At 42.9% G+C, this 71,377-nt stretch overlaps 6 protein-coding genes across 6 annotated transcripts in view; 1 reads left to right on the plus strand and 5 right to left on the minus strand.

Moving 5' to 3' along the window:
- LOC306780102 (transient receptor potential cation channel subfamily V member 1-like) overlaps positions 1 to 343 on the minus strand; it is a gene marked incomplete at both ends in the record, with an annotated part of 6,816 nt that extends 6,473 nt beyond the window's left edge. The window contains one exon of the mRNA XM_079272311.1: positions 219 to 343. Within this exon, the coding sequence (XP_079128437.1) occupies positions 219 to 343 (125 nt within the window). The remainder of the gene's footprint in view (positions 1 to 218) is intronic.
- Positions 344 to 10,340: 9,997 nt separating this feature from the next.
- Positions 10,341 to 12,509, plus strand: aamdc (adipogenesis associated, Mth938 domain containing). Its single transcript, XM_079271770.1, is given in 5 exon segments — positions 10,341 to 10,492; positions 11,213 to 11,393; positions 11,488 to 11,583; positions 11,981 to 12,094; positions 12,096 to 12,509. Coding segments are annotated over 4 exon segments (369 nt in total). The 5' UTR covers positions 10,341 to 10,492; positions 11,213 to 11,261; the 3' UTR covers positions 12,123 to 12,509.
- Positions 12,500 to 27,027, minus strand: ints4 (integrator complex subunit 4). Its single transcript, XM_079271769.1, has 24 exons — positions 26,918 to 27,027; positions 25,810 to 26,004; positions 25,489 to 25,606; positions 25,075 to 25,181; positions 24,824 to 24,938; positions 24,145 to 24,230; positions 23,928 to 23,978; positions 23,546 to 23,634; positions 23,062 to 23,182; positions 21,780 to 21,851; positions 21,485 to 21,659; positions 20,920 to 21,125; positions 20,587 to 20,729; positions 18,953 to 19,068; positions 17,651 to 17,784; positions 17,190 to 17,332; positions 16,554 to 16,647; positions 16,326 to 16,406; positions 15,276 to 15,406; positions 15,106 to 15,165; positions 14,326 to 14,485; positions 14,074 to 14,217; positions 13,286 to 13,406; positions 12,500 to 12,908 (listed from the first exon to the last, which is right to left on the minus strand). The coding sequence occupies exons 1-24, from the start codon at positions 26,969 to 26,971 to the stop codon at positions 12,709 to 12,711; spliced, it is 2,916 nt and encodes a 971-aa protein (XP_079127895.1). The 5' UTR covers positions 26,972 to 27,027; the 3' UTR covers positions 12,500 to 12,708.
- Positions 27,028 to 36,782: 9,755 nt separating this feature from the next.
- Positions 36,783 to 40,979, minus strand: kctd14 (potassium channel tetramerization domain containing 14). Its single transcript, XM_079271232.1, has 4 exons — positions 40,908 to 40,979; positions 38,369 to 38,593; positions 38,138 to 38,272; positions 36,783 to 37,289 (listed from the first exon to the last, which is right to left on the minus strand). The coding sequence occupies exons 1-4, from the start codon at positions 40,959 to 40,961 to the stop codon at positions 36,978 to 36,980; spliced, it is 726 nt and encodes a 241-aa protein (XP_079127358.1). The 5' UTR covers positions 40,962 to 40,979; the 3' UTR covers positions 36,783 to 36,977.
- A 713-nt stretch (positions 40,980 to 41,692) lies between these two features.
- On the minus strand, positions 41,693 to 48,724 carry rps3 (ribosomal protein S3). Its single transcript, XM_079272511.1, has 7 exons — positions 48,644 to 48,724; positions 47,528 to 47,658; positions 45,466 to 45,559; positions 44,552 to 44,646; positions 43,163 to 43,350; positions 42,841 to 43,044; positions 41,693 to 41,769 (listed from the first exon to the last, which is right to left on the minus strand). Exons 1-6 carry the CDS (start codon positions 48,671 to 48,673, stop codon positions 42,845 to 42,847), a joined length of 738 nt encoding a protein of 245 aa, XP_079128637.1. The 5' UTR covers positions 48,674 to 48,724; the 3' UTR covers positions 41,693 to 41,769; positions 42,841 to 42,844.
- A 16,196-nt stretch (positions 48,725 to 64,920) lies between these two features.
- On the minus strand, positions 64,921 to 67,014 carry LOC306779463 (mRNA decay activator protein ZFP36L1). The gene is made up of 2 exons (XM_079271400.1): positions 66,875 to 67,014; positions 64,921 to 66,193 (listed from the first exon to the last, which is right to left on the minus strand). The coding sequence occupies exons 1-2, from the start codon at positions 66,926 to 66,928 to the stop codon at positions 64,952 to 64,954; spliced, it is 1,296 nt and encodes a 431-aa protein (XP_079127526.1). The 5' UTR covers positions 66,929 to 67,014; the 3' UTR covers positions 64,921 to 64,951.
- Positions 67,015 to 71,377: the final 4,363 nt, after the last annotated feature.

Genomic DNA, 71,377 nt, shown 5'->3' on the forward strand with positions numbered 1-71,377 from the left:
CAGGTTTAATCAGGCTGAAGCTTGTTTACCGAAACAACCATGTCACCTGATACTGTCCCCGAAGGCTCAAATGCTCGGTTTTCTTAGCAGCAATAGAACCACACTGATTTCTGTGTTGACATCTCCAGCAGTCAGTCTGTGCAATTTCATAATTAAAAGCAATGTGCATAACCTGTGAGAGAGGAACCAACTGCTTGTTGGCCAGTAGGAGCGGTTACCGAGATATTGAGACGTTGGTATCCATTGGGGCAGGAACTGTCTCTGAGCCTTCTGTCTTGAGGAGCCAATCCAGACTATTCCCCTCCTCTTCAGGGCTTGTGTCCGGTTGCTGTCCATCGTCCATCTTATTTGTCGCTAATAATCAGGTTGTGTATGACAAAAGACTATGTTTGCTTCCCCAGCTCATCGGATACGATGAGCCACAGCTGCACAGGTGTAGAATTGCAAATGTCAGGGGCAGCACTGAAGCGCTGATGGTGTTTGTTACCTTGGTCACGCTCCGCCCTCTCCCGAGGGCAGGGCAAGTCTGTTGTTTGCCCAACAGCAGCTTTTCCAATTGTAAAAAAACTCGTATCTGCTCACTCGCTGACATTCTCTTGTGAGCTGTTACGTTATGTTAATACATTCTCACTTTTTAGGACAGCTTCAGGACCCAGATTCAAACTGATGTATCTCAGTATGATCTCAATGCCTTAATTGCTTCACTGAAAGTGAACGTTATTCTGATGAATAGTCATTTGATTCAGTTAATGGTTTGATTTAATAATAAAAAAATATTACTTGGCAGCTGATGAACGGATTTGTATTGTGTATCCGAAGATCACTGTTAGCAGTACAACTGCAAGATTGTTGGATATGAAATGCATAATCTTATAAGTAGTTTCTCACATTCATTTCATTTTGTGGCATCACAACTAGCGTGGAAGCCAATCACGGTTCAATATGCCATTCATACAAGAGGACCAATGATGGAGTTTACAGTGAGTAAGTGGCTTCATAACAAATTACCATTCAGAGCAGAGCGCACCATATCTTTGGAAACATTTAAATATTTGCAAAGTCTTGCATAAGTACTGTGCATAATTGCATCTTTCTGTACTCTAAATGTGCGGCTCTTGTATGCTGCACTTTGACTGTTGCATAAATCTAAACCAGTGACTATTTCCCTTGTCGTTTAAAAGGCTTCACGCTATCCCATATCAATATATATCCTTCTTTATCCAAGAAGCCCTCCTCCATTATAATAGGCATATCCTGAGCATCATTTCCATATATAGTTACATGTCCACATCTATAAAATGAACATCATAGAATAAATATGTGTTGACTTAATCCTGCTCTATATTATCTGAAGCAGGAGGATGTTGTGTCTGACAATGGAACCAAACAGCACTCAGGAAAAATGGTCATTTGGTAGACCTTCATGTGCAGATCATTTGAAGTTAAAGTTGGATGAAAATATATATTTCATACCGGAATTTCACTCCCGAAGACGACTATCTCCAACACAGAGTTGTCCTCGATGGTGTCGATGGAGCTCGCGTCGTAAAGTGAGGAGTGAACGGGTCCATAGACCCATTCTGTAAACTTATCATGAAGCTGCAGGAACTCAAACAGGCCATCAAGTTGAGTTGTCCTGGGATGCTGCTTCAAAGACTCTCTCCCTCGTGACCGCTTTGCTGTAAATGTTGTCAACACTGGTATCACTTTGTCTGAAATGTAGAAAATCAAACAGTCATAAAGTGCTTTATGACTTTATCTTTTAAAACAATGTGCAAAGAACATTTTGTCTGTCTAAATATCACTATTAGCAACACTGTTGGATGCAGAATTCATAATCTTAAACACTGACGGGGTACATTTTACTGCACGGGTACTTCTGGTACTTTTAAGTACATCTTGCTGATTATAACATACTTGACTCAGGTTTTGAATGCAGGACTTTTCCTCGTCGTGTATTGTTTCATCAGCAGGTATTAGTACTTTTACTGCAGTGAAGGATCTGAATCATTTATCCTCCACTAATTACTTGTAAGTGAGTTTGGCAAACAGTTAATATAGAAAGAGTGGTTCTTAACCCTGGCTCCAGATCCTTGACCGGATGAAGGATCTGGAGCCCCTAACCCTAACCACTCTTTGTATATTAACTGTTTGCCAAACTCACTTACAAGTAATTAGTGGAGGAAAAATGTATTCAGATCCTTCACTGCAGTAAAAGTACTAATACCTGCTGATGAAACAATCCACAACGAGTGAAAGTCCTGCATTCAAAACCTGAGTCAAGTATGTTATAATCAGCAAGATGCAGTAGAAGTACCCGTGCAGTGAATAACCCCACGCCCCTAGGGTTCATTCTGTACACACGACATCATTGCACTTCTGTCCATCCTGGGAGAGGGATCCCTCCTCTGCTGCTCTCCCACAGGTTTCTCCCTCTTTTCTCCCTGTTAAAGGGGTTTTGGGGGAGTGTTTCCTGTTTCGATGCGAGGGTTCTGGGACAAGATGTCGTACGTGTACAGATTGTAAAACCCTTTGAGGCAAATTTTTAATTCGTAATATACAAAAATAAAATTAATTTAATTTAATTTAATTGAAGATGTTTTTTTGTTTTTTTTAATTATGTCATGCTTGTAAATCGTTGAAAATTCTAAGTTGTACTACGGTCATGTTTAATATTTGAATGTATAAAAATACATTTTGATGTATAAATTCAGGGACAATCACTGATGAGTTCTCATCTGCACCCAACAGCCTGAAAATATACAGTAAGTTGGCTCAACTGATTTGACATGTTGGCCCAAATATAGTGTGTATAGTCTCTTGGTCATCTAAAGAGAATAATTCAATTAAAAACACCTGAACATTACTGTCTGCAACATTTTGCTGGTTGAGTACGAGTCTAAAGTGGTTTGAGAACTTAAGGCAAGAAGGTTCATTTAATGTCACAGCACCTTTCAAACACAGCTGCAATTCAAGGTTTTATGGCAAGGAAATGCATGAGAAAGGTTCATATATCCAGCATCCAGCAGCAGAAGTGAGCAGAGGGCTGTAAAGACCCGCTGACGACATCATCAACTGTCTGAAGAAACCTGAAGCCCCGCCCACGCTGCTGCACAGAGCGCCAACGCTGATAGAGTATTAATTATCATTAATATTATTTATTTATTCAGATGCATCGATACCGAAATATATTTCTGATATCAGTCCAAAACTGACTCAAATAGCTGAATCAGCTATCGGTGATGACATGCAGATCCGGTATTGGATACCAATAATTAAATAAATAACAATTCAGTACATTTTTATCAATGCAACAACAGGGACACTGATATACTTGCTCCAGTTCCAGATCACTTGCATGTCAGTGCACATGCCTATATTACAATGATATCAGATCATTTTGCAATAGAAACATTAAACAGCCTCAGAAAATATAAAACTACTTCTAATTAGCCTCCCAGGTGTCATAAGGGAATTTAAAAAGACAGAAGTAACAAATGTAACAAACAGCATTCTCTCATATGTATCATTTTGATTTTAAATAAGATGCATTTTATTGAAAAATACCTGAATAAATGACATGAATAATGTAGCATAATGTAGACACAAATACACTTGAGGTACGTTATTCTATTATATTGTCAACAGGTATCACAATAAATAGCTCATTACAATCTGAAAAGGACAATTCTACACACGTGGAATCAATCCAGATGATGACAACAGTGTGTGCAACATCTACTTTGAAAGGAGGTGAGGCGTGTTCTAGACTCCTCCTGTGGACTCCTTCATACTCCACATGTGGGAGTCTTGTGTGCATATTTTCCGCTGGTGGGGACTCTGTTGACGCTCTCTCCTGTAAACACAAAGAAAGTCTTAAAGATCTTTAGATATGAAGGGACACGTCTAGCAGCTGCTGGACCAATGTGCAGATTTCTGTTTCCAGATCTTGTGTATTGTGGTGCATGTGTGACAATAATCATGAAAGAAGTTATTGTGATGCACAAACTAACATGTGCTTGCAGTAAATAGTGGTTCATGATTCTGCTGCTGATACCACAGTTTGACACCTTCAGGGAGCAAATATCCATTCTACATTTACTGATTCCACCGATATAAATTGACCACTTGATGGCGACATTACACATTATTCTATTAACGCAGACTTTACGCAAGCTCTGACCGCTAGGGGCGAACATTTTCACTTTCACACAATAGACTCTCGGCCAATTAACGTTTTGGGAGAATGCACTACAGTGCTGCTCAGCCGGAATGTGCAATGTCTAAGCCTCGCCCTGGGTGAATCAGCTTGTTGATCACGGTATCTCCCCGACCAAGAAAGTATGATTAGACTGCAGGATTCAACCCTAAACTGACCATGTGAGCCACAACAGAGTTTATCATGTTAACTATGAACTACACAATAACAGTATTCTCTTCTCCACATGCTGACTGTCCGTCTTATTAACAACAGAACCACCGTGACTGGGATTTCATTTTCATTAAAGCCCCCACTCACTTAATAATTGGAATGAATTTAAACCAATATGTGCGAAAGTATATTAATAACATTGCAGGAATTTATTTTATTTTGCGAAGAGACTGATCCTATTTCATGTAAATAACATTACCGAATTCATAGCAGTCAAAATCAAACATTTAGATACGCGGCAGCACAGAAACAGCTTTTCCATCAGTCAAACTTGCGCTGCTTGACTGAAGATGAATAATTGATTATTGTTTCACAGTTTATCAGGGGAGAGCGCGAACGCAGTCCCCCACTACCACAAATTATGCAGTCGAGATTTCTACATTTGAGAAATTCGCAGAGGTCATCTCAGCCGGTATGTGCAATGGCCAAGCCTCGCCCTGGGTGAACCACCTTATTGATCATGGTATCTCCCCTGCCAGGTAAGTATGAGTTGTACAGATCCGAGGCAGGGGAGTCTTTCACAGACACACCATGCTGACTTGTGGTGCTGACAACATAGAGATTACCAAAAACCAGATACTGTAAGAGGTCGAAGAACCTACAGGAATTGAATATATAGAGTAACGTCATGTGTAATAGAGTTGATGAAGAATATCTACATTTTACTTGAGAAATAATAGTTCCCATCATGCAGCATTGCATGATGGGAAACGTAACGTATTTTAATGTAAAAAGCCACCTAAAAACACCAACTGTATCTATTTATCTACAACAAATGAGAAACAACTCAACAGAAAGTTTAGATGACACGAAACTAAATCAAACTGCAATCAAAAGTTCTTTGATCCACGTTTGAAATTCAGAATAAAGAATAAAATCCCACAAATGTTTTCTCCATTGACTGTAGGTTCCCTCACATTCCAACCACTTCCTGTTTCTTTGTTTACTGCTGGTGCGCTACTGACATACTGCCATCTATTGGTCTGGAGTGTGAATAACACTAGTCTAGCAAATATAAACAATATTGTACAACAAAAAAACTCATGATGATTCCCTTCATGAAGGAAGGATTTATTACTACATTAGGTTTAGCTAGGCCAATGTAAATAAAATATACATTCATTCAATGTTAAACACAGCTTATACGCGGATATGTGAGTTCTAGTGCAAGAAGGTCAAAAACTCCAGGTGGGGCACTCTAGCGCTCGCCTGAACAAAGTGGAAAGTCTCAGAACTCTGAAGGATAGCCTTTGCTATCACATAAATGTTAAATGTCACATAGTCTTACAGAGAACTAGTTTCAACTGCCTGCTCCATCTTAGAGATAGAAAGAGGCGCCCTAGCATATCTAGCGCCGAGCTTATCTAGTCGCCGAACATAACAATATGCTGTTACATCAACATTTCACACACACTGACGTTCCAGAGAAGGCGGGATCCGGACGTGAGCCAGTGTGGGCGGAGATGCCCAGTGCTCCAACAGGCCATTTGAACGCTAGAAACAGATCCGCCTCCAACTTTGCTTTAACCAATAGGCTTCCATCAGAAGAACCTTTAACAACGCATGCGCACTCTGTCTAAGCGCCTATTAGCTTTTCATTCGCTCCTACAGAGTGAACTTTTCTAGGTCCGTGCACGTTTAACTGCTGGACATAATACTTCTGTTACAAATAAACCTTATTGCTTGAATTGAGCGAAACGCCTCGACCTAAGTCTGTTCACCTGAGTTTTATTCTCAACACCAACTTAATGAACTGACAACTGGTTGTATATACACTAGGTTTCTCTGTGTATGGCTTACAGCAAAATCATAATAATGATAATAATGGTTCAGATACTGAGATGAAGAATATATATATATACACACACACACACACACACACACACAGCGTTTCTGTGAGAACACACTAGAGAAAACTGTACAAATGAGCAGTACTATGAAGCCTAACAACGGATTCAATCAATATAAGTGTATAAGTTCATGTTTTTAAATGTTCAGCACTTTTTACATCAATCTTCTTGTCTCACTCACCAGTTCAATGTCTTTAATAGACATGTAACGTCATAGCTAAAGCACACATTCAATACAATGTATCACCATCACTTTCAATATTAATTCATCACAACAACATGTTGTCTACATATTATTTCTTTTGAACAACGTTAGGGGGTGCACCGTTCCTGGAGGTTCTGCAATACCAGGTCGATGCGTGGAGTGGACGGAGCAAGCCCCTATTCCATCTCCCTATTCCAAAAATCAATTTAATATATGGTCCCCGGGTAGGGGACGTATCAGATATTAAACTGATAAGAACAGATACTACACTTGATCTTAGCCAAAAGGCCGAGAAGCGATACCGATACCGAGTCGGAGGTGAGGAAGTCATTGTCCGCACAGTCAACCTCACTGACGGGTCGGGAACTGAACTACAACGTTTCAATCACATATGAAACAAGAACAATGTACAATAGTAATAATGTCCCACTGCTGCTGTTTAGTTTGAGATATTTATATTTAACTTGTGTTCGCAAATGCGTCTTCTTGTTTCTTTCCGGACACGTGGTACGCTGTAGTCCAATCAGGAAGTAGAAAAAACGATACATATAATTTCTAATTTGCAGACACGCTGGAATAAATATGATGTTTCTACAACTATATTCTTTCTTAAATAGCGTGTAACGAACTTGTTCCGTTGATAAAAGTTATGTTTTTACGCTTCCAAACTCACTTCACGACAACAAACACAGCTGTGTCTCTAGTGGAGGAGAGCGAACAGCACATTTCACCTCTTCAGCCTCACACACACAGTTAGTGATGAAAACACAGCAACAACCGTGTCTTCTGCGACCTCAGCGAGCAGAGGCTTCTGGAAACTAAAGGAGCTAACACAGGAAATACAAAAAATAACACAATTAAAAGTTCTAATCAAATCTAATATTAAATGATGGGAAATATTAAAAGACAGAGTGAAAGATTTCTTCAAATGCAGAGAATTAAATAAAGCAAAACATATATATTATGATGAATTAATGAAGCAACACATTAGTCTGAAACAGAAGAAACAAAAAACTACAGTAGATGAGGAAACTATGACAGTATTAAGAAACAAATAGACAACTTTAATCATGAGTTATTATATAGTATTTATAAACAGTCAGACTTGGATAGCAGAGGGAATCTAATTCATGCTCTGAAATAAAGTCAAAAACAAATTCAAGATACATTTATGAAATGTATAAAAAACCATGAAGGTGATACTTTCTGCTGTGAAAAGGAAAAGAGAAGTAATCAGAATTCCGTGAGTCAATGCATATGAAAGAATAGACAGATGTAGGCTGTGTCTATATTCTGTTGGAAACAATACCTTCATACAGCGACTTAAACTTCACTCATCTTAGTGGAGAGATAAGAAGAGAGGAAGTGATGGAGGCCATCCAACAACTTAACGGCAGTAAAGTCCTGACCGGCTGCCTACTGAGTTTCATCAGTTCTATAATGAAGATGCTTTAAACCTCCTCACTGCTGTGTGTGCAATGAAGGTATAAGCAGCGGATGTATGGGAGACTCCTTTCATCAAGCTGTTTTATGTTTAGTGTTTAAAAAAGGTGATGATGCTGATTTAGATAACTACAGACATCTAATTATTATCAATACAGACTATAAGATTCGTGCTATTCACATAGTGAAATGTCTGTACGTTAAATCAAATATCTGTGTCAATGTAAATGGAGTTTTAACTGAAGCCTTTCAAGTAGAGAGAGGAGTGAAGCAGGGCTGTCCTCTAAGTGCTGCTTTATACATCCTCGCCATTAATCCTCGAATTAAAAAAATAAACTCGGATCATCTAATTTCAGGTTTAAGTGTCGGTCATATGCCCAAAGTTACCACCATCGCATGCGCTGATGACATTACTGTCATCATAAAAAACCAGTTGGAGATGGATGCTTTAACTAACAACCTATCTCTGTATGAACTCGCATCAGGAGCTCAACTAAACCAGAACAAAACAGAGGGAGTTTGGATCGGAGATGAACACCATCAATGTAATGTTAACATTAAAGTCAAACCAGAAATAAAAATACTGGGTTTAACATTCTGTGACAGTAAAAGTAGTGAAAGAAATTGGGAAAACAAGTTGTGTGAAATTAAAGAAGAGGTGAAAAAATGGGAAAACAAAAATACTAATTATAAATCCAGGGAAATATAGTCAAGACCTTCATCTTATCTAAACTACTTTTTTTATCCGATATTTTTCCTCCATCCAACAAAAGGAGTCATGGAGAGGTTCCGGCTGGCTGATCAACTGGACCCCAAGATGCTCTATGTCAGTGGTTCTCAACTGGTCTGGCTGCACGACCCACCATCACCCCTTAATGACAAGCCGGGACCCACCACCAAAATTATATATATATATATATATATATATATATTCAAGACGTCTAGTAGTAGTAACGTCTCTGTGTAGTAAACTGTCAAATCAAATAAAGAAAGCACACATCAATTATATTTTAACAAATATTATTCTCATTTTTCAAATTTAACTGGATGGATTATAAATACATATAAATCCATGAATAAATGTTCTTCTCATTTCAAGTAAAATAACAGATGGATTAAAGAATAAATTACGTCACGAAATTCAATTTAGAAAAAATATTTTCACTGAATTACGCTGCAGCTTTAAACTCAGTCCATTCAGGGTGAAGTGAAAAATCCACAATATTATATTTTTCTCATCTTCTAAAAAGAGAAATTAGTGTTCGAAGAATTCACCTCTATGAGTCTGTCCAGTCAGAGTCTAATGACTCTGGTCTCTCTGGACATTTCTCTCTTTTGGAGATTGTCCTATGATTTGACTTTCACAACTCTCACTTCAACAGTCCTGCTCTGCTCTCTGTATCCTCGTGTCTCCCCGTGTGTCACGATGTGTGAACATCTCACTGAGTCAGGAAACTTGTCAGAATACCCATATTTGATTGGCTGAGCTTCATCACGTGATGCAATTCACAACGCATTGGTCGGTGTTTTTCCTGCACCACTGAACAAGTGCCGTAAATGCTGGAATAATTCCGCTGCATTAAAAAATTCCCTTCAAAATAAAATCACAACTTTTTTATTTTTATTTTTATTTTTTTTTGTCAGGCAAAGGCCCACGACCCACTGAAAACGGGTCGTGGGCCACTAGGGGCGCAAATGTTTCACTTTCGCACAGTAGACTGTCGGCCAATAACGTTTCGGGAAAATGCACTGCGGTGCAGCGCATCCCCCGCGTTGACGGTCCGCGGTGTCGTTATGCAAATGAGCTCCTCACTGCTCCCAGTGGGTGAGTCGGGTACTTCAGCACGGGACTGTATGACGCAACAGTTTACTCATTAGGACAAAACAGTTTTCAGCTGATTTCAATTTGATAGAACATGATTCTTTATTGTGATACATGTAATTGCAGTTCATTGTTCCCCCCCCCCCCCCCCCCACCCCCACCACTGTTGTGCTGTAAGATTTGGCTAAAACTCAATGTTTTATTTCTGATAGAAGATTAAAAATAGAAATGCGAAACATATCACAAAGAGCTTATTTTAAGTGTTCAGCCACTTACAATACATTTGCTTCTCTGTAGTTGCCACATATTTCTAAATCCAAAACTAAGGAAGGACCAAAAGAGAGAACTTGCTGCTAATTACTGACATGGTTTCTTTCGTGTGATAAGACAAAAGAGCTGTTAGCTAACATTTATACACAATCAATCTGAAATGGATTTGAATCATATCGCTGCTGAAAGCTGTCAGTGATTGTATGTATCTGAAATGAAGTGAATGGAGTTTTATTTTTTTATCCCTTTAATTACAGGAGGTAGAATCATTCCCGGAGGGGGCGTGTCCAGTCTGTTGACATCGACGAGGTAAGCAGCAGCAGCAGCATAGAAAGCAGCGCCATGACTTCCCTGTAACGACAGCATTATTGCGGCTGCAAATGGAATTGTTTTTAACCTGCTTCGGTTCATTAATGCAACAAACATACTTTGTCTCGCAGTTTCTTCTTGGTTTGGTGCGTAGTGAGCCAGTAAGTGTGTACCCAGTACAGAAATAGCTCCTATCACCAGCGGCAGAACTGGCAGTGGATCATTTATTCTGTCTTTGCAGCCGGCTCATGTTCACCTCAGCTGACTTTGCTGTGCCTGGAGCCGAAATATTAAGCACAACATATTAAGTAGCTTTAATAAATATTGATTCTTGTCGCGGAGGACAGTCTGCAGTGCACCATGTCTCAGTCTGGGTTTTAGATACAGCTGGCTAGCTCTGCTAGCTCTGCTAGCTTCACGCTTTTCTCAGCGTGACATTTGCTCGGTAAAAACAGTCGGATAAATACACAGAGCCGGTGTTGTCCAGAGAACACAAATGTTTACAAAGGACGTCATGTACAGGTTATTCATCTATCAGAGTAATGACACACACATACTTGACACTAAATGACACCAGCATCTCCTTAAAATGCAGTGGACAAACAATCACTTGCACGAGAACACACACAGGTAAACACAACTTCATAGTTTTATCAGTGGTGGAATCTAAGTACATTTACTCAAGTAGGCTACTGTAGGCAACGTCAGTACAAATTCTAGGTACTTTCCCATGTTATGTAGCTTTACAGTACTCTACTATCTTGGATATATAAATACAGCCATTTAATATGAAATGAACCAGTAAGATTTATGGCACCAGGAGCTTTGAAAGGTGTTTTCTCTGTTGGAACAGTATTTAATCACCTGTACATACTCTACAGAGTCATCGTCTTCCACCGTGTCGCTCTCATCTTACAGTCCTCACATGACATGTCCTCTCCAGAGATCACCTCTCTGTCCTGGGGCCACATGAAGGTGAAGGGATGCTCCTCCAGCTACAAGGACTGTAAGGTCTGGCACGGAGGCAGCCGGGCCTGGGACTGGAGGGAGACGGGGACCAACGTGAGTGGAACCGGAACCACGATACACACAAGGGACTGCATGTTGGCGAGTGCTCACACACACACATTCTATCTTGCCTTTTCCACATACCCAGCATTCCCCAGGAGTCCAACCCGCCGACCTGGAGGATGTGCTGAAGAAGGGAATCGACTTGTTGGTCATCGGCAGAGGAATGAGTGAAGCTCTGCAGGTAAAACAGACCTACAGAAAATGTCCATTTATTCAGGGGTACAAAGGAATACCCATCATCACTTTATGATATATGTAGTCCAGGCAGGAGCAGTGTGAGCAGCAGTAACTTCAGCGTTCAGGGCACAGCAGTAGTGGAGCACATTCTCACATCTAGTGCTTAAGTAAAAGTAACATTACTGCAGAGTAGAATTACTCAGTTACAAGTGATGGATTCAAATCGTTACCTCAGTAAAAGCACAGAATACAAACTCTACTTAAAAGTACTCTTAATGCAGGACGTCTCATTTTGGAATCATTAATAATGCATAAATGTAATCTCACTTTAATGTTAAAACTGGGGAAGGTGGACATTTCTTTTAAAAAATCTATATTTTTATATGCGGTCGTCTCCTCAGGTTCCCTCCTCCACGCTGGACTTCGTGATGCAGAAGGGCGTCGACGTCAGGGTCCTGCAGACGGAGAAGGCCGTTGCCGAATACAACAAACTGGCTGGCCAGGGCGCCAAGGTGGGGGGGGGTCTTCCACTCCACCTGTTGACGTCACCTTTAGCCTCGCTGCACCAACTTACACGGGACGGAGGACAGTCTGCAGTGCACCATGTCTCAGTCTGGGTTTTAGATACAGCTGGATAGCTCTGCTAGCTTCACGCTTTTCTCAGCGTGACTGCAGACCACTGATTTAGGGTCAGACTGAAACATCTTAATGTCCAATCCATTATTATAAATCTTCTTTTGTAACAAATTGAAGATGCAATGCAACTCCATTTGATTTGACAGGCCCATTTTGTGGAATATTAAAGCACAACGACCACTTTTCAACTGTCAGCTAACGGTCATATGGTGGTTAAAGGTAATGAATGTGTAGTTCAGTGCATGCATTTCTGCTTGTTGGATACACAAAATAAAATTTGAAAATGAGTCATCACATGGGTTTGTCTTTATCATAAACAAATTGTAAAGTACAAAAATATTTCCCCATACAATTTGACACGGCACGAGTAAAACACACTAGTGCTTCCTACTGCTTAACCATAAATTACTTTTACGCTTGGCCTAATTCTAAAAATGAATGTGTGGCCGTAGAGTTAGAGCCTCATCTGTGTGTCCTCCGGTTAAGAGTTGTGTTAGCGGCGGGCGGGTTTGGGCATGATGTAGACTTTGACGGGCTTGCTGAACGGAATGGTTCCCTCCACGGCGGCCTCCGGCGGCGAGAGGCTGTCGATGCTGTCGCTCCATCCCAGCTTGGAGGCCGGCGAAGGGGAGGAGAGGGAGGCTGAGGAGGAGCTGTAGGCCAGCAGGAGGCGCACCTCGATCTGAGACGGCTCTGAGAGAGAGAGAGAGTCAAAGCTGATTCACTGATGAAGAGGGCAACGTTTCCCTGTGTGTGTGTCTCACTCTGGCTGATTTTAAACAATTAGGATTTGATTAATTTTAACCAGTTAGAAGTAGCATTGGCTGCTATTGCTGGCGTTACCTTATAACAGGTGTGTGATTGGAGAGAATTGGTTGGAAAGATTGTTTTTGACAGCTGTATTGATTTTATTTATTTTTTAAATGCAGAATTTGAGTTGGATCAGTTGCTGTGTATCGATGTCTCACTCTTGAATCCGTTTTCCGTATTTAAAGTAGATGGAGAAAAACATTTGAATGTGTCACTTGAAACAGAAATATGGGGTGTGTGTGTGTGTGTGTGATACACACCTGTCCACGCGGTGTGTGAGAGGTAAACCTGTGTGATGAGTCTGTGTCTGTCAGGTCCAGGCTTCCTGAAGTCTCCAGGTTTGGGATGGATCACGTGACTCTGACCGTCTGGATACAGAACCTGAGGGGACACGATGCACAGAAAGCAGCTGACTCAGACGTTCTTTCATATCCAGAGTGAACGAGTGTGTTTTAGAGAGGGCGTGTGGGGGTTAAGTCGAGGGCATTCTCATAGTCAACACTCTTGAGCTACAGTTCAGGGTTTTCCACAGACAGCTTGAACTAAACCCATCTTTTACGTACTTAACTCCAGTAGTCAACACTCCTATCATCTCTGGGGCCAGAGCAACAGTAAGCAGAATAACAAACAAGTTACAAACTTGCTGTGCAAGAAAATAAAGAAATGTTGCCACAGCTTTAGTAAACATCCACATTCTGATATCACAATACCGAACAATTCGGCGTTTGCTTGCGGCAGTTTTCACTGTCTACTAGTATGTTTCATTTCAAGTGCTGGGACTTTGCTCTTTAAAAACTACGCCCACAATGTTTATTACTTTGAACCTTCTTTCATTACCTGATCCGAACCTGTCGCGCTTCGCTGGTTCTTATTTTGTTGCAACAAAGACCCATAACAATTTTTAAAAAACAAATCTAATTCTTTAAAGCTGAAAATACTGAACAGCTTGTTGTAGTCTACAAAGGACAGCCCACTCTGAAGCTGAGTGAAGCCCAAAAAGGTCCAGTGAGAAGCTGAGCCCAGTAATGTAGTTGTGCAGTGAACTGACCTGTACTTTCACAGTGTTCTGGGGATCCTGGACGTGCTCTAGCATCGCATCGATGTCCAGCGCCACCACCAGGCCCGTGGTGAACCTCAGCGGGTTGTCCGACTCCCCCGTCGGCTCTATGATGGTGGCTGTCGCCCGATGGATCTGTCGACCGGCAGGGAAAAGTTAATGAAAGCAAAGAAAAGCACTCTGTTCATCAAACCGCACACCACCGCTGGCGAGTACAAAAACAGATTCTGAACATATTCATACTTGTTCAGGCAGCCTGAGCTGCAGCAGGCCGCTCTGTCTCAGAGTCGCCTGCAAGATCTTCACCATCTCCACCGGCTTACAGGACGACAGCCGGGGCATCAGCTCCAACAGCTTGTCCACGAAGCTGTCCTGCAGGTGGGGCAGCTCCGCCAGAAACAGCCTGAGGGTTGCAGAAGATATGGAAGGAAGAAATAGTGAGAGGAGAGCATTGAAGCATATATGGACCAACAGTAAGGAGTAGGGACATTCTACCCTGAGTCCACGATGCAAATACCAGTTTCATTTGTGTCTGCCTCTTCAGTAAGACTGTCATTCCTGAGGCTCATTAGCCCCCATTCAGGTTGAAATCAATATGTCAAACAATTCCCAGAGAAAGAGAAGTTGGAAGAGATGATGAGGAGAAGGAAACACCATTCATCAAACAGACAGATCAATTGTGGGAGCTGACGTTTCCGGGGAACACTTAAACGGCCGGTCTGCTTTAGTCGCGTCTGTATAAAGACGACTCAAAGAGCTCCATAATGTGACAATGTGTCCAGGGTCAACACTGAACACTGAGAAGCATCACACATCTGGAACATTCCTTTAAGTTAAGGCTTACAACTGTTCCGTTTGCCACTGCCATTAATTAGGTTACATTTTTGACTGTATTGCCATGTTTAATACATTTTACCTTGTTTTTACTTGTTTCATTTGACTCCTAATTGTTGCCGTCAATCCGGTTCAACTCACAAATTAAAGCTCAGATATCCTGACGGACATTACCAGATCATTTCTCACCTCTGGAACGACTCAATGTCCTGCAAAAACTTCTCACAGCTGCTGATGAGTGGATCCAACCTGAGAAGAAAAAAGAAACGTCTGCATACAGGTGTGGTCCACATCAAATGCATATGGTCAGTGTGTGTGTGTGTGTGTGTGTGTGTGTGTGTGTGTGTGTGTGTACTGACCCTTGCCTGGTGCGAGCAGTCAGGACGAGCTGCAGAGCTTTGGCCTGCAGGCGAACGTGATGTATGGTGGCCACCTGTCTGCTCTCCAGACCGCTGTACAGAAACTCCAGCTTGTAGGTTTCTTCTAAGATCTACAAACACAACGACACACACACGTTTAACACAGGCGTGGTAAACACCAACATCAGGGGTGCAACGGATCATAAAAGTTGAGTCACAGATCGGATCAGCACAAACAAAAAAATGGAGCAAAAGTAACTTTTAGAAATGTCCCCGATCACACTTTTAGTTGCTGACAACAATTGCCGATCATCGATGATCCAACATAGCAGATACAGATATTATTATTGTTTTGTTATAGCAGCAGGTCTACAAGGCTCCAGACTATTTGTTTTCACCGCTGTCCCAAATATCCTTTCAACAAATCAGCGGTCAGTATAAGCCATCAAAAGTTCTAAATGTTGTCCTTTCACTTTGTTATAGTCACCGTAAGTGATTACAATCATAAAAAACACACAATTCAAATGATTGAGAAATAAAAGATTGTATTTTTATTGATAAAGAAATATATACCTGGTGTTAGAAAGTTAAACAAGTCACAATGAACTCTCTAATATCCATTTGATGTTGTTGTGTCTCCTTCATACAACTTGATGTATTCAAGTTTCTCACTTTAGAAAATACCTTTTATGAGATTACTTTTGAACACATCAGGATACGGTTTGAATTAATTGACCTTCTGCCAATACTCATTAGTACTGAACAGCCTGAACGCAGCTGAATGGAACCTCCGTACGTTGGCCGTTAGCCGCCCACGTCTCTAGCTCTCCTCTTGCTGATTTAAACACAGATTTGTTGTTCACGATGTAACATAATCAGGGATCAGCGACTACAATACTGAACCACTGAATATATGCTGATAACGATCTGCAGTCAAACCTATTTCACACTATGATGGTTACACTGTATTTAATCCGCGGTTTACATGCGTACAGATCAATAGCGCACGAACCAACGTGTGTGTGTGTGTGTGTGTGTGTGCGCGCTGACCTGTTGAGCTGCTGCTGTGGCCGTGACGTTTTGTTTGAGGCAGAGAGGTACGGCCATGTTCCACAGCTTCTCCTGCAGAGCCTGAGGAAACGAGGCAAAGCGAAGGCTGCTTTGAAACCACCGGTCTGTTTCCTTAAACTCCTGCTAATGTATTTCTAGAACAAATGGGTCCTCAAAGAAATATTGGTCAAAACATAATAGACAGAAATCTCACTCTCACACACACACCTTCATGAGCAGCAGCTGGCAGCGCAGGTATGTCGCACAGAATTCAGCGGCTCCAGCGAGCTCCGTCTGCAGCTCCCCCAGCCGCCGCAGGTCTCTGACAGACAGACGGGAGAAAAACACATTCACACACTTCACCAACTACAATCACCACTTTACCAAATCAACACGCTTTTCAGATCATAAAACAATGCCAAACTTAGTCTGAGGGCTGGATTATCTAACTTCAGCACACAGTATATCCAATTCATATATGATGTCATTATTGTATATTTGAAGCTTCTTTGAATGAAGTTTAAAATGTCTGTTACATTTTGTGACATTGAATTGTAATGTCAATGTTATGAATGAAGTTTCAAACTCTTTGGTGCAGCCCTATAAAGCATATTAATATTACCAATATTTCACTATTACAAAAACATTAACAGTAATAGCCCGGACCTGAGAGGATCAGTAAACGACGTGTTTACCGACTTCCAATCCTCAACCCTCAAAATATAACTTGAGACAATTCTAAAGCTGCTATATAAAAAAATGTAAAAGTGACGGAGGATTACTATTGAGGAAAAGAGTATGAATGAATGAATGAATTAAAGAAGGGCTTCCACATTGTGTGTGTGTGTGTGTGTGGTTATGCACCGTATCGTGAAGTTGAGCAGGTCCTGGGCTCCGGGTGCTTCCAGGTTCTGGATGGTGCTGACCCTGTTCAGGCTCTGCTGTAGGAAGAGCTGAGCTGATTCCACTGAACCCAAACTACAACGCGAGTCCACCAAGCCCGGCAACTGAAAGAAAGAGACAGGATCACAGTTACAGGAGATCATTTTGTGTATGTGTGTGTGTGCGTGTATGTGTATACGAGTCTGACCATTAGTCTGATAATACAACATATGAGTCAGTGACAATGGGTCCCGTTACTCGCTGTGGGGGTGTCTACTGGGAATAGCGCTGGAACGATTAGCATTTTTTGCCCATGACGTTGGGACCTTCTGTATCGGTCAAGCTGAATATAGAATGTAAAAAAACTAAACGGTTAACGGCCCAGAGCAGGTTCCTGTCAGGGGCCGCAGTATGACAGAGACCTGCAGGGTTTCACTTCTCACCCTGAGTGGCGGCACGAGGTGAGACAGGCTGTCCCTCAGGTAGACGTAGTGTCTGAAGGTGTGGTCGGAGAACAGCGCCGGCATGGTGGGACACGACTTGGCAGCGTTGAACACCAACACCAGCACCGCGATGTCTGAGGTCAACAACCAGAGTCAAGAAAGAAAAACACAGCTCACAGGTCCACAGGTGCGTGATGAGAGAAAAAGACTGTTGGAGGAAAGTTTATTGCTAATTTGTATTTTTTTTTTAAAGGCCATAATACTTTTAGATTTCTTTAGTTTTCTGCAGATTGAGATTTCCTGGCAGTTTTTGTAAAGTCACAACTGACTAAAGTCACATGTCTGCACAATGACACTTTGTCAGTTCATCACTCGATTACTCGGCACTACAGCAACGGCGGCGCCTGTACATGCTGCGGCCGGGAGCGCTACATTTTAGTCTTTACTGGTTTTAGTATTTTTGTGTTCGTCACTAATTGCATATGACAGAATACATCCTTTAACATCTGAAGAGGAAGCGTTGGACTTTTGAGACGATTACGGTCCACAGCCGACCAACCTGCCGGACCAAACGCCACCAACCTGCCCCAGGGAGGAGAGCCGAGATGGAAGCTAAGCTAACCCAGCTAGGACCTGAGGCTACTCCACTGTCTCGTCTTCTATACGTGATCCTTGTCCGTGCCGACAGCTTTGTGTAAATATGACAACAAGGACGCACTGCGCCAACAGATTCATTTCATTTACTAGACACTCACAATTGAGGAGGTGTAACAGTTAAAATAGCTGCTTTTTTTAGATGGTTTCGAGCTCATTAATCAAGTTCATCAAAGAAAGTTAAAAAGGGTTTTCCTCCCTACTTTATAGACTACTTACTAGGTCGTGACAGCACATACATTTATATATTTATTTTATTTTTGATAAGCAAGCATCTCCATATTGATTCAACTAATTTTGGTTTAAACTTGGATTTACTTTACCATCTTGATTATAGCTTGTATACTTTACTCTGCTGTCCACAGCCTGGAGAAAGGAAGAAACCGACCTGCCTAAAAACAGAAGTTTTAGTTGTACTGCCTGAACTCTAACGTACTTATAGGCTGAGGTTCATTATGGCTGCAAGCTGCTGCCTATGACTAACTACAGGCCTAAACTACAAATGCAGAATAAGGAAAGACTGCACAGTTTGTGGACAAACTGGTAATGTGGAGACTCATAGTTCAGCTGCTGGAGAATGGGGTTGATGTGGCTGGTTTGCGTTGACGTCTGAGTGTGTTTTGAGATTTTCCGGCGTGTGAAGGATACAGGCTGGATCGTCCATGTCAGGCTCTGGTGTGTCGAAGTATGGGTGTGTGCTGAGCAGCTCGGGAACCAGCGGCAGCACTAGTGTTGGGTGACGGGAACCCAGGAACTTCAGACACCTTGTGAAACAAGAAAAAATAGATATATCAGTTTTCAGGTCACCAATGAACAGTTTCCAGAAGTAACATAACATCCTACTCAGGGCTCTATTATTGATTCAACAGGGTTGAACATCACACTCACTATGAGTATAGTGCCATATTGTCATCTTGACAATCTTAACCCAGCGGTTCTCAAACGTTCTAAAACCTTAACAAATCTTTAATTTTGTGTGGATTTTGGTGGCCCCTGTGGACGAAAGTGGTTTCTAGCACCAGAGTCCCTTTAGAAAACCTCTCATTTTACTGCAGCAGGTGTCAGACAACCTGCTACGTCCTGGTTCTGGTTCTCCCGTGCCTCCCTTCCCTCCAGCGGGCGCTGCAGTACGGCCTGGGCCTCCAGCAGCATGGTGTCGGTGTCGGCTCCCAGCGGGGACCGGAGCAGCAGCGAGGCAATGCTCTGCTCCTGGCTAGGAGACCCTTCTGCTGAGCAATGAGCTCTCTTCCTCCCGCCGGAGCTTCAGACTGCAGGTCGAAGAGAAGTGCAGTGAAGCCGGATCTGGGTCTGTCTACGGTGGGCTGGTCTCTGCTGGTCAGAGTCTGATTTTACCCGGTGGCACCGATGACAAGCATTAAGAATAACTATAAATAAAATAGTCAATCTTCTCGCTGATGGTCTCGTTTACTTATGAAGTTCATATAGAGGCATCAGTACTAATTTGAGGCGGTTTCATAAAAATGTAAAAGTTCCTTTCATAAAGATTTTTGTATATTTCTTTCTGAAATCTCAGTACCCTAACAGTGCTGTGTATTAATGAATCCATGGCGCTGTCTGTGGTGCTGAAGTAGCAGACAGATTTGTTTTCTGGCAGTTTCGTCTTGTATCTATAATGGGGGGATAACCCATCTATAATGGGGGGGGATAAGGACCAAACAGATCCCGCTGTTCAATACTAATAAATAGCCCTTTGACTACAGGTGACTTAAAGATGTTGATGCACTGGATTGTCAGTTTCATTATCTTTTGATTCTTTTTGTAACTTTTGCATTAATTTTGCTGAAAAGATAATTTGCATAACTTTTTATAATAATCCTGTAGAATTATCAGAACTGGATTTTAGATTTATTAAATGACATAATGTTATAGATGCTTTATTGTTATATACCCACCATGGTATTAGACTGAATTAAACATCAGCATTTCTTTATTCACAGTGACAAATCTCTCCATCACTTGCTCTTATGTTGACTTCAATGTTCATTGTTTTTGTTTTTTATATGTCCGAAAACCTCAACATAAAATGTAGTTAATGCGAATGTCGCCTTGTTGTTTTATGCGGTGACAATATTAGAAATGTACAATGAGAAAATAAACAAAACTTCCAGCACACACACTCACACTCACGCACACACACACACACACACACACACACACACACACACACACACACACACACACACACACACACACACACACACACACACACACACACACACACACACACACACACACACACACACACACACACACACACGTACTTCCAGACGGAGTTGCGGTCGGTGGGATACTTATTGAGGTTCTTCAGCAGCTCCAGCAGAGCCAGCTGGATGCACTCTTTAGTGGAGACGTTGGTGTAGCAAATTAACTCGTGGAGGGCTTCTCTGATGTCACGAGACGAGTCCTGGAGACCGACAGTGACATCATCAATGTGAGCGTAGAACAGGCTTGTGTTTATGTGTAATGTGACTCACAAGAAAATACAGATTTCAGGGTTAAGAGATTGACTGTTGGACCAGTGTGTGTGTGTGTGTGTGTGTGTGTGTGTGTGTGTGTGTGTGTGTGTGTGTGCGTGCGTGCGTGCGTGTGTGTACCTCCAACACAGCCAGCACAGTGTCCAGCTGGTCCTCTCGGAGTGTTATGTGGGTGGATATTTCTCTCAGCACGTGGATGGACTGCAGCCTCACTTCCTCGATCTCGTCGTTGAACATGTCGACCAGGAAGTCCAGGCACTTTTCGGCGAAGCTTGTAGACGAGCGAGCCAGCTGGGACAACGCCTCCACCGCCGCAATACGGACCTCTGGAGTAATATTACAGAGGGGGAAAACACCAGTGGGAAAAGCACTCAAGTCAGAAACACTGACACTGTAAAACCTGGAAGAGGTCATGACAACATTTCACGTAATATAGAAAAAAAAACTTGAAAAAACACTTTGGAAGTGGATGTAACAGATTCAGCCAGAATATTCACTCAATTTGACAACACAAATAAGTTATACGGTCCCAGATACGTCCATCTTGTGCTACTCACCTGTATAAATCAACAAAATCATCATATGTTGAAATACCCCATCAGTTACACCCCGAGACTGTGTGGGTTTAACATCGCTCTCTTTACATCCGGGTAGACAAAGACATACGGCCCCGTGTCTCACGTACCAAACATCTCGTCCTCCAGGCCGTGAACGAAGGCCCCGCAGGCCCCCGAGGCGATGAGGTAAACCGTGTTTCTGTCCAGTTTCTCCTTGGGGGCGTCGTCGGCCCACTTCCTGCCGGAGGAGAACTCTCCAGAAGTGAAGAGCTCCTTGGCCCGTTCGTGGGCCGTACGCTTCCTCTGGAACACAGAAACAGGAGAGTGAGTGGAGGCGCGCTCATTAACATAATTCTAATTTCTTGTCTCGCTCACAGATTTTTAAATAAAAAGGCATCTTGTGAACGAACTTCCATGACTCACCCTGAGATCTGACATCAGCTTCTTATCCAACGTCTGCTCCAGGAAGTGAGGACTGACCTGCAGCATCGAACCCTAGTGCACGAGAAAAGATTCAACAAGTTTCACTTACGATTGTTGAATAAAGTATGCAACATTACCGGCTCTGTTAAAATGATGTTCCCCCCCCCATTCAGTTCTACGTGTCTGTTATGTGTTCAAACATGACGGGCTGTTATGGAAAGAGCCACCATGCCCACGTGAGATTTAGCACCTGGTGTTTAAGAAAAAGTTTAAAGAGTGTTGTCAGTTCTCTCGCATGCTGCATGAGGGGTGGAGTAAAACATTTACTCTGCTGTTGAAGGCTTCATTAATGTAAGGGCGAGGGACGTGAAACCTCCCCCTCTTTGATAATTTATTAGATAAAGAACTCTGCTGCCGTTCTACTCATGTCCAGGACAAGATGTTAAGGATATGTATTCACGCATTGGGTTGGCAAGGATGTGACATGAAAGGAAGGGAGACAGCTGTTCGAGAGCATTTTTGAATTTCTTTTGCCCCACACCCCAAGGAGAAGAAAAATAAATAATCATACAAGTGATCTGAGAGGCATCGCCTCAACAAATTGGTTCATTCGTAATTTATGAAAAATATATATTCAGACTTGTGCCAGGTTGGAAGTGTTACAGGGTACAGTTTGTATTATTTAGGGGGGAATTATGTTTTATTTAGCGGATAATCGCCTGAAAATGAGAATCGTTGCGTTTTCGTTAGCTTATAATGAGCCGTTTATATCTACATAGGAAGCGGGTCCTTTTCCCAGAGCCGGCCGCCACGTTTCTACAGTAGCCCAGAACGGACAAACCAAACACTGGCTCGAGTGTGAAAGGGGCTCTAGTGATAAACTGTCTTAAAATGGGTAGAAACATGGAAATGTTAGAACGTAACATTGCTTTTTTTTTGTGTCAATTTGTTTCTTTTCTGCATTTTGACATGCATCAATTTGATCATAAATGTATTGATAGAGATGTCATGATTACGTATGTCTTCCAAGCCAAACAGCTACCGTGGCGCTCACCTCAGTTAAGTGCAGCAGCTAGGTTGCTATCATGCTAACAAGCTGTGGCTGTGCACGCAATTTAGGAGGGTGTGTGGGACCGCGATATCACGGCTCCACCCTCCGATTACTACTGCGCAGACTCAGGCTCCAAAAACATCACCAAGGCAAGATGTCAGAGCCGGTATTCGGTTTACTCTGGCTTCATTTTTGTACAGTAGATACACAGTTTATGGTCACATCACTCACCAGTGTTTTGGCGGCCTGCACCCGGACCATCCAGGAGCCGTCGCTGACCATGTGACTGATCTTCCCAAAGGCATCATCGACAAGCCGGATCTCCTCGTTGGAGGACGGGATGGGAACAATGCTGATTGGACAGATGGACCTAGTCAGGCAAAGCTACTACAAACTGGTGCCACCAATGAGTTAAGTCAATGGAGGTCAATGGAAATTTGGAAATGAAAAGGAACATTTTATTTACTATGAAATATTTTATATTCACGGTAACTCGCTAACCAGATCAAAATATCAGCAATCAACATTACAAATAAATACTATCTAGATCTAGAAACAAGATGTAAGAATCGCATACATTTCTTTTTCAAAACACTTTTCTGGGTTTCCGCTTTTAAAGCCAGTAACAATTCTTACAGATACGAGTGTCCCTTAGCACTGTCACTCCACAGCTTGTGCTGACAGTAAGTCACTCTGAACATCACTCTCTTCTCACCTTTCCGGGTACAGCTGACTGAGCACCCAAACTATCTGCACCGCCGCAGAGCGGACCTGCTCGTAGTCATCGATCAGCAACCTGCAGGCCTGCAAACACACATACACACGTGTTACACGCTCACAGCCACCGTCACTGTCGCTGAGATGGATGCTGATGATTAACATCATGAACAGTTCACCGAATCCCTAAAGACCTTTCTCATGGCAGACAGTCTGTTAATACCATTACTTGATTATCATTCTCCCACAGAGAGGAATCCGTTTTGCAACAGTCAAAATGTCCACCACGAGGAAGGTCTGTTCACTCCGGGATTGGCATCTTTACTGACACCGACCGGGATGGTCGGTGTCAGTAAAGATGCGGGTGACAGTGCTGTTACCTGGTCATAGATGATCTCATGAATCTTCATCCCTCTCTCATGCAGCTGCAGCTGGAAAGCAAACACACAGAATGAGCTGTTATGTAAAGAGAATAATCACTGGTATGACAGCGGAGAGGGTTTTCTCACTGCTGGCGTGTGCGTGTGTCGTCCCTGAATACACGAGTGTGGTGCTGGTGGAGTTTTTTGATGAGTACAGGGGATGGCGGTGCCCTACCATGGCTTTGAGGGCTGCAGTGCGAACTCTGGGGTCCTGGTCTCCGAAGTAGTCGCTGATGATACTCTGGACGTCCCTCACTCCTCCTGGAGCACCGAGAGAAAAACACGCAACAGAAGCATGACAACACATCACACACTAACTCATACAAAGTACAATCATGAGCCATAAATGAGACTTAATTTGAGTTCTGACTGTAATGGCAGACATTTCAAAGCTTTTGAGTATTTTCCCATCACGTGAAAAATAACTAAAAGACGGGCCTAACAGAATACACGTTCTTCATAGTATCTGATATTCTGTTCACACCGGCCAATTCTGCCCTTATCACCGTTCGTATGTACGTGAATCCGAATCATTCTATATTGACGGGCAAATGCTCGGTATTTGCAATCAGCATACTGCCACGCCTCCATTTCTCTACATAAGGAAATGTGTATCATGACGCCTAATAAAGGCTTATCTTATGGAGGAGGCGGTGAAGATGTTGTGAGAGAGAAGCATGGCCCCGAAAGCAAAAGGCAAGAAGAAAATTGCGACTCATTAGCTACAGATGCGCAATTTCGTGGCACTAGAAGTATTGAGTATTGATGAATCCCGGATTTGTGCACAAAAGGTAAGGAAATCTTTAAGTAAGGAAAGTCACAGTTCAGCCTTCATACAGAGCGACGGCACCAACCTAATGATGTGCCAACTCCCTCGTTGTCTTTGGTCAGCGGAGCGTCCACCGCGCCGAGACATCCGAGGAGCTTCAGACACTTGTTCCTCACCCCGAAATACGTATCAGACAGGTGCTGAGAGGAAAGAAAGAGAAGAAAAAGAACACAGAGGAGATTAGTTGCTTTGTGCAGAAAGTCCTGTTGAGTCCGTTACGTCTATAAAGAACACTTAACGGTGAGGTACTGTCTACGAAATGTCTGCGCGTGTCACCTTGCAGGCCATCTCTATGAGCCTCTGTCTGACTGCAGGACTCTCAGGTAGTTGTGTGCCAATGACCAGCAGAGTGTCCAGCAGCTGGGCGAGGACCTGATGGGACTCTGCAGACAGAACGGAGCAAACAGACACTTTGTTAGCTATTTATAGGTGTCTTTGTGGGAGGGGACAAATTATGTTAATATAATTTCACTTTATGTTAAGGTGCAAATAGGTGCTTTGATCCTAGTTGCAATTTCCACTTCTCCTTTAGGGGGGTCACTGAAACGTTAAACTCAACAGGCAGTGCTCGGTGAAGAACAACAAAACAAAATCACAGTATATTTCAAGGAGATCTCTTTCCCAACTGTTAACAAATATTGTAATGATTTCCAATTATGAATCTAATGTGCATGTGTGAACGTGTCTTACTCTCATTGTTCAGCGTGTTAATGGCGTCGTCCACGATGCAGTCGGGGCTGAAGCCCTGCGTTTTGGACAGCAGACCCAGCAGAGAGGCGATCTTCAGTCTCACCGAGTTATCTGTCTCCTGGGAGAGGACATCAGCATCAGATGTGCTTTGTCTGTGCAGCTTAGCTTAGACTGAACATGACATTGTAAATTGTGCTAAAAGCCACAGGCTATGTATGATCTCTTCTATTACAACCTTGCAGAGATTACCTTTATATCTATAAAGCTCTGAATAAGCAATAGATTATTCACACGTGCTCCCGGCTACGGCCCACTCATTACCTTGTAGTAGTGCTCCAACAGGATCCTGATCACACCCTCCACGCTCTCCACCTCCACAGGCTTGCGTGCAAACTGCAGCAGGTACTGCAGAGCATCGGTGGGGTTGGTGGCCTTGCAGAGGTCGATGTGCAGAGCCGCAGACTTGCTGGGTTTGGACAGACGCAGCTTCTTGGCTGGAGCTTCTTCATGGGGAATCTGTCCGCATAAAACAAAGCTGTTTTACATCATGATGTGTGATCTCGCCTCCTCTGTTCAGATCTGCCCTATTTATTCAGCAGCACTCTGTCACATGTGAACATTTTACAAACACGGGCACTATTTTATTTTCTGCTTACATACTTTTACTTTGCTTTCATGCAAAACTTTGACTTGTTAAGTATTTTCACAGCCCGGTATTAGTAACGTACTTTTACTTAACGTTACTTCTTCCACCACTGACAGTCAGCACACGAACACCCTGCTGGTCTCTTTCATGTTAATGTTTTAATGACTGTTTTTATTGTTTCAATGAATGTTCTTAATTGTTTTTCAATCTGCTTTTCTTTTGCCTTATGTTTTGATGCTTTTAATGGTTTTATTTAAGGCACTTTGAATTACCTTGTTGTTGAAATGTGCTATACAAATAAACTTTCCTTGCCTTTCATAGGCTTACCAGTGTGAAATGCGTCTGTCAATACAGGCTGTGTCATAAGAAACCACTAACTAGCAACAACGACGTTATACGCCACATAACCGGATTTTATTTCACTATCGCTCACTTTGATATCTTCATCTTCAAATTAAGCTAACGAGTATTATCAGTTTTGAGGTTAGTTTATTGGTGTTCAGGCGAATCTAGTCACACAGTACCCAACGTTACGCTAACTTAGACGGTCAACGACTGATACTATAATATCATATATACAATATTTAGTTTGTATACATATCACAGAGATGACCTGCGTTGCGTTGTGGCTGTGAGCGGCATGCTGTTGTTGTGGTTGGGTTAACGTTAGTTAGCCATTTAGCATTAGCTAACAGGCTAGTTTGCTCTCCAGCGCAACCTTCAACGTTCACGTTGGGTCACAGTTTACAGAGAGGACCGATGAAATGGGGTTCATGTGCTCACCTGTACAGTTTTAGAAAATTCCTCATAAACTCGCTTTTTCAGGTGCGCTGCCATGTTCAAGGAAAGATGACAAGCTAGCCAAGTGTTCTAATCAGCATTCAGCCAGCGACATACATTTGTCCCTTTGTACTTCCCGTAGCTACGGCAAGAAAGGTAAAATGCGTTTGGTAAATTACTCTTGTTCTTGTTTACTCGCTAAATTGACTTTTTACTACATGTCATGACCATGAACGCTCTCTTTATTTGAAGCCAGTGTGCACAGGAGGAACAATTACAGCAATAATAACCCTTTCAATGAACATAACGACATGATATTCAAGATAGACTTTGAAAACTGCGAACTTATCCTATGAACCCAGCTGATCAGTCAATTTTGAATGTTAATATATTTGGTAAATACGTGGGTACAATTATCTGCTACACTTTAAAACAATGTGATCTTTTAAATTTAGCATAAACTGACATTTAGAACAATGTAAAAGTGTTAATTCAAAATAGTTACTTCTTCTTTATTCAAGTTTCATCTTTTAATAGTTGGTTTCATTATTTATCAAACTGATCATTATTTTCAAAATTAACTGATGATGTATTGAGAAAAATGTCCAACCCAGGTTCCCTGTGACTTCTTCAGAGGTTTTATTTTGTCAGTCAAACTGTCTAAAACCCAAAGTTAATCACTTTACAATGATGCAAAACAGAGAAAAGCAACAAATCCTCATGTTGAAGAAGCTGCAACCAGAGCGTGATTGGTGGTTTTGCAAGAAAGAAATACTTAAACAATTAATCATTGATAAAAACAGTGGTGTGGTGTTTAGAATACCACAAGTGGCTGCTTGAACAAACGGACTAATTATTTCCACGCGAGTTGTAAGTTTTGTAATGTGGCTGATTAAACGTTTATTCAAAGATTCTACAGGTACAATTAAAGGCACTGATTTAGAGAATACAACTCAATGTGGATACATATGTTCATAAATGTAATTATTTAACACTGCCACACAACTTGCATTAAATGACTACATTTAAAAGTAATAAGCCTCACCACATGTATTCATAAGGTTCACAGTTTACAAGTCATCCTCTTTTAAACTAATGTTCAGATCTCTCCAGTTTTTGTGTAATTTCTGATAATAATACCATATACAACTGTTTTTAAGCTCTGTTAAAGGTCTACTACTGCCGAATAAATCCTATGACCAAAATCTTGCAGCCATAAAATATTTAAGTTTTATGGTCAATTTCTGCCGCCACCCAAAATGTTTTATTTTTTTTTGCAAAACAATTTTTAGTGAAGACACATTCTGTTTTGAACGATGCATTTACTGTTGTTGTATGTTAGTTTAGCTTCATGTATAAAATGAAGGCCTAACTGTAAAAACCTGAATTACAACACATAACACGTCTATGTCTGTGATCCATGAAGATTTAGGGCTTGCAAGATCAGCGAAATCCAGTTTAACGGCAAAAAAAACCACAAAAACAGATGCAGGGATGAACAATCAGTTAATTTCCTGCAGCTTGGTGCCAGCTGCAGATGCTTTGGCCCTCTTACGGTCCCCTCTCCATGTGAAGAATCCCACTGTGAGCACCATGACCGGCAGAGCCACACAGAGCACGATGCGGCTGATGGGCAGCTGGACTGGACCATCTGAGGAGGACGAAGGAGGCGGAGTCTGGGCGGTGGGAGGATTTTGGAACAAAAAGGCAGAAGTGAAGTCCTGAAACGCCGCCCTGCTGTTCTCTCGGTCTCTCACCTGACACCTCCACTTCCTGTTGTTGTCTTCCCTCTTGAGTTCCGTGACCAGAGTGATGTGGCAACTGGTGTTGAAGATCAGCTCGTGCCTGTGCAGAGGGGGGAAAAGAAGTTAAAAACACGTGGATGAGCCACTCTGTTGCACTGGGTGACATGTTCCTTCATGAACACATGCACACACTGGAGTTTATTTTGACTCAATCACACACACCGTCCTGCTGCCACAAATACTCAGTAGAGCACTGAATGTGGATTAATCCGCCGCTGAAAATAGTCCCCAACAAATGCACTAATTCCTCCTGCTTGTTTGATCAAATATATGAGCAGCTGTTTTAGGAAATTTCTGAACCGTTTTAGAAATTTCACTCAATAACTGTAAGTCACTTTTAAAAGATTTGCGTCTTCAGTGGGAACCATTGGACTCTGGACGGAGAGCCAGGGAGGGAACCATGAGAGTCGGAACACATTGTTGGTTTTGGGGTTTTCGTGGGAATTGTTGACAATAAGAAACCTAAATTATCATTTAATGTTAAGAATACTGATAATTAAATACAGGTTTGTGCTCCAGAATAATGTGCGGAAGCCAATGTATGCCACAAAAATACAACAAAACATTCTCATGACCTTTTAAGTCACTCCTAACTTTTCAACGATTGTAACTACTTGTATTATCTACTCGATCTATTATCAATTTTTTGATACATTTTTTTATTTTTCTGTTTTGTATTATTTATTTCACTACTATTTGTTTTGTTCCATCCATCCATTCATGATGGTTATTAGTTTAAAAGTAATCATTTTGGTGAACAAAAAGTTATTTTCCTCAATAATGTATCACACAACACAATCAGTGTTAACGGAAACAGGACAGTAAACTGAGAACCTGGTGTCGTTGCGCAGCATAGCACCGTCCTCAGCCGCCCAGTTGAGGTTGAACGCGGTGGAGGGCCGCGCGCAGAGCACAGCGTCGTAGTAGGTAAAGAGGGTGCAGCTCAGGGCGAGGCGTCCTCCGGGCTGCAGCTCGGTCACGGTGGAGGGCGAAGTGATGGCGAGGACAGAGACGTAAAGGGCGGTGATGGACTGTCCGTGCGCTCCCCGCCTCGGTAGAAGGTCCAGGAGATGAAGGAGCAGTTGAGGGAGGCCGGGCTGAAACACGGCAGGAGGGCGTCGCCTCCAACTCTGCTGTACAACAACTCTGCATCTTTACTGCACCGCACAACTGCAGAAGTCACCAAAGTGACAACAGTACAAACTCATTTTCATTTTATGAAATCTGTTTCTAATTCAAAAATCCACAACATTTGACTACAACTTTTCAAAAGCGGGGACATGTTTAAAATAAGATATAATGAAAATATCCCTGAAGCTCTTGGCCAGCATCGGAAAATAAGGGGGCTGGATATATTCACTATGGTAGATTGGACGATTCATAGAATATAACACAATTAAAATGTAGAAATCATTAAACCGAGTGGTCTTTGACTGCAAAACCAAACACTGTGACCAAATCTCAGGAACAGATGTGAACCTAACCAAATCCCTTGGATAGGCTACTGTACTTAAGTACAAGTTTGGGGTAGGCTACATTTTATGCGAGTACTTCTACTCTATAATTCAGCTGAAAATATCTAATCCACATTAATTCGACAGCTATAGATGTACTTTTCAGATTAAGACAGAAAATAAGAAATACGATGCATTGTTAACGTGTTTGGTTTGCTCCCTCCCCTCACAAAAAAATCCACTTGCACCCTCCGACATGTTTTAGATGAGTTATTTTACCTGCTCAAATTATCCAATGTATACAAATAAAAAGGTGAGAGAAATATCCATTTTTCTTTTTCTTTCATCTCCCATTAATCAGATCGTCTCACCCTTTCGAGGGTCAGAACCATGACTTTCACTTTGTGCATTTATCAGATTACACTTCTGGACATATAGCCTACTCATAATAGAGTATTTTTACATAGTTATATTCTTTTACTAACGTAAAGTACTTCTTCTACCCCTGACTAAATAAAAGCGTACCTGTTAGAAGCAGACTGGCGAGCAGCAGGACTCTCATCTGGTTTTCTCTGGACGTCATGTCAGAGGTTTCACCTCGACAGCTGCTGCTGCTCTACAGCAGCTCTGTTTGTCTCTCTGCTGCTCTTCCACCTCTACAGCAGCTCTGTTTGTCTCTCTGCTGCTCTTCCACCTCTACAGCAGCTCTGTTTGTCTCTCTGCTGCTCTTCCACCTCTACAGCAGCTCTGTTTGTCTCTCTGCTGCTCTTCCACCTCTACAGCAGCTCTGTTTGTCTCTCTGCTGCTCTTCCACCTCTACAGCAGCTCTGTTTGTCTCTCTGCTGCTCTTCCACCTCTACAGCAGCTCTGTTTGTCTCTCTGCTGCTCTTCCACCTCTACAGCAGCTCTGTTTGTCTCTGCTGCTCTTCCACCTCTACAGCAGCTCTGTTTGTCTCTCTGCTGCTCTTCCACCTCTACAGCAGCTCTGTTTGTCTCTGCTGCTCTTCCACCTCTACAGCAGCTCTGTTTATCTCTCTGCTGCTCTTCCACATCTACAGCAGCTCTGTTTATCTCTCTGCTGCTCTTCCACATCTACAGCAGCTCTGTTTATCTCTCTGCTGCTCTTCCACATCTACAGCAGCTCTGTTTATCTCTCTGCTGCTCTTCCACCTCTACAGCAGCTCTGTTTATCTCTCTGCTGCTCTTCCACATCTACAGCAGCTCTGTTTATCTCTCTGCTGCTCTTCCACATCTACAGCAGCTCTGTTTATCTCTCTGCTGCTCTTCCACATCTACAGCAGCTCTGTTTATCTCTCTGCTGCTCTTCCACCTCTACAGCAGCTCTGTTTATCTCTCTGCTGCTCTTCCACATCTACAGCAGCTCTGTTTATCTCTCTGCTGCTCTTCCACATCTACAGCAGCTCTGTTTATCTCTCTGCTGCTCTTCCACCTCTACAGCAGCTCTGTTTATCTCTCTGCTGCTCTTCCACATCTACAGCAGCTCTGTTTATCTCTCTGCTGCTCTTCCACCTCTACAGCAGCTCTGTTTATCTCTCTGCTGCTCTTCCACATCTACAGCAGCTCTGTTTGTCTCTCTGCTGCTCTTCCACATCTACAGCAGCTCTGTTTGTCTCTGCTGCTCTTCCACCTCTACAGCAGCTCTGTTTGTCTCTCTGCTGCTCTTCCACATCTACAGCAGCTCTGTTTGTCTCTCTGCTGCTCTTCCACCTCTACAGCAGCTCTGTTTGTCTCTCTGCTGCTCTTCCACATCTACAGCAGCTCTGTTTGTCTCTCTGCTGCTCTTCCACCTCTACAGCAGCTCTGTTTGTCTCTCTGCTGCTCTTCCACCTCTACAGCAGCTCTGTTTGTCTCTCTGCTGCTCTTCCACCTCTACAGCAGCTCTGTTTACATTTCCTGCGTTACACAGAACTGATAGGACACACGCATCTGCTTTCATCTTTACTGTTTTGAGGGACACTTTTGTATTTTATTTTACACTATTTATTTTATTAATAAAAAAATATTAAATCACCAACACACATGTCACATTTTTAAATACTTCATTGCAATGTTTCTGTCAGCATTCTTTTTTTTAAAATTTAAAACATATATGTATATATATACATATATATTTTTTGTATAAAAAGTATTAAAATGTTTGTTCTATTGTTGATCGCGAAGCATTTAGTTAATTTGGTGCATTTCCAAGATCTTGTTTTTCCTTGTGAATCCATACCCAAAACATTTTCTAGTTTCAAAGGTTCTTTTAAGCCAAAAATATAAATGTTCAACTTCTTCCTAAATTTTCACATTGCGTATAAATTCACTCTTGTCCTTGGAAAGAGGAGTTTGACAAAATAATCTGAGCCCCTTGCCAGCTTTCTCCAGAGCTTTCAACAGCATCTCATGCTGATACAGGCAGCTAGACTTCATCATTAAACACAGTTGAAAATCGAGTGAGTGGACTTTGAGTTTAGATTATTTTGTCAAACCACTCTCACGCTCCCTTCATTTAATCCATGTGAATCGTAACGTACTGCTTCTACAGTTTTACTTCATAGAACAAAACCTGCTACCTTGAATTAGAACAAATACCATCAACTAAAAAGAAACTTACAAATGAAATGCAAATTGTTGAAATTGTTTTTCCTTTGAAATGAATGTCTGGCACTTTGTTGATCCTGTGATTTCCTGTGACGTGTGATGTTTTACTATGCTGCTGTAACAACTGGTTGTCAAGATACTGACACTGATTTATAAAAAGATGGTTGGAACTGAACACAGATTCTCGTGGTGTCATTCAGCTGAAACATCTTTGTTGGCATCGATCTGGCATCGATGTTGGCATCTTTGTTGGCATCGCTCAGAGAAATGGCACATTTCTAAAGCAGAGAGAAATAAAAGCATCCACTTTTCTTTTCATATGATCCAAGGTGTGAAATGCAACAGTGTGCAACCACCGGGGTTTTTATTTAAGAGGAAGTGCGATTATATCACGCTGTGGTTAAAACTATATGACGTCCATGCTCATTTCTGTGAACTCACTTTGCTCATCAGCTCTAAACACAGTCGGGGCTCATGGGAATAACATTCATTTTGCAGGTCGTTGGTCACAAACCAAAGTATTGCACAAATTGAAATGTTGACACGATGATGACGCTAAATGAAAAGTCAGGATAGAAGTTATTACAATTCGACCTGAACGGAACATGAACGGAGGCAATCCGTGCTACACTTAACCCAAAACCACAAGTGTCCTCGTGGGGGGTCGGGGGTGTAGGATTCATCCTCTAGGGATCAAAACCCTCCGAGCTATTTCAGTCTGGACCCAAGTGGTGAACCGACTGACCAACCGACCAAAACTGTCATCCAAAATAAGAGTTTTCTTGCTTTAACACTTTCATACAAGATATATAAAAAATATACACAACTCCAACCTTTTTCTTTCCTAAAAGGAAACCAGCTGATGCTTTAATTACACCATGAGAGGGCGAAGCATCAAGGTGTTGTAGACATTATACGGATATCCTGCGAAATTATATTATTATTTTCATTAAAGTAGATGCTGCTCTAAATGCAGCTCTGGAGAAATTCAGGAGCAAACACAGGATACTTCTAATTCAATCTTTTTAAACATAAAATATTTCAAACTTGTAGGGACTTGTAGGTGAGGAGGAGGATCTTGTATGAGATGCGGGACTTGACCGGGAGCCAGTGGAGGTTGATGAGGGTGGGGGTGATGTGCTGCCAGGGCTTTGTGTGCGTGAGAACCCTGGCGGCAGAGTTTTGTACATACTGGAGCCTGTCCAGGGTTTTGTTGGGTACCCCGAACAGGACACCATTGCAGTAGTCCAAGCGGGAGGTGACAAATGCATGGACCAGGGTTTCAGCAACAGACTCCGAGAGTGACGGTCGGAGTCTGGCAATGTTCCGGAGATGGAAAAAGGCAGTTTTGGTGACGGACTTGATGTGGGACTCGAAGGAAAGGGTGGAGTCCAGGATGACACCCAGGTTGCGGACTTCAGGAGATGGGGAGATGGAGCAGCCGTCAACCTCGAGGATGAAGTCACCAACCTTCCGGAGCAGCGCCTTGGGTGCCACAACCATGAGCTCTGTCTTCTTGGTGTTGAGTTTGAGGAGATTTGATGACATCCAGGTTTTTATTTCATGCAGGCAGTTGACAAGGGACTGAGGGGGGAACTGGGAGGATGGAGTAGTACTGAGATAGATTTGAGTGTCATCAGCATAGCAGTGGAAGTTCAGTCCGTGATGGCGGATGATCTTGCCGAGGGGGAGCATGTAGATGGTGAAGAGGAGGGGGCCAAGCACAGAGCCTTGGGGCACGCCATGATTGACTGGGGCTAGGGGGGAAATAGAGCCGTTGATGGAAACAAACTGTTCCCTGTTATGGAGGTAGGATGAAAACCAGGAGAGGGCGGTGCCAGTGACCCCTAGAAGGTCAGATAGGCGGTTGAGGAGGATGGTATGGGAGACAGTGTCAAATGCTGCAGAGAGGTCCAGGAGGATGAGGATGCTGAGGCAGCCAGAGTCAGCAGCAATGAGGAGATCGTTGATGATCTTAATGAGGGCGGTCTCCGTGCTGTGTTGGAGTCTGAAGCCGGATTGGAGGGGCTCATAGAGCTCATGGTTGGACATGTGGAGATGGAGTTGGCCGGCGACTACTCTTTCCAGAGTCTTACTGAGGAAGGGGAGGTTGGAGATCGGCCGGTGGTTGTGGAGGTCATCAATGTCCAGGCCAGGCTTTTTGAGGATGGGGGTGACTGAGGCAGTTTTGAAGCTGGTAGGGACAATACCAGATGCCAAAGAAGCGTTGATGATGTCCACCATGTAGGGGCAGAGGGTGGGTAAGCAGTCCTTGACCAGGGCTGTAGGCATGTGGTCCAGGGAGCAGGTGGACGTCTTGGCCGAGCTGACCAACTTGGCCAGTTGGGGAGCATCCACAGGGGAGAAGGAGGAGAGTTCACAAAGGGAGAGGTGCGGCGCTGAGGGGGCGTTGCCAGGTGGCTGAAGTGCGGGTGGAGGGGGAGGGGCTGGTGTCAGGAGCTGCTGGTGGATGGAGTCGACTTTCGCCTGGAAGAAGTCGAGGAATTTGGAGCAGAGATCGGGAGCACCAGAGGGATGGGGGGCGTCAATGGGGCGGAGTAGGCGGTTGATGGTGGAGAACAATGATCGAGGGTTGCTTTGCTGGGCACCGATCAAACGAGAGTAGTATACTGTTTTGGCCTGAGAGAGAGCTTCCTTGTAGGTTTCCACATGGTCACGAAAGGCCAGGAGGTGGACCGTGAGGCCAGTTTTTTTAGAAAGCCTCTCCAGCTGGCGACCAGAGGCCTTCATGCTGCGGAGTTCTGAAGTGAACCAGGGGGCAGGGCGGGTGAAGGAAACAGTCCGGGTTTTGATGGGGGCGAGAGAGTTGAGACTGAGGGATAAGGCAGCGTTGTAGTGGGCTACCAGGCCGTCCACGGTGGAGTCGGAGGGAGCCGAGGCCATGTGGGTAGCTATCAGGTTGGATAGGGCTGGTGCACTCACAGTCTTGATGTTCCTAAACATGATGGTGCGTTTAGGATGCTGCCTGGGCAGGGAGACAGGAACAGTGAAGAGGATGGCGTGATGGTCAGATACAGCCAGGTCCAGACGCTGTAGGTCAGGGGGTGGTGGGCCGGTAGAGCACACCAGGTCCAGTGTGTGGCCTTTGTTGTGGGTGGGACCCTTGACATGTTGCTTGATGCTGAAACAGTCCAGGAGTGACAAGAATTCAGTAGCAAACTTGCAGTTGCTGGAGTCCACATGAATGTTGAAATCGCCAAGCAGGAAAATTGATGGAGACATGGAGAAGAGAGAGGTGAGCAACTCAGAAAGCTCAGACAGGAAGGTAGTGGAGGCTTTCGGTGGGCGGTAGATGAGGGCGACCAGGAGCGGAGCAGACCCAGCCAGTTTGAAGACAACACACTCGAATGAGGAGGTTGTAGGTACTGGGAGCTCTTTGACCAGGATGCCGGCTCGGTGGATAACAGCCAGTCCACCGCCACAACCCAGGAAGCGGGGCTTCTGGATGTATACATAGCCTGGGGGTGTGGCTTGGTTGAGTGTCACGAAGTCCTGCTGATTTTGCCATGTCTCTGTTAGGCATAGAATGTCAATGCTTCTGTCAGTGATAATGTCGTGAATGAGTAATGCTTTGTTGTTGAGGGAGCGAGTATTCAGCAGCATAAACGTTGCAGTGTTGTTCGTAGATGCTGGGGAGGACGAGGAGGGAGAAACCAGCACACTGTCAGCACAGACCAGGGACCTCAGGTAGATAGAGCGAACGTGAGGATTGGTCGGATGACAAAAGCAGTTATTCATTGTAGGGCTGCTCATTTGTATTACATCATATTGTCCTGGTGTTCGTGTTAATATGTCCATTCCCTTGTAGCTGGTCAAGGTATGAGACTATACTTCTAAACCTTGGAAGTGAAAAAAATGTTTTGTAAAGTTTAGTAGTTGTCCTTTATTCAAATTTAGCTGCAGATTTCACTGACATTACACAGGCTATGAAACAATATCCACATTTATCATCACCTAAAATAAGACATAAGACAAAGGTCTTTGTTGTGAACCACACCACCTTTGATATTCATTATATACACACGCTTTACTGACCCCTTGTGTCTAAAATGGCGAGTGTGCAAAATCACTTCTATTCATAAAGGTGCATCCAGTTTTTAGCAACGACTCGCAGCAACTTACTAAATGCCGTCTGTTCTTTTGTCAGATATTTAGAGTCTCCGCCTCTGCTCTGGATCATCACCACCAGGTGAACGTGAGTTTGTGGAAGAAGTCGTAGCTCCTGGACAGGAAGTTCTTCTCCACCACGTGAGGCTGGACGCTCACCCTGTAGCCCCGACTCTCGATGTCCATCTTCACGCAGTCCAGCAGGTCCCTGACGGACAGCGAGGCCTTCCAGGGCCCGAACGTCACCACGGACTCCTTATCCGCCTCCAGGCTGCTGATGGCGTTGTCATAGAAACCCAGCTCCTCCTCCGTCTGCAGAACGCAGATCATGATGGTGGAGCAGCGGGTGGCGATGGCCTCGGCTCTGGCGATGCGAATCAGCACCTGGGAAGAAGAGCGAGATTACTGCGTTCATCGAGCCAATTCCATTACTGGTGAGTTCCAGCAAGAATGTCCCGGTGGAGAGTTGCATCCAACAACTGGAGTCAGCTGATTTCACATGAATCGGGAGAAGCCACTGGAACTATGTTACTACTTTAAATGAGTGTTTTCTTTCAATAGTTGCGTTAGCGTTACTTTGCATAGATAACAGGAGTTGCATGGATCATTTCATCATTCTGGTTATTGTCATATTACGGTTACAGTCTGTCTTTGATCCTGACATCTTTCATTTTTCAGTCCAGTTGGTCTTTCCAGTGATTAATAATACTTACACCAGATCTCTTGTTCCTAACAATAATTGTATTTTATCTGTAAGTCCACCTACAAAAACAACCAGCCATGAATGAACAGCGATGGCTTTCGGGCAAAGCAAACAGGAAACACGAACACACACAGTGCGTTTGTCAGACTAGAAAACATAAACCTCGTCAGCTGTTTTCAAAGACTCCAACCAGAGGCTGCGATATATTGAGATGATGACAGACATACTGAAGACACATGGGAATAGTTTTGAATTACTTCCGCAGTAAAAGTTAAGGGAACAATCTCAGATATGTCTGTGCAAATATTACATTTAAAACGTTCCCAGAAAGAAACTAAAACAAGGCATCTGAGTCAGTGATGCGTCAGCAGTGAGCACAAGAGAGGTTGGTTATTTAGCATGAGCTCAGATTTCTTTTACAGGTGACACTTTTTTTCTCTCGTCTGCTAATCCTGGAAAATGAAAGAGTGCCACCTGTAGAAAACTCAAACTATCAACACAAAAAAGAGCACAAAGTCCATCAGCTGACCTCGATGTTTTCTTTGTAGTGCGGGACTCTGGAGAGGAACTGCTGCCTCCCCACCAGCTCTCCGAACAGCTGGGGAGTTTCCTCCAAGCGTTTGATCAGTGGCTGGATGTTGTAGAACACCGCCTCCCTGTGAACCTGCACACACACATCCAAATATATATATATATATACATATATATATATATATATCTGATACTGGTTACTCTTAAATGAAAACCACGGCAGTCAGACCTCCTGGATGTTCTCCGTGGGCAGCCGGTCCGATCTCAGGAACTCGAGGACGGCCCCGAAGTGGGCACCGTCGCGGTCGATGAAGTAGCGGCCCTGCACGTCGGCGCGTGCTTTGGGCGGTCTGCTGAGCAGCTCGGCCAGCTTGGAGTCCGGGTGTTTCCTGAGCGTGCTCACAGAGGTGCTGAACAGCTGGCCCCCGACGTTCAAATGCACGACGGCAGAGTGCTGAGAGTGAGAGAGTGAATGAGAGAGAGGGGTTAGTCCGTTTAGACTTCATGAGTGAGCTCGTGCACTGCTGCTTTGGGACACCGGGTTTAAGTGGTCTTGGTTCTGGATCTTACCGTACCTCAGAACTCGATGCACACAGTTAAAAAGGCAAATGGAGATGGAAATAACTCTGCAGTCTCTCAGGAAGGAGTCAACTACTTTGTTTTTTTAAATGAGCTTCTTTAATTTTAGAGATGCTGTGGTAAAGAAACGTCTGCAACTTGCGAGGAGTTTAAGTTTAAAAGCATTAGTATGTTTAATAGCACCCCTAGTGGTGGATATTATCTGTCAATATTTACTTATAGAGGTCTTAAACCAGAAAGTAGAGTCATTGAATGTATTAAACACTGTGAAGAAGATTTGCTGAAATGCATTAAGTGTTCGGTGAGTGAGGGAATTTCAGGTCACAACCATACAAGGAAATGAGTGGAGTCTGTGCCAGCGGGGGATGGACGAGCGCTGGCTGATGGGTCAAAGGTCAGGAGGAGCTTATTGGAGGTCAGCCAATCACTGAGATGATACGAGACATTTTCAACCAAAAAGACAGTGTTTCTCAGGAGAATCTTCAGACCTCATGACTTCCATGTTACAGCTGACCGGATGTCGTCGGACTGTTGGATGGAACACGTCTGGTCTCTGCTCCATGGAACATATTTATATCGATAGTGTGATTCAGTTTGTAACCGTTTTGGCTTCTGTTAATTATTAAATACTTCTCGATTACAACTTGAACCAGCTGATTTTTGGCACTGCTTTGTTGACGGAAGACGGAGCAGAGCGGTGGGGCGGCCTTCCATTGTCTGCGAGAGTCTGGACCCTAACAAACTGATCATTATTTCCATTATTGATTTCTTTCTTATTTTATCCATGTGAAAAATAGTAAAGAATTATCATTTTCCAAATCCAATTAGTTTTTTGGACCGACAGTCGAAAACTCAAAAGGTATTTGTTTGAATATGATAGAAGCCAAATATTCGCATTTTTAGGAGCCTGAACTATTTTTTTCATAATTTATGCTTTAAAATTACTTTGATAATAAACAGTAATACAGAAATGCCAAAGATATGTTAAAGGCCGTTTAGAAACTGAGTTTAAACTTAGTTATTTTATGGCACTCTGAAATGAATACCGTAGTTTTGGTTTTAACATAGAAGCTAAAGTGAGAGAACTTACACATTTCTTATGTCGATTATATGCCGGAAAAACGCCTGTACCTGCACTCGCTGGCAAAATAACACCTCAGTAACTTTAACACACACACTCCAGGAAGGGCGTCAGCGTGAGGTGACTCCACGGTGGTTCGCTCAGGTCGATAAGAACACATGCCTCTGCTGTCCGTCTGCTGCTCCTGAAACGCCCATTTACCATGTTCCAACTCCAAAACACACAGAGAACACGATTCCATCTGCTCATATGATGTTGAAAACGTTATATAAAAAAGTGGGAAATCCATAAATGAGTAGTAAAAGCTGAATGATCAAAAAACTGAAATGTAAACGATGAACTAATCTGGAAAGACATCGATCACTACGTATCACTGAAGCTGTAGTTTCTGGACAGAATACAATCGTATTATAGAGCCTGTACCATTGTGGCCCGTGACGATTCTGTTTAAGCTAGTCTTAAATCTGTTTCATCAAATTAAATATACAAGGTAGTATAACAAATCAAATAACTTCAGTAAACTCAAAAACAAAGCTTCATAAGGTTATTTGAACTCAAACAGCTTCATATAAACTCAGCTGACCTTTTTAAATCAGTTGGTTTTATACAGAGGTGAAAAGCAACAAAGTACTTTTCCTCAGTACAGTATTTGACTTTGAGATGTATTTCCATTTTATTATGTATACTTCTATTCTACTACATTCAGAAGAAGTACTTTTAACTCCACGACATTCGTTTCATTTGACTGTCAAATACTTGAAATGGAATACAAATAATCAATGTGGTACAATTTAAGTGTTAATGATCTTCCAGCGCGAGATAATCTTTAACTTCTGTCTCAATAAATGGAGAGTTTCCTCTTAGATTCCTGTGACACGGACGGCTGATGAACCGCCTTCAAGGAAGTGCTTCACACCTGAATATCGCCTAAAAGGAAAGAACGCAGCTGAAGATAATGGGCTCATTGGGTTTCCTAAACTCAGTGCTGTCTAACCGGTGCGCGCTTCCATGCACCTGTTCGGTCTGAAAACAGGTCGGAAGTTCAGTTTAGCTCTCACTGCTCCACTAAATATACAAGCCGCAATATTAATAGTTTGGTTTTTCTTACTGTATCTGCAGGTAAAGCCTGCATTCCAGATGATTTGTAGTCCGGCAGACTCATCTTGACCCGTCCACGAGGTAGCTGTGGTGTTTTGTAATGCTCGACAGGTAGGAGGCAGGGGGCGGGGCCTAAACCGGACCTGATGCTTTAACGGTGAGAAGATGAGTCACTCGGTAGAAATATCTTTGACAGTTTCCACGGCTTACTTCTGAGTCACGTTAGTTTCATTATGCTAATTTGACAATGAGAATGCAGAAACACAACTGGACTGACTAAAGTGCATTTACACATTACGCCAGTTTTGTTTGCATTCATTTTAATCTTTGTTTTGAACGTTCCGTGACTAACGGGACCAACTGTGTAGGACGTTACAGAAAAATAAGAAGTCATAATCCTGGTGTAATGAAAAAGTTTATGACTGTAAGAATGCATCAACAGCATGTTGGATAACGTACTCTCACTGTACATGATGCCTCAAGACAAAGTTTGACCAGTTAACAGAATATAAATGAAGGCACTTCAGTAGAGTGTGATTGACTGTAGCGAAAGAGACATGTTCAGCTTAAAGGCTACATGGTAGTCAAATAAATCTTATTGGCCAATTTTTACAAAAATTATTTGACGATATTTTTATGGTAAAACCTGTAGCAAGTGCTGAGAGTACATTTTATGTCTACTGTGCAAAATCATCTTTTTTTGCATTAAATGTAACATTTGAGTTTCTAGCAAACTGACTCTTTCCTTTGTAAAGGACAATCTGAACACGAACAAAGTGACCACAACATGGTAAGTGTATTTTCCAGAGTTTATTGTTTTTGTACACAAAAATCAGAGGGTCTTGCTTCCATCTGGTGGCACACTTGGAAACCTGTCAGAGACAAAGAGAAAATCAGAATTCAAAACCAGCTTCCAAAGTTGATTTGATCGCTCTGACCAACACGAGTTATTCCTTTGGCGTACCTAAGGCAAAACTGCTACATATCCAGTATATTAAGAAATGTTTAAAAAACAACCAGCAGCTTAGTGTTATTGGTAATTTAGTTGCTGTTGGAGTAGATCCACCTTGCTCTGGTCTTCATAGCAATGCTATTGACTGATCTGATCTTGTGCTGCTTCAATCCTTCTCAGACAAATGCCTCGAATGTCTTCAACCAAAAGAGACTCTCTGCTCTGAAGGACTGGAGCAGAACCACAGAACGTGAATCTGCACCAGGAACCCTCAGAACCAGAGTCCTGTTCCGACTCGTCATCGTATCATCACTGAAGGGACAAAACCTGACTAGTGGTCTGTGTTACGTTCTGATATAAATCAGTCATGGCTGGATAGGACATAATCTTTGACATAATGTGTGATTTGTTGAAAAAGCAGAAATACCAGTTTTATATTGTAAATGTGTGTACAATTTTTTTAAATAATTGGCAAGTTTCTTAACAGCTGGCCTACCAATTATATTTATTTAACTGGAGGTATTTGTATTTCATGTTTAACTTGATCTTATTCTCCAAGTCCCTGAGTATTGCTAAATGAGTTTGTTTAGTTTAGCATACATACAGAATAAATGTTACCCGTTGCACAGTTACATTATGGTAATTACTTATTACCGTTTCAAATATAAAACCTCCCTCATCTTACCAGTCATGCCATGATTTCCCACACTGCTGTTATTGTGCACAGCTGACTGTAGTAGAGCAGCCATGTGTACTGAATCAAGAATTGGTTTTAAATTGAGATTTGTGACCAAGAATCAAAGTCAAATCGTGAGATACGGAAAGATCCACAATGTGAATATTAAGTCATAAAGATAATGACTCTGTGGTGCCCATTATATTAATAAAACAATTACAACACCGCTATTGTGATACTAAACACTGCTTCAGTGACTTGAGATTTAATGCAACAGCCTCTCGGCATCATGATCCGGCCTGCTGCTGATCTTACCCTCTTATACGGTGGGTACAGGTGTTCCCTGGGGCATGGGGGGCGCCTCTGGCTTGGCCCCCTTCTGCTCAGATGTGGGTGTGGTTGGCAGCTGCTCCTCCTTCGGCTCCACAATGCTGACGTGGTCGGGCAGGGGCTTCTTGGGGCCAATCTTACCACTGGGGTCCCAGGGCAGCATGATTTTGACCTTGATGCCCAGCACACCTGAGAATGACCACGAAGCACATCAATAAACAAGTTTGGGCACAAAGGAAAACCCAAAGCTAGAAGCAAAACAGAAATGCATCGTCTGCTGCCGTGTCCCTGGTGGAGCTGGACTCACCCTGCCTCAGCAGGACGTGGCGGACGGCTGTGTCGACGTAGTAGTTGACGGGGTCTCCGCTGTGGATCATCAGGCCGTCCACAAACTTCATGGACTTGGCCCTCTGACCCCTCAGCTTGCCAGAGACTACAACCTCGCAGCCCTTAGCACCACTCTCCATGATGAACCTCAGAACACCATAGCATGCCCTGAAAAGAGGAGTTAACAGTGAAGTCACTGTAGATAGACTGCTTATTTCTGTGTTTGAAGATTTTAAGTTCATCCTGTGAAAGCAAGTATTCATTTGAAGCACTAGTTTGGGTATAATTTAGCACCATTGATACGTAATTGTAGTAAATTCCCTCAATTCACTTTATCACTATTACATTCAGCAGGTAACATTGTGTGCGTCAACCCTTCTCAGACAAATGCCTCGAATGTCTTCAACCAAAAGGGACTCTCTGCTCCGAGGGACTGGAACAGAACCACAGAACGTGAATCTGCACCAGAAACCCCCAGAACCAGAGTCCTGTTCCGACTCGTCATCGTATCATCACTGAAGGGACAAAACCTGACACGACACAAACTTTGCTCTTACAGCACCCCCACTGAGAGTTCTTAGAAGCGTTTGACACCAGTCACTCACTCATGTAACAAAACTGATACCATAACTAATCTATCAATACACATCGACTCCGTCTAACAGAGGCCCACCCGGGGTTTCTTAACGCGTCACGTCTATTTTAGTTGCATTAAGTTAAGCATGATATGCATAGACAGCCGTTTAAAATCATACAAATACCCCGCTGTATATGCATTTTGAATTTAACCGCGTATGTTTTTGCTTATAGTTGTGTGTTGTCAGTTTTCTTTATTTTATTTTGCTCTAAACTGATTTATTTCTATTATGAATAAAAACATTCAGTTGTTCTGCTTGCCAACATTAGTGATTTGATTCAGGGTTTCAAATTAGCACCAGATAAAGCAATGATCATTGAGTGGCTGGTAGATTTTTGGAATCTGTGTTGTTTACGTCACTATTCAGGGATATGTTCTTAATGGATCCCTTTCACAGCTTAAACATCCAGGAATTATGGACTATTTCATCCACCTGCTTCATTGTGCTTTCAATATCAAGAACCTCCATGAGAAAGTTTTCGTCGGAGGCCCACAGTTACCGATCAGTCCTTGATGGGCCGGGAAAGTAACATTTCTGACATGTTGTGAACGAGTCCAAGAGTATTAACGCTGGACCCCTGCAGCAAAGAGATGCCGGCAATCTTGCTGAAGTTTGTCATGTAAGCTACTAACTTTAAGTGGCGATATATTTTCGTAAAAATAGCTACAGGTCATCTTAAAGCTAAAGAACATGTGGAATAAGTTGTAAATGTTGTGTACAGCACTGCTTACCTACGCACAGCCAGGCCTCCCAGCAGCTTGTAGCGCAGAGACTCTGCCTGAGCGATGGCACACAGACCACGGGTGGCAACCTTCTCAGCATACAGCTAACAGAGGGGACACAGAAAGGGGCAACGGTCAACATCCTGAATGCTGGCAATGCAACACTGCAGGTAAGCTTAAATGGCCCATTGGTGAGTACCAGTGTGTTTCTATAACATGAACTTAAAGGCCGATACATGAATGTGCATGTTATCTAGACTCAACATGCACATAAGATTACTGCTGCAGGAAGGTTACTCTTTGCTCGTTTGGTGAAAATACATTTCACTCCTGACGCTTTGACCCTTCTCAGACAAATGCCTCTGTGTCTTCATGTGAAGAGGACTCCCTGATCTGAGGAACTTGAGCAGAACCACAAAACGTGGACCTGAACCAGTAACCCGCAGAACCGGAATCCTGTTCCGTCTCGTCATCGTATCATCACTGAAGGGAGGCAGTTGCCTTTGCACCGGCATGAGTCTTAATATTTGACAATAACAATCTAACTCAGGTGTGTTGTCGTTAAAGGCTTTGGTCCCAAGTGTTACTGAGGAACAGCGAAAAATAAATAGTGAGATATAACAGTTCTGGGTTGGATGGCTGTTGCAAAAGACAAGATAACATCTGAGCAACTGTTGCCGTGTTAGAAAAGTTAGACATTTAAAATGATTTTTTACTACAGTATAAAGGTTTATTGGGAACATTTTGTTTTGAGTAGGAAACAATCGATTACAAATCATTGCATTGAGTAGATCTATTTTCCTGTCTTAAAACCAAATAAACTATTCAAAAATAGTGGCATTACCTCAATACCACATTTCTTCTTCTGCATTGACGTATTTTAGTCAGCACATTACTTCATATTATTTGTTGAGGATTCTTACCTCGACGCTGCCCTCGGGGAAGCCAAACCTCTTCTGGACCACAGCGGTCAGCTCTCTGATCCGACGGCCCTTCTCTCCCAGAACATTCTGGGTCCTAAACACAGGTAAACACACTAAGCATTACATACAATTCATGGGCAACAGAACTAAAAATAAAGTGTTGTCATGTTCACAGTTCTGTTTTTGATAGCGCTGAATATCACGACCGAGCCGTGATCTTTGGTTTTATCACGTGCTACAGTGGAAGCTCAACAAATGCATGAGGGCAAATATCCAAATCTATTTCACAGAATATGGTTCCTGGAATCGGTTGTACAACCTTATTAATTATCCTCTGTGGTGAACCTGTAATTTTCCTGTTTGGTTAATATGGACAGCAAAGTGTGTAACGAACCCAACAATTTAATATCTACTGCACTGAAGATGACAGTTAAAGATGGATTCATACACAAGGAACAAACACGGTGTAGATACCAACTGTGTATATTTCAGACATTTACACATTTCAAGTAAATTCCGTGAAAGCAAGTATTACATGTTACGCATTGGTTATAATTTTACTTTATCTACAGTTTTTAAACTGTAGTCAAGTTGTCTCCATTAACTTTACCACTACGTTGCATTCAGCAGGTAACAGTGTGTGCAATGTTCCCTCTAAGCTGCGCGCTTGAGCAATCGCGCACTGCTCGCACATTCTCAGCGCACAAGAAAATCTATGCAGCGCATAAAATAAAATTCAACATAAACGTATTAATTAATATCTAATATTAGTCCTAATCTTATCTAATCAATTAAACCAATAATAATAATAATAATAATAATAATTTTGTTTTCTGTACTATTTTGCAACGTAACTCAGTGAGTGACAGGTGTCCAGCCAATGATACGATTCGGTTCACTTACGCTACGCAGCAAATCATAGCATTGACACTATTGCCCTGCCCATTCGCGCCGTGCAGGTTAGCTAGCTATCAACAGTGCGGCGGAGTTACGAGACGCAAATGCCCCTTATCCCCCCTTATCATGGCGAAACGAACGGGCAGCGACATAAAGTCAAAGCAAGAAGCAGACGAAGCCATCAACCTGGACAAAGTGTACAACCATTGGAGAAGTGAGAAGGACAGACGTGAAAAATAAGGTAAAATTTAAGTCAGATTTGTGCATATTCTAGTGACATTTATTAAGATTTTTTACTTATGGATATTAATCATTAAATTATGTTACTACTAGATAATTTATGGGTAGTAGAAATGATAATAAAAAACGGAGTAATTACATATTTTACAGACAGAGTTACAGGAATTTACACTGTATCACAAGCTACAGCACACGTCATTGTGCAAAATGTGAATGTTTTAATGTGAACAAAATGTTATGTCTGAAAGGTGTATATGTATCATTTCTTCCAGAACAGGACCCTCACACAGGCCAAAGCAGGACTCTTCCCATGGCCAAGCAGGACTCTCACATAAAACATACTACACATCTCATGAACAACAAGATTTTTGTCTTTTTCCTTTAAAGTTTGTCAAATCACTTATATTAAAAGTAAACTAGTGAAAATTGCTGCTGTAATTTGATTCTTTTAATAAGCCATGTAACTTGCTATGATCCAAGGTTTTGAACAGGTGTGATACTGGTGTGTGGCCACAGCGTGCACATCTGATGTTGCTCACAGTGGTCCTCAGTGTGCTCAGGGAGCTTGTGTGTATGCCCAGACACATGAAAAATTAGAGGGAACATTGAGTGTGTGTGTCAACCCTTCTCAGACAAATGCCTCGAATGTCTTCAACCAAAGGGGACTCTCTGCTCTAAGGGACTGGAGCAGAACCACAGAACGTGAATCTGCACCAGAAACCCCCAGAACCAGAGTCCTGTTCCGACTCGTCATCGTATCATCACTGAAGGGACACTTAACAAACGCAAGGCTCCGTGCAACAGATTCCAGTTTCTAATGTGAACTCTGCTTGATAGTATTCAATGTCATACTCGCAACTTCTGATGTACACATCCATTTAAAAAAAACATGCATGAATATCAAAATAAAATGCTGGACACTCACCTTGTGGCCAGGATGATGATCTCAGTCCTGGTTGGGGTCACACGCACCTCCACACCGGAGTAGCCATCTTCAGCAAGCTCGCGAGTCAGGAACTCGTTCAGCTCGGCCTTGAAGATACCGTCTGAGACAAACTAAGGAGAGAGGACAGGGTCAGCTACTGTAAAACGGACCATCACCCAGAGGGAACAACATGTGACTTAACGCAGTGAATGTCTGGGGACAGATGAGGAAACACATGTGCAAAGGTGCTTAATTCATCACTCTTAAAGGGAAGCTGACCTCAGCCACTACTGTCATTTCTAGTGAGTTAGTTTTAAGTCAGATCCAATGAATGCAGTTAAGACAAACTCCACAGACAGTGAACTCCATATTTAATAAATTGAATAACTATAAATATATGAGCACATCGAGTATCACAGATAGCAGCCCAGTAACTGGGTTGTGTTATATCAGCTGCCTAGTTCGGCAATTGTACACGTTTATTTAAAGTAACTACTACCACATGACATGTTTTGAGGTGCAACTCCAATACGTTACACCTAACTAAATACTATCCTCAGTCGTTTACAGCCATTCAAAATAAACTAATGTGCACTGTCCTTGGCAGCCATTAAACGTTTCAATTAAATGTGCCTAACTGCATATATTTCGTACAGTTATTCAAACTTCATGCCGCTGGATCTAGGATAACGTTCGCCAACTTTATCTCGATCCCCGTTCATATGACTATGGCGCTATCTCACTAGCTAGCTAACGTTATTCCACATTTTGAACAAATTCCGTTTAAGAGGAGACGTGCAGCGATATTTCACAGGGTTCAAAGTCTAGTAAAAATGTTTTCAACACAACCCGACTGAGTTTTAAGTGAGTACGGGGCTCGAGTGTGTGGGTAATGGGTTGTAACTCGTAACCGGCCGCGGAGGAGAGAGCCATGCTAGCTAGCCAAATGAGGACGCGGCGCTGGCACCATCTGGATTAATCCTATCAGGACCAAAGGTTTACAAGTTCGACTGACACCGAGATGAAGACTGAACGGTTGTATCCAAATTAATTTGACTCCATTTTTACGGATACTGGCTGTGTGTGTGAGTAACATGGAGATTATTCAGCGCTAACCTTCCTCTTCTTGGAGATTTGCACCGCCATCTTCCGAAAGGCCGTAGACAGGAAAGGACCCTCAGTGGACACGGAAATGATTTTATACCAAAATGACTAACGTCCGGTGACGCCATGTTCAGGCTGCCGCTGGGACTTGTAGTTTTTTTAATTTCTTTATCGATACCCCAGGGAAACTATATTTTTACAGCAGCAGTAAGTAAAATAAAGATAAACACATTTTGAAGTATTACATTGTTATTATTATTTTTTATTTTATTATTTGTAGTGATTTTGTTGCTGCTTTGAATGCATGGGGACTGTCTGCTATCTTTATAATTGCAGGTGGAGTGGTGAGATTTTGAACAGATGGCGTAAATTACAAACAAAGGACAACTGTCATTAATGGAAGAAAATGTACATCAAACTAATAAGTGCTCACATGGGTCGTGAAAAATGAACAAATTAGAAATATAACCGTCTTAGCCACAACTCATCACAGCAGCTGATGAAGATGATTATTATTAGGCTACACAGAGACATGTTAGTTATGAATGGAATAAGTATTTAAAACTAGCAAAGTAGCAAACAAACTGAAGCAGTTAGAGCCAAATTTGAAGAAATATTGATGAAATGATTATGTATGTCACAGTAAGAAACTCCAACTTCACATCCTTTTAGCATAATATCTGGATGTAGTCATGTTAGTATTAATGTTATAAGTAGCCCATCTTATGGAAGCCCATTCTGCCACTGTGAGGAAACAAAATAAAGATCCTGTAAGTCATTATAATGAGATACTATCATAATAGTATCTCATAATTATGACTTACTGTCTCATAATAATGAGACACGTTTCATAGGCCTATGTGTCGTTTCCGCGCCAAAGCAACAGAAGCAAGTGGATGAGACAAAGCTTAGCAGATGCACATGGTTACCCTCATTGAAGACTACTTTAGACGTGGATTCACAAATCGTGAAATTGTAGTCATTTTGGAAGAATCACATGATATCAAACTAATCCTCCGGACCCTAGAGAGAGCTACAAAAGAACCAACTTTGGCGCAGACAAAATAAGACAGATGAAGCTAAGGTAGCATCCTTCATTCACCAACAGCTACACACGTCTGGCAAACAGCACGGCTACAGATGGACGCACCACAAATGTTGAATGGCCGGGATAATTACCGACAGAGAAACTGTGCGTCAATTGATGCGACTGATGGATGGGAATGGGGTAGATCTGCGTGCCCGCAACCGTATAAGACAGCGTATGTATGTCAGCCGTGGGCCAAACTATGTATGGTAGATGGGTACGACAAATTAAAGCCTTATCGAATATGTATCAGTGGTTGCATTGATGGCTTCTCGAGAAAAATGATATGGCTAGAATCATACAAAACCAACCATGACCCTTGTATTATCGCAGGTTACTTCATAGATGCTGTGAGGGAAAACAATGTATGTCTGCAAAAAATCCGGTTAGATCACGCTACGGAGAATATCCTTGCATAATGCAAACGTTTCTGCACACCGGATTAGAATGGTACTGAGTGTGTCACTTTAGGTCCAAGTACTGGAAATCAAAGGATTGAACGTTGGTGGTGCACCTTGAGAAGTGAATGCATCCAGTTTTGGATGGACCATTTCGACCAGCTGAAAGCAGATGGCTATTTTGTTGACAGCTTCATTGACAAATCCAGTGTTGCTTCCAAAATACCATACAGGTACAGTATGCTATTGATTACAGTATCAACACAGATGTAGGGGAGACCGTGAACGATTGTAACACCTTTTGTCCAAACACCTATAACTCACCGAATGTTTTTCTATTAGAGCTCTCGTCATTTTGACACAAAGTACCCTTATTTGTCTCCTACAAATAGCAATATTTCTGACTTCTCTAAATATGTCACAAAATTCATGAATCACAACAACATTTACAACCTGCCCCACTACCGAGGTAAGTTTTATAATACAAGGGTAAAATTAAAAATTGAGATCGCATGTGTCAACACTGCAACATCTTCCTGTAGATCGCCAAGAACAAAAACAAATCACGACTGACTTTTAAGTCACTTAAAGAATGACTGTACTCTTTCTTTTGGAAGGTATACGCTAAATAAAGCAAATTGTCATTGTATTTGTATTTGCCTTTTACAGTGGTGCTGATACTTTTAAATTTAGAAGAGAACATCAGCTATGTAGTGAACAAAAATATGTGTGTGTGTGTAGTTGTCAATTCGGGGTTAATGAGATTAAAAGAGTGTTACATCCATCCCCACCCCTGTCAGCCATATAGCTAGCTGTAGCAGCATGGTGGTGTGAAATAAGCATCGATGAAAAGTGTCACATCTTACATTAAGTGAAAGAAGAAGTCAATTGATCACATGAGTCATCCCTTCTTGGTGAAAGTGGTGCTGTTAAAACCATCCCTTTGATACAAACATCCCTGGTCTCCCCTAACTATAAGAGATAATACGCATAAAACGCCAATTATTTTCCAACAAACATTTTCACTCTTTTTCTGTCCATTATAAAGGAGGAGCTTGATGAAGTTGCAACTGCCTGGAATGACCATCGCATTAGAACAACAAACAGTCCTCGGGCTCCTAATGGCTGCCCCTCCATAATGTATGCGGTTCCCAACCTTTATGGGGCTCAGAATGTCTTGCAGCCAGTTGATGAAATGAAAATAAATAAATAAATAAATATGCCGAGAGGACTGTTTTAAGGACTATCCTTGTGATGAGGACGTGTTTCACTTGTGTATGGGACTTATGGCAGAGCACAACCTGGCAATGTCTGATGATGTGTATGAAATTACAGACCTTTATCTAAGACTTCGTCAGATGATTACTGATGGGCTGGGGAATGAAGTTTGTGCTGTTAAAAACAGTGTCAGCTATGCCTACTATTGTACATATCTATGTCCTGAATTGTTTATTGTAAATGCCATCTGAAGTACAGGCCTGTGTAAATTAGATTTAAGTTATGGGCAGATGTTTTTGTTGCCCCACATCTATACAGCCTTATAGCCGCTTCTTACACATACTGTGAAAGTGACAATGAAAACCGCTTTCAGCGGTCACAAGCTATTGCACTTACAAATGTATGTTGTTGTCATTTTCTTTTAAACAGCTGAGCATCTCAAACTCCCTGTACTAGTACAAATACATAACACAACTGGCGCCTTGGAAAAATGGAATTGTCTTTTTTTCTAATAGGATTAAGCAGGGAAATTGGAGCTACAGATCTCTTTTTTGTGACAGTGCAGCTTGATCATCAGCGCAGAAGTTCACAAACTTAACTACCTCAAGGTCTAAAGAGTAATGGAATGTGTAATGTTGCTATGGTGTCAATATAGCTATCAAAAGATCATTTTCACTCTCTATTTTTGCTCCAGTTTCATATCTGTGGAATATGAGAAGTGAAATCAAAAAGATGTCTGTGGATAGAATCCCTTCACTTGTTAACAATGCTTTTATTGATGGCCATTATCAAAGACAAACACGATGTACAAAGATAGGGCTGGCAGCAGCAGCGCTGTCTGTATGAACAGCACACACGTGTGTGAGACGCAGCAGTTCAGCGACCTCGCAAACGTTTTGTAAAACAGACGATATATGTGAAGATGTAGCCTACAGGGGAATCCTTGCGTCACCTGGTGTGGTGAAGGAAAACGGATTAGTTGGTCGGAAGATGAGCGAGACGCAATGCATGAATGACACAGAGGAGAAAAGAAACGTTTCAACTTCTTTTCCAAACATGATTTTGAAATTCTTGCGATGCTGACATGTAAAGAATAAATATATAGGAAACTTAAGCGAAGGTGGATGATGTAAATTGTTAGTAACGAATGGAATTCATTTCTAAATGTGACTAGATGTGCACCAGTGATTCCATTCTAAACGCACTTCAAGTGTCTCGTGCCGCTGTCCATTGTGCTGAATGATTTACACCACAGGCTCTTCTAAAGTTGTATTACCTGACCTGTCCTCTGTCCATGGTGTTGCCGATGAGACAGAGACGGAGCATTCATAGTCAGGATGGACAATTGCTCAGGGCAAAGGGAAAGCATTGGTCAGCGCTGTTCATGAGTGGAAGTGCGCCGGGCAAGCTGATATAGACATCCTGTCATCCTATTATACATTATTAATGAATACATAGGCATACAGTTCATTTTTGGGGCTGGTTAGTCGCCATCGTTTAGGGTGGTCAGGCGTCACAATGTGAGGTTGCACTCGATAAAATGCGCATATAGACCGCGTTCCGGGGAAGACCCAGAACACGCTGGAGGGATTATATCTCCCAGCTGGCCTGGGAAGGCCTCGGATCCTGGAAAATGTTATGGGGGAGAGGGAAGTCTGGGTCAGCCTGCCTGGCCTGCTGCCACCGCGACCCGACCCCGGATAAGCAGAGGAAAATGGATGGATGGATGGATAAGTCTTAATTATGAGATAGTATCTCACGATAATGACTTACAGGATCTTTATTTTTTCCTCAGTTTCCACACATACCATCTGTATGAACACCAATTGAGGATACTTGTGCAGCAGGGAGGCACAAAATAGAGCGCGAAATTAAGTGTTATATCTGCAAAAATATATAAAAGAAAGACAGTGTGAAATTGTATTGCTTCCATTTTTAAACTTGTATTGATCATTTACAGTAGGATCTGTGATGTAACACAACACAAGTTCACTTAGTGTACAGCAACAGTTTCAGTTTTCTTTCATTTTAATTCCTTCTGCTTCCTTTTATACAATATCTTCATGTTTCCCATAATCTAGCATGTACTAAACTGGAGACCAGTATAATGATTCCAATTTCTATTTAAAGCATATATGATAAATTGGTGCAATTTTAAAGTTAGTTTCACTTCAACATTTTTGAGCATTGCTCCCATGGATACAAAATATAACCCAGCAGTGTAAGAAATAAAACACAGGAGTAAAATGCAGAAATGCAGGAAATTGATTAATAACCTTGAATCTTCAATTAAAGGCAGCAGCAAACAGAAAAGTCTTCAATCTTGATTTAAATGAGCTGAGGGTCTCAGCAGACCTGCAGCTTTCTGGGACTTTGTTCCAGATATGTGGAGCAGAAAAACTGAACGCTGCTTCTCCATGTTTAGTTCTGACTCTGGGAACAGAAAGTAGACCGGTCCCAGACGACCTGAGGGGTCATAAGGGAGTCCTAGTTGGAGTCTGGTGGAGACCTTTGTTACATGTGATTCTCCGTCTCATTTCCTGTCTATAATAAAGGCATGAAACACCCAAAAATACTTAAAACTAGAATTATGGCCTTGGTTATTCAAGATGTGGTTTAAATTAACGTCTCACCAAAATGTAATCATTTTATTCTATTAGACATATGTGTGAAATGAGCATATTCATTCCTGAGCTACGGCCAAAATACATGTTTTGTGAGGTCACAGTGACTTTCGACTAACAAATTGTAAACAGTTCATCTAGTAGATGTTTTGTGACCAATTTGAAGAAATTCCTGAGATATTGTGTTCAGGAGAATGACACACGCAAGGTCACAGGTCTTAGGTCTGCAAGGTTGTAGGTCTGCACAGATAGAGAGCAGAACCGTGGTATCAGATTTAGTTGTTGGGCTACAGATTGTTTCTTCTTGCAGCTACATGAACCAATGACGTGGAGGAATTCGCCACACAAAAACAAAACAGCGCAATCACACATTATGATTTGATCAGAAAGAACACAACCGCCGGTTCACCTTGTGTGGTACATCCGCGCTATATTCCTGTCTACCCAGCAGCCGTTCTTTGAACTCAGCATTCCGTGCACACTCACGGAGAACACAGCTCGGGGGTTAACAATGATCTTGAAGTTTTGATGAGTCAGCATTGAGATGGGTTCGCGGTACAGGTGGGCCAGGATGTTCACCCCGGACACATTCTGCCAGCCGGGACAGCAGCCCTGCGGGGGCAGAGTTTGGGAGCTGGGGGGAGGCAGCATGACGTTGTTTGGGAAGCGGTCATTCTCAAACTTGTCACACTTGTCAGCGCCATGCTTTTTTCCAGTAGTGGCAACAGCTCCGTCAGACTGATATATAGTCAGTGTCAGACTTCACTGCGATGGATCCCTGTTGTGCTCTTGTAACAGTGGCGGCTGGTCAATAGAGGGCCATGGGGCATCGCCCCACCATGAGCCACACAAAAACAAAACAAAACAAAAAAAATTATAATAATCATAAATTATACAAATTGTCAATATTTGTGTTTTTGAACTATGGAATGTACCCAGTAATGTGTGTAAAATATGATATCTGCGCAAAATATATGCTTTTCCTGCTCGTGCTCTCTGCCTGTGTGCTCTCTGCCTGTGTTCTCTCTGCCTGTGTTCTCTCTGTCTGTGTTCTCTCTGCCTGTGTGCTCTCTGCCTGTGTGCTCTCTGCCTGTGTTCTCTCATCCTGTGTGCTCTCTGCCTGTGTGCTCTCTGCCTGTGTTCTCTCTGCCTGTGTGCTCTCTGCCTGTGTGCTCTCATCCTGTGTGCTCTCTGCCTGTGTTCTCTCTGCCTGTGTGCTCTCTGCCTGTGTTCTCTCTGCCTGTGTGCTCTCTGTCTGTGTGCTCTCATCCTGTGTGCTCTCTGCCTGTGTTCTCTCTGCCTGTGTGCTCTCTGTCTGTGTTCTCTCTGCCTGTGTGCTCTCTGCCTGTGTTCTCTCTGCCTGTGTGCTCTCTGCCTGTGTTCTCTCTGCCTGTGTGCTCTCTGCCTGTGTTCTCTCTGCCTGTGTTCTCTCTGTCTGTGTTCTCTCTGCCTGTGTGCTCTCTGCCTGTGTGCTCTCTGCCTGTGTTCTCTCATCCTGTGTGCTCTCTGCCTGTGTGCTCTCTGCCTGTGTGCTCTCTGCCTGTGTGCTCTCTGCCTGTGTTCTCTCTGCCTGTGTGCTCTCTGCCTGTGTGCTCTCATCCTGTGTGCTCTCTGCCTGTGTTCTCTCTGCCTGTGTGCTCTCTGCCTGTGTTCTCTCTGCCTGTGTGCTCTCTGTCTGTGTGCTCTCATCCTGTGTGCTCTCTGCCTGTGTTCTCTCTGCCTGTGTGCTCTCTGTCTGTGTTCTCTCTGCCTGTGTGCTCTCTGCCTGTGTGCTCTCTGCCTGTGTGCTCTCTGCCTGTGTGCTCTCTGCCTGTGTTCTCTCTGCCTGTGTGCTCTCTGTCTGTGTTCTCTCATCCTGTGTGCTCTCTGCCTGTGTGCTCTCTGCCTGTGTGCTCTCTGCCTGTGTGCTCTCTGTCTGTGTTCTCTCTGCCTGTGTGCTCTCTGCCTGTGTGCTCTCATCCTGTGTGCTCTCTGCCTGTGTTCTCTCTGCCTGTGTGCTCTCTGCCTGTGTTCTCTCTGCCTGTGTGCTCTCTGTCTGTGTGCTCTCATCCTGTGTGCTCTCTGCCTGTGTTCTCTCTGCCTGTGTGCTCTCTGTCTGTGTTCTCTCTGCCTGTGTGCTCTCTGCCTGTGTGCTCTCTGCCTGTGTGCTCTCTGTCTGTGTGCTCTCTGCCTGTGTTCTCTCTGCCTGTGTGCTCTCTGTCTGTGTGCTCTCATCCTGTATGCTCTCTGCCTGTGTGCTCTCTGCCTGTGTTCTCTCTGCCTGTGTGCTCTCTGCCTGTGTTCTCTCTGCCTGTGTGCTCTCTGCCTGTGTTCTCTCTGCCTGTGTGCTCTCTGTCTGTGTGCTCTCATCCTGTGTGCTCTCTGCCTGTGTTCTCTCTGCCTGTGTGCTCTCTGCCTGTGTTCTCTCTGCCTGTGTGCTCTCTGTCTGTGTTCTCTCTGCCTGTGTGCTCTCTGTCTGTGTGCTCTCATCCTGTGTGCTCTCTGCCTGTGTTCTCTCTGCCTGTGTGCTCTCTGTCTGTGTTCTCTCTGTCTGTGTGCTCTCTGCCTGTGTGCTCTCTGTCTGTGTGCACGACACTCTGAGAACGCGCAGTTTGGGGGGCCTGATCGTTTTGGCCCAAAAGAGACGGGTCTATGAAGCAGTTTAGCCAATTGCTGATTCAAGATATGAATGAGTGACATACAATTTAGCCAATCAGCGCCCTCAAATAGATTCAGCCTGGGGCCAGAACGATCAGGCCCCCCTCGCTGCGCGTTCTCATCAGGAGAAGTCTCTACAGGCGCCCGCGCCAGCGCGAGCACTCCTCCTCCAAGACCCGTTTGAGAGGAGAACTTTGGCGGAGATTCTGCAGCCAAAGATTCTTCAGGGAAAGGGAAGCAGTACATGCGAAGCTTCTGTACTAGCTGTACACCAGACAGGTTTGGCTAGCTGGATGACGTCATGCTAATAACTTATTTAGCTTTTTAAAACAACGGGGACGGATCCAGCACGGACAGTTACGGAGTGAGGGATGAGGAGGTAAGGAAACATGAGAACACCAGGGTAGGGAGTGAGGGATGAGGAGGTAAGGAAACATGAGAACACCAGGGTAGGGAGTGAGGGATGAGGAGGTAAGGAAACATGAGAACACCAGGGTAGGGAGTGAGGGATGAGGAGGTAAGGAAACATGAGAACACCAGGACACACATGAGAACTCTGTCAAGCTACATATCAGACAAAGTGAACATCTTTTCTTCTACATAGCTGTCCTCAGTCTCATCTGCTTAACTTGGTCATGGAGGCATCAACATGTAATAGAGATGTTAAATTAACAGTGAAAACTCATCATAGCTTAATTTAACATCAGTATTCATAATTACACTTCATGTTTACTTCTCCTGATCTTTACCTCCTATAACAAGGTCCATAGGGGCATCTCAATAAATAAACATGTTATATTATATTATATAAGTGTTATTTACTGATTGTTTTCGTGTTGGAATACATGTTAAATATTTAACTGCAAAGTAATAATGCGTGTTTGATACTTATTTTTTTTTGCATGAAATCATACTGGGATGTTTGCTGAAATTGATAAGATGGCCCTACCTAGAACATTTTCCACCAGCCGCCACTGTCTTGTAAGTGCATGAAACACTATGATGTCCCTCTGTTTCAAACTACTCCAGTAATCCACAGTTATTGGTTGTAATATGTCAATAAACATAGCAATAAACTGCAGAAAAACACTTGAAAGAAGACTCAATGAAGGTTTGAAAATATGCAAATGCTAAAGGAGGGATAAAGAGGAGCACATCCCTTTTCCAAGTTTGAAATAAAGATTCACACAAGATCACCTTAAATCATACACATCAGTCATTATTGTTGATACACATTGTTTTATTATCATTTTTACATTTATTTTACACTGATACAATGTTTTTGTGAAGTTGTTGGTTGACCATAAATGATACACTCCCTTTGTACTGTTCCAGTTTTTATACATGAATTAGTTTCTTAGAAGTGGAAAATCTGAAATCTGAAACCAAATATTGCCTGTGCCTGTTCTACAGAGTCGAATTTCCCCACTGTGGGAACACATTTGACCATTAAACTTAATTTTCTCTGTCCCACTTTACTTGTATGCGACTGTCATGAGGCTCTGCTGGAAGCTTTAAGGTCTAAACGTGCGTTACCTTCTGAAAAAGGGGAACATTTCTCTCTGTGAAACTGAGACAATCATCGTCCAATCACACTCAAAGTTGTGTCACATGCACGACGCAACATAGCAGCGTCTAAGAAAAACCACACCCGTTCCCCATCATGCACAGACATACACACACAAAGAGAGCGTGTACGTCACTCCAGCTTCCACTAGATGGCAGCACGTCTCTACCTCTCTTCTTGCCCCAGGATCTTTACCTCTCCTCAATTGTCATTCGTGCTCAAATAATAAATAAATGTACTCTGCAATTAGAGACGCTGTGTCATTATGAAGAAAACTAAAGTATGACTTGCATTCAAGTGACCATCTGTAACATTTATACTATTTATCAAACTGTCATTTAAGACCTTGTGTAACATGCTACAACTAGAGTCGTCAAGTTTAGAAACTTTTGAATGTATTTTGTTGTGTGGAAACTTAACATTTATGTTGTTACACAAGGTACTACACTAAATTGATTCATTTTAATTTGCTCTCAGCAAAGTCTTTGTTCTGATTGGATCCCAGCGGGAGAGATTTTCTGACAGCTCATTATCTCACGTTAGTGAACTGCTTGCTAAAATGACTTAACTCCCTGCTTCAAATGACTAGCGTAGCAGTAAGTGCTGACGGTACTGGCTGTGTTTATTCTTCTTCTGGCGGGGTGAGTTCATGGCACCTGACACTTCTAATATAGTGTGTATTACAGTTTTTAAAGGTGATTCCAATTTAAGCGTCAGGCGGCAAAATCCACCGTCCTCGTTCCGTGTTACAAAGTTTATCTGAAGCTCACGTGAGACTTCAACAAATCAAGTGGGCATCATCCAAACGTAGTCCTTTAAGTATGAATTGACCTCTTTGCGTTGCTGTCTCTCCGCTGCAGCCTAACAAGGAAACACTGCCCGTGGAAACACAAACAGGGAGTTATGGTTGAACATTTATTTTGGAAGATACCTACTTGATTAAATCCCACTAATTACGTCCAATTTGTTTTTTTGCAAACATATTTATAAGCAGAAAGGAGACTGTGGAAGAGTGTTTCGCTACTCCTTTGAGTACTTGACCAGTGGCGGGCCGTCAGGGCCTGCAAGGCCTTCTCTGCTGGCCTAAACAGAATCACAAAGCGATATATATAAAAATAAAAAAATAAAAATAAAAAGATTTTAGAATTTAATAATTTTTCTTAAATTATCTTATTTTCTCATTGTACAGCTACTGTCTTCCTCAGTTGCTCTGCTTCCAGTGCAGCTTGTTTTAAGTAGAGCTTTTATCCAATCAGATCTCACCTCTGTGTCTCTAGGTTAGAAGAGAGGCAGAGGCCTGCAGAGTCTCACCTGCAGCCAGTGCAGATATACGATATTGTTGATTGTCATAGTGTTCAACCAATCAGATCTTTAGTTTGACATGTTGGCCGTATTCTTTGACGTGCCAGAGCCTTCTAGCTGGCCTACAGGTATGTGATTGGTCAGTGGGCTAGCCTGACGTGTTGGGCGGTGACAATCCCAAAATCTGCTGCCTCTGTGGAGCGGACATTTTCAGCCCTCAAACGCATTAAAACGTCTTCAAGAAATACAACTAGGGAGGCTCGACTGTCTTCACTTGCGTCTATGGATGGAGAAGGACTTCTTACTGAACAGCAGCTCTGGTAAGTTAAATGCGTTTGTTTTTACATCTGCAGTAGCTTTAACATGCTTGTTTATACATGTCAAACTAAAGATCTGATTGGATGAAGACTATGACAATCAACAATATCGTCCTCATTCACTTAAACTGCAAAGGGTTTCACTTGTAATTCTGAAGGCCTCCAGGCAGATTGTTTTACCTAGAGACAGCATAGAGGTGAAATCTGATTGGATAAAAGCTCTACTTAAAACAAGCAGCGCTGGAAGGACAGTAGCAATGAGAAAATAAGATACTGGGAAAACGCCACTGAAATGTAGCATAAATATAGCAAAGAAACAATGTTTTCTTCTGGTATACACTATACAGAGGTGTACACGTGTTTTAACTCTTCCAACCCTTTGTTTGCTCACAATGCTCAAACTCTAAAGACTCAATGCGTCTGCTGAAGTCATATTATGTCTTTCTGGTTGCAGCGAATAACTGACTTTACTGTGAATGTCAGAGCTGAACTTGAGCCGGAGGCTTGCATGGGGTCGGTCACACATTGATTCCAGCATCTACTTCAAATTTAACTTCAAAACAACTCTGCTGTTTGATTTGTGGGGGTTTTGAGGACATTTCTAATTCATTTCAGAGACCCCTACGCACGCACGCACACACACACACACACACACACACACACACACACACACACCCACCCACCCACACACACACACACACAGCCACTTCTACACACACCTCCATTAAACTTCTCCTCAAACCCATCCGTTCCCTCCTGAGCTACCCGTTAATCAGTAAATCATTTTTTTTTTCACTCCCCTCTCTCTTGAAGTCCCAACACAAACCTTTTCCTGCTGCGGAACTCCTCCAAAATCATTTCATTCACCCATCCCTAACCACACACGCGCACACACACACACGGCCGCACACACGCACGCACACACACACACACACACACACACACACACACACACACACACACACACACACACACACACACACACACACACACACACACACACACACACACACACACACACACACACACACAGGGAAGCCGCCCCTCACCCTCTCTCCCAGGATGATTCCAGTCCATTCCCATTGAGCTGCATTAGCATACAGATGTTCGATTGAAAAGGGAAAGCAGGGAAACACAAAGGGGCCCGCATGACCAAGAGGGGAGGGAGGGGTTGAGGGGCTGCACAGCGATGGCCCTTGGCCTTTTTAAGGTCTTACACCCACACACACACACATACACACACATACACACGAACACGGGTATTGAATGGTAAGTGGCCATGGGGGTTGTGGGAGTCTGCTCCTGCCTCACTCTACTGTTATTCATTCACTAGAGGGGAATCCTCAGCCTGCCCACAGCTGAATGCCAACACACACACACACACACACACACACGTGCATGCACGCACACGCAGGGCAAGCTCCTTTGCCTATGCACTGAGACATAATGCACAAATACATGAACATAAACTTTTTGTCATATTTAATGGGAACACAAACAAGTAGAAGTTCCAGTGTGAGATAAATACTAATTATAATAACTTAGTTGTTGTTTGATGTTAGTCGTGTATCTTAAATACTGTTAGGTGATTTAGGAGGGACAGCAGGTTCCAGTCTGATTTAAGTAGAATTTTGAGGTATTTGTACCTACATTTTATTACACTTCATCTCACAATTGTTTTTGTATTTTTTACTTCATTATATGTTCTTGAAAGCCGCAGTTACTTTGCAGATTAAGAGTTGACAAAAAACTGCATTATTAGTTGATAAAATACAGTTTGTTGCAACAGTCATAACTTCCCTCGTTATTTTAACCCAAACCACAGTCTGTTCCGAAACCTAACCAAGTACTTTATTGCTGAAACACTGTGGGGGATCGTGTGCTGCACATTTGTGTTGCTGGATATTTGTAGGGAACTTTTCGTAAGATCTCATATGAACCGTTGTATGAGGATACGTTGCAACAGTAGATCCAATTAACTCCACCTCAAACAGCTACATTAAAATTGAGGTTTTTACACACACACACACACACACACGAGCACACACACACACACACACACACACACACACACACACACACACACACACACACACACACACGAGCACACAGGGGAGGACGTCAACTTCTGCTCCACTTTGTGTGAATAGATGGAAATCAGTCACAAGTATCTCTGTGCCCCATTGTGTGCTTGGAAGTCTTTGTTCGAGCATCTGTTGCCCAAACATTCTCCTCAGTGTCACTCACTCTAAATTGGTCTGTTCAGACGAGTTGCAACAAAACTCACTCCTCTTCCCCCCCCACCCCCCCCCCACACCCCCACCCAACACACACACACACACACACACACACACACACACACACACACACACACACACACACACACACACACACACACACAGAGGGGAGGGCTGGGAGATTCCCTGAACACAAGTAAGAGAAAGAATTAATCTTTGTCCCCTTTGTGCATCAATGAGACACAGATGATCGTAAAGGCCCAAGAAGCAGTGGCAGCAATTTAGAGTGATGCTCGTGGGAACACACCGCTGAAAAGCAACATTTGTGTTGTTTCGTTCTTGTTAACCACAAACACTAACACTTACAAGGAATCTGACGCCTGTCACTTGCATTTATTCTTTTACAGTAAAACAAAACAAATACTGTCGATTTAAGTCATTTATTGCAGTTAGGACTTAAAGAGTAGAAGAAGAGCGAACTGAGCATGTCGGAAGACAAATTAAGTTTCCACTAAAATCAATGAATTCTGAGAAGAGTTTAATTCTGAAAGCTACATTTCTGATGTTCCTGCATCCTCTCATATTCTGGATTCAGGGTTCTGATCATTTCCCCCAGAGTCATGCGGCACGATGTTAAAGAAAACTGAATGAAAATGTAAGAGCTAAGGAACATTGTACTGTAGAGAGGAGAGTGAGCAGAGGGGGACTAATGCTCTGCTTCAGCATGGACAGGGGGAAACACTCTGTGTGGTTGATGTGGATCAGAATTAGAGCTGTCTGACTGTCAGTGTTGGATTTTATTCTTTTGTATAGTTGTGTTGCATGCTATTTTGCTGAAGTTTGATTCAGTTGTTTTACTCATAAGTTACTCAAGATAAGAATTACCTAATTTACAGGAAAATATCCTTGATTTAATCAAGTAACTACACACTTCCTGTGCACCACACAACGAAATGAGATGACAGTGCAATGAGATACAAGACAGCCGAGCACTTGCTTTTCAAAGACTTTTATTTTGAAATAAAAGGGGACAATATATTAAGATGGCGAGCTAGGATATCAACATAACCCATGGAATGTAAACAATAAATGCACTTAAATTATGTTAAAAAAACAAACATGTCAAACATCACAATATAGGTTTCGCTTCAAAAACAAAAAAATAAATAAGGCTTTAAGTTAACAAAAGTTACAAAAAATGGCTTGCTGCCGGGTCAAGCTAACGATAAGCTACAGCAACGAGAAGCGTCTCCGGACTCCCCGAGGCAGCCTGAGTTGACTTCACGGCGAAAAACAAGCAATGGCGATCTTGCCTGGTTTCATTTGAAGTCGCTTGATTTAACCTGCCACTCGGAGAGTTAGCTAGCTAGCTAGCTAGCTAGCATGCAACAGAGGTGGACCTACAAACACATTGTCATCGAGGCAACTCCGATAGATACAAATCAACGATAAACAAAGGTCACCTGTTAACAAGAAGACAGCGCACAGGGATTTACACACACAACGACCACAACCAAATTTTCTAACATTAACATTTCATTTGATAGCTGCCGACCATTACACGTTTCTATTGGCCGCTGTGGCGAACCCCTCTTCCCCCACCGCTTTGCTTTGTATTTAGATAACAGCGCTGAACAAAGAGGTTATTACAGTCAGAGGTGTGAGGCTTCATGGAGAGGAGAGTAGACTCGCTCGATGTTCACAACGACAGCAGACAGTGTTGCTCGTGCCACCGACGGAGGGCCCTGCAGACGGCCGACTCGTGGAGCTGCTTCCGCTGTGAGAACCCAGCAAGTCCTGATTTCTGCCAGGCCTATTAGCCAATAAGGCAACATACGTACATATAGAATGCCAAAAATGTTTTTCTTCCTCCTCTTCCCCCTCCTCTCCGCAAGCCTTCTTAAAGCTACTGGCTAGCATACAAACCAAGCAGATGGACATCATGAATGCATAAGTGATGCATCATTTCTCTGGTATTATAAAATACAATGCATAAGACACAACCACAAAGCAAACTCAACGAATTATACAAAAAAAAGCAATAAATAAGTCTATGAAAGTGTTAAGCTATAATCCGAACACTGTGTTTTACCGGTCATGGTTAAAGACTAGGCTATAGGCGTTAACAGTACTAGCAGGTTAGGGGGAAGTCTAACATCAGCTTTGGTAACTAGAGTCAGTGGGTCGTCTACACTTTGAAAAGGCAGTGAAGCTGAATCCTTGCCAGGCAGTAAAAATGGCTGACCAATACAATCACGTAGCCACGGCCATACAACCAATCAATGAATCAATCAGTGATAAGAGGTTGGTTTACACACTTGGAGAGCCCTAATATGAGTGGAGAAGTGCTGCAGGCTGGCGTCACTATAAACTGTACAGAGTACAAATAAGATCTGTTCAAAAAACAACATTGCTATAGTGAAAAGAAAAAAAAGTGGATAGCACACCAGCACCAAACAGCATTCATCTTCAAAATCCTTTTTAAATCAGGGTAAAGGAACGTTCTCACACAGAACTTACCCACCCAGCAGGAATAGCATGGGCTAAAATATCGAGCTGTGCGAAGTACCCTCAAAGTATTCTCTAGAAAATGGGTATACAACAGTATACAGCAGTAACAATGGCATAAAAGACAACTTCATAAAAATAACAATAGAACAAAAAAGAAACACAAAAGAAGTCAGCTAAAACTGGACAAACACTGAGCAGCGCTACAACTGCTTGGATGAGGAATGCAATATGCACAAAGTTAGGTACGTTCACCAGGCTAGATTTAGGGAGGAATACCTAATGTTTTTAACCTTTAGGACTTGTATCTTGTATCTTGTTTTTGGACCGGACACAAAACCCGAGGTCAGATCCTTGTCACATTGAATAAAACAATTAGACTGTCTACCCCCCGATGAAATCCAGCCCTGCAGTAAAACCCTTCCCTACTCGTCTGTGACAGACAGCCGGCTGAAGATGGGGAGGCGTCTGCCCTCGAGGCTCGGCGACTCTGTGCCGCTGGAGGAAGAGCTGAGGGAGCAGGAGGAGGTGTAGCCTTCCTCAGAGAGGGAGTCCGCCGACGAGCAGCGCTGGAGGCCGGCCAGGCCGTTCAGGGAGACCGGCAGCTGCTGGGGGAGGTGGTATGCGAGGTTGGGGTTTTTGGAGGCGAAAGCGGAGGCGGGACACCTGCTGCCGACAGAATCGTTCACTGCGTAAAATCGCAGAGCCAAATCGCCGGCGTCCGAAGCCAGGTCGGGGATCCCGGAGAAAGGGTAGGGGCAATGCTTCAGGGCCCCCGGCTCAGGGAAGAGAGGTGAGAGGAGCTCCGGGCTCCCTGTGGAGGACAGAGGGGGGGAGACGGAGGAGGCCCGGGTGAAGAGGAGGGAGGAAGGCTGCAACTCCTCAACTGGTTGGAAAGTCTGCAGAGAGGAGGAGAACCCTGCAAAGCTGAGGCTGTGGCGCAGCAGAGGAGGCCTCATCTTCTGCTTCTGTGGCGGTGCGCCGGCGTTGCCGTCGAGCATCTCGTCTGCGTTGTGGATGAAGTGGCAGCGGGCCCCGTACGGGCAGAAGCCTATCGTGTGGAAAGTGCGGCACGGCTCCGTCTTGTACTTGGGGTGCCTGCTGAGGCCTCTCATCTCATCCATGCCGTGGGCGAACTGGCACTTGGCGCCATACTTGCAGGTCCCGCTCTCCTCGTAGGTACGGCAGAGTTCGGTCTTGTACCGGGTGGAGATGTGAGGCGAGGGGGCCAGGGGTCTGGAGGCCATGGGGGAGGCGATGGAGGAGAGGGAGGCATTGCTGAAAGAGAAGCCCGGTGGTGGGAGCAGCAGTTTTGGGGACAGGTTAGCCATCTGGTCCTCTCTGCCTCCCGAGCCGCTGACCTTGCCCTCGATCATGCTGACCGAGCGGTCGACCCTGAAGGGGATGTGGCTGAGCGTGGAGCGGGGAAGCTGACTTTCCCCGCTCCACCCCTGGCTGGAGGCCACGTTGAGCCCCCAGCCAGCTGCTCCGTCGGTCACCTCAGAGCTGCTGCCACTGCTGCTGCTGTTGTTGAACTTGGAGTTGGGGAGGGTCACGGGGCACAGAGAATGGCGACGCTGGAAGCCCAGGACCCTCTGACTGTGCTGCTGCCGTTGCGGCTGCGAGCCGGTTGACGAGCCATCTGTCGCCTCCAGGCCACGGAAATTCTGTCACACAAAAGGAGAGAGGAGAAGAATAGATGTGAGCTTTCTACATTCCTGGAGCACTGGAGCGAGACTGGCTCGGCCAAGTCGAGCTGAAAGGAGATTTTAAAGCTGCACCTAAAGCAACCAGACTATGTTTTAATGTTGATACTGCAGTAAATCAGGCCTCATAACAGGTTCATTCTCAGTTCCATGGGCTTAACTGGATTGCAAAGTATACACATGCACAAAGACAAAACCCATCACTTTCCATGAAGCATTTTATTGTGTTGTAGTTTCCAACATTATGGTTGTTTGTTCTTTTCAGATAATGAAAGAAAACCACATGCTATTTAACCCAAAAAACATAAATATGTGAAACTACAAAACTTTTCTTGTGGTTTCAAACTTGTTGAACCTGTTAAACCTATTAAAACAAATCCCCCATCCAAGAATTCAACTTTTCTTCTTGTGATGTATGCAATAGTTTAAAGCCCTGAATCAAAATCATAAAAAAGACATTTACCAACTGAAAACAATGAAATGAATGATTGCATTATTATAATGAGGCCATGAGTTACATCCAGAAAAACAACTGTTAAATAGGTCTTAGTTTATGCATTTCATTATGTTTTGGGGAATTGAGAGCCATCAGATGTTGGCAGTTAAGTATAAAAGGTTGAAATTGTCTTTGGTTGCTCTCACCTTGAAGAACTCCTCATCCAGTTCCAGGAAAGGCGTTAGAAAGTCGGAGGGCATGGTTGGCTCCGCCGTCCACGGCAAGTGAAGGAGTTGTGCGTCTGGTCCCACAGTGGAGGAAGGCTGGGGAGGTCACAGTGGAGGTCTTTGGGGAGCGGAGATGGCAGAAAAAAAGGGAAAACCTCAGATATCTAAGTTTGGCCCTCTGACGGTCAAGAAACTGCTCGTCCCAGGAGTTGAAAGAGCTTTTTAGGGGGAAAGGAAGCGGTGCGAAAGGAAGGAGTAGTCAGGTCCGTAGAGAAGGAGACAGAGAGTTGGGAGACAGAGAGAGCAACGTGACCCCCTCGGAGGAAAGTTCCTCAGCCATCTGTTGGAATCCGCTTAAATAGTTGGGGAAACCCACCAGTACACCCCCCCCCCCCCCCCCCCCCCCGCCTGTGTTCCTCAGGGGGCAGGGCAGGGAGTGTGTGTTAATGTGTGTGTGCTGGGGGGGGATGGGGTCCTGCATTGTAATGGTGTGCTGGGGGGCAGGGTGGGCACAGAAAGAAGAGGAGGGAGTTGAATGAAGCCACTTTTCTACCCATTCATTACCAAAGCCTTAAAGATGCATTCTTCTTCTTCTTCTTCTTTTTTTAACCGGCCGTCCCCTCACTTTGTTTAGGATCGATGCAGCTAAGGAGATAATGCCGAGTGTTGCACATACCAAAACACATTTAACATCATGGGTGGAGTCAAAATATACAGCAAATTGGTTAAAAGTGTATTTGACATAAAATGAGTCACAACTCTTATTTACATGTCCGGTTTATTCCTCCGGATTTTGTCATCTACACTGCGTTAAACTGATTAAGTGAGGAAATAAACATGCTATATGCTGGAAGAATTGTGCAACTTGATCTAGCAGTTGATATGGACAAAATTATATTTCATCACATGGATTCCTGACAACAATTAGGGCAAGACACTACAAGCAAAACATTGCTTTCATGCACCGGTGAATTTTGTGATTTTGTCCTATTTTGCATATTTTATCTCCTTTCCAATGGAAAGAAAACATCCAAAATACCTATTGCAGTGTTTATTTCATTACTTTGTCCTTTTGCATCTGTAGATTTTGCCTAAATTCACCAAAAGTTAGCATAAGATAAGTAAGTCAGTAAGTAAGTAAGTAAGTAAGTAGTAAGATTTATTTATAAAGAGCTTTTTACAGACAGAAGTCACAAAGTGCTGAACAGGGCAGGATTATATGCCTCATATGCATATTGAAACATTTCAGAACACTTGTTAAACAAAAAAGTTATTGTCTTAATGTAATGCACAGGGGAAGTTTCATGGCGATATATATATATATATATTTTACCATATTCAATGTCTTCTAAATTAATTTTACAATACATATATTTAATATGTATTGTATATTTTAGTTTTTTCTCAGACTCTCCTTCAGTAGCACATATATACACCAAACTTCACAGTTTCATTCCTATCTATATTATGAAGGTTTCCACAGAAGGGTTTGTTCATAAATCATTCATAGCCTGATTTATACAACATTTTATTCACAAAAACACGGCGAGAATGGATATTTTTTAAAAGCTAGTTTACAGTATTTTTTGATTCATGGAATGCTAAACAGAGATTCCCTCTGCAAAAACCTTTAACTCTAATGGCAACAAAATGAAACAAGAATTTTGAACCTGACTTTATCAATGGAAGTTTCATGGTGGTATCTATTCTTTAAACAGTTGACGTTATTCACCTCTAGTGTCTTTCCCTTAAGAAATCACATCTCAAGAAACCAACAAAATGTAGTCAAACTGGACGCATCAAGGTTTCTGCAATAAACACCAGTTTTAATATTCTGTTCAAGCCATTTTGTTGACACTTTATTCAGTCTCTACTCGATGGAAACGTTGAATTCTAACCCATGGTATCCAGTACTACTTCAGCAGCACACCATCTGAATGAATTGTTTCTTGTGTGTGGAGTTTGTCTTATCAGCTATCGGCTACGGTTTCCTCCCACAGTCATGTCGATTGGAAACTCTAAAATGCCCACAGGCGTAAACGGAGTGTGAATGTGTGAGACTGACGGTCTGATCAAGGCGTACCACACCCGGCTTTGTGAGTAGAGGTTTAGTTCTGAAACATTTCTCAGAGTCAGAGATGCCTTAGAGGTACAATTTACACAATGACAAAGTAATATATGTATTGTGTATGTCAAAGGTATTGTAACAGCACACGAGTTGTCTACATAAGCTGGCACGCTGACCCACAAAGCACAATATAAGCAAGTCTTTTGTTGCTGTATGTAAACTACACTTTTCACCTTTCTCTTTTGTTAACATTTACTTACATATCATGTTGTTCATGCTTCTATCATTCCTACAATGTGTGTATGTTTTACAGTGAAAAAGTAAAAATTATAGTAAAGTAGAAAAAATTCAGAAAAATACTAAAATGATTACAAAGAAGGAAGGGATTTAGAATACCTTTCCAGACTAAATGAATTAACAGGTCACTGCTTCATATTTTACATCCATGTATGTGAGATAAGAACAAGTCCTGACATGTGGGTCAGTGGTCATCCATCCACTCCCTCAGCGGTGACGTTTTCACCGTCACGGTTTGCCATTTCAAAGCTTGTTGTTGTGTTCAAATGCAAATGGGGGTCAGCGAGGATGGTTGAAAGCTGGCAGGGTGGAGAAGTGTTGACTGTTCCACAGCAACTCCTGAGACCAAACTGGTTTCAATGGTGTGAACGTGAGATTTATAACTCGGGTCCATGATTGTGCTCCCAGCCACAAAAGTCAGCCACAACAACTCAAAGGGGCAACCTGTTGGAGACTTGTAGATCTGTCAGTAATACAGTTCCACTGTTTTGGATCAGAGAGATGCGTGGACACGATTGCAGAATGTATACTGTATGCATGACGTCTGTAAAAGTGAAGGGAAGGGATCCTTCAGCCGGGGATTTTCTTATTTAAACCCTCTCAGTGTCTGCTATGTTGAACGTCCACTGTCAAACAACCGTTTAATGATGTCGAAATGCAAAAACCCTTATTTGGCAAGGGCATGAGCAGAACTGTAGATGCAGACGTCTAATCCAAGTCTGGTGCATGCATGGTCACATGGGGAATCGATCGCATTGACAATATTTGCAACAGGAATGTAAGTCTGCGCTGCTCTCCCAATCACTTGGGCGGGTGAACATTATCTTTATAAATGGACTCTCTAGATACCCATGGCAGGGTTGTTATAGTTATACCTACCAAAAGTAATGCACTGTAATTTGTATGAGACCCAAAACACCGGACTTTCACCCACTGGACTGAACTGGTTCTTTAAAAGACTGTGTGGTTCCACGAAGAACCATCACCCACTAAAGAATCATTTTTTCTGTTGGATGTTTCTACATGTTTGTCATATGGTTCTTTGGGATATTAAAGGGTTCTAAATTCATGTTTCAGTTATTGGATGGGGGGGTGATATAAATTTGCAATTCTTTTTTGAAAAGGGTTCTTTAGAGATCCTTTTTTAAAGTTCTTCATAGAACTAGACATGATGCCTCAAAGAAGCATCTGTTGATGGCTCTTTGAAGCGTTTAAGAAAATGCTTTTTTAAAGAACCTTGGTCTGAAAGGTTCTTTGTGGAAATCAAAATGTTTTTTCTATGTCATGACTCTAAAGAACCATTCAGATGACACCTTTATGGAAGTAATGCCACTTCCGTAAATATTGTAACCTAAACAACCATCTTTTACCCAGAGAGAAGTTTTATTGCCTAAACCGAACCAAGTTGTTTCCTGTGAAGATAGAAGTTTACTTTGCTGTATGCATGTATCAAGTGAACAATTCAACCACGTTGCTAAACTTTCGTAGGGGAACGCTCAAAAAATGAGAAACAACTTTTTGTACAATTTCAAAGAAACCCTTGTCTGAACCAGTTTAAACAGACCGTGAATCAAAAGAATCAATTTAAAGCATTGTGCAGCAGTGTTGGAGGTATGGTAACAGAAGCATGTTCAGACTCAAATCATTAGAAATTCTAAATAAACCAGAAAGTGTATTTTCCTCATAATAATTGTCCCGTCCAGAGAATTAAGAGTGATTTGCTTGTTTGTTCAAACCCGGTTGAAGTTCAGGCTCTGACTCGCACTGAGACTCGGTTTCAACTTGTTGTGTTTTGTACCATTTGACACATTTTACAGTGGGAGCGACGATGCATTTCAAACTGCTGCTGATCAGTTGTTTGTGTTGTGCATTGTGTCTCGGTATGGACGCTGCAGGGACGTTTCAGACGGTGTCGATGTTGTGGTCGGGTGTTGAGCCGTCACGGAGTCCAGGAGCCAACAGACAGGAAGTGTAAACACTGCAGTGTTTACAGTTTGAAGGACTCGGGTGGTAACACTGAAACGATACAATGAAATGACACATTAAGCCCCTTTTTTACTGGACAAAAAACCCACTTACACACACTAACATCTGGCTCTTGTCTTCAATGGGAAAGG

Source organism: Melanostigma gelatinosum, assembly GCF_949748355.1.
Source record: "Melanostigma gelatinosum genome assembly, chromosome: 7".
Taxonomy (NCBI): Eukaryota; Metazoa; Chordata; class Actinopteri; order Perciformes; family Zoarcidae; genus Melanostigma; species Melanostigma gelatinosum.

Coding starts and splice junctions, on each gene's coding strand:
- ints4 (XM_079271769.1), bottom strand. CDS start 26,971: ATGGCAGCGCACCTGAAAAAGCGAGTTTATGAGGAATTTTCTAAAACT. Junction 23,979..24,144: donor CTGCAGCCCTCAAAGCCATG/GTAGGGCACCGC, acceptor TTTGCTTTCCAG/CTGCAGCTGCATGAGAGAGG. Junction 23,635..23,927: donor ATGAGATCATCTATGACCAG/GTAACAGCACTG, acceptor GTGTGTTTGCAG/GCCTGCAGGTTGCTGATCGA.
- kctd14 (XM_079271232.1), bottom strand. CDS start 40,961: ATGAGTCTGCCGGACTACAAATCATCTGGAATGCAGGCTTTACCTGCA. Junction 38,594..40,907: donor AGGCTTTACCTGCAGATACA/GTAAGAAAAACC, acceptor TCTCACTCTCAG/CACTCTGCCGTCGTGCATTT. Junction 37,290..38,137: donor ACTACAAAGAAAACATCGAG/GTCAGCTGATGG, acceptor TCTTCTTCCCAG/GTGCTGATTCGCATCGCCAG.
- rps3 (XM_079272511.1), bottom strand. CDS start 48,673: ATGGCGGTGCAAATCTCCAAGAAGAGGAAG. Junction 45,560..47,527: donor ATCATCATCCTGGCCACAAG/GTGAGTGTCCAG, acceptor ACCTGTGTTTAG/GACCCAGAATGTTCTGGGAG. Junction 43,351..44,551: donor GGAGGCCTGGCTGTGCGTAG/GTAAGCAGTGCT, acceptor TCCTCTTTTCAG/GGCATGCTATGGTGTTCTGA.
- LOC306779463 (XM_079271400.1), bottom strand. CDS start 66,928: ATGCCCTCCGACTTTCTAACGCCTTTCCTGGAACTGGATGAGGAGTTC. Junction 66,194..66,874: donor TGGATGAGGAGTTCTTCAAG/GTGAGAGCAACC, acceptor TTTGTGTGACAG/AATTTCCGTGGCCTGGAGGC.